The sequence below is a fragment of the Tenrec ecaudatus genome, chromosome 1 (genome assembly GCF_050624435.1).
Source record: "Tenrec ecaudatus isolate mTenEca1 chromosome 1, mTenEca1.hap1, whole genome shotgun sequence".
Classification (NCBI taxonomy): domain Eukaryota; kingdom Metazoa; phylum Chordata; class Mammalia; order Afrosoricida; family Tenrecidae; genus Tenrec; species Tenrec ecaudatus.
The window spans coordinates 148,117,787-148,189,875 of record NC_134530.1 but is presented as its reverse complement, the minus strand read 5'-3'; the positions used below and the strand labels follow the sequence as shown (position 1 = coordinate 148,189,875).

Sequence of the window (72,089 nt, the reverse complement as noted above, 5' to 3'; positions counted from 1 at the left end):
TGTTTCAGCGCAGAACTGCTCTGTAGGGTCTTGGTGGCTACAATCTTAACAGAAGCAAATCGCCAGGCCTTTTTTCCTCGGAGCCCCTAAGTGGGGTTGAATCCACAACCTTGTATCTTAGCAATCAAGTGCGACCTGCTTGTATCGCCCAGGCTCCCTAGACCAACACCTGGCACACGGGAGGGGGCAGGGTGCCCTCCTGCTTCCTTGTGTGTAGTCTGCACTCACATAAAACATCTCCTGGGCGTGGGACCCAGTGCGAGTGTCGGGAAAGGTGGCAGGAAGGGTCTTGGGAATCTTTCAGTTGCCGTGTACCCTGGGCCTAGAGACGAGCATTTGCACACGGCCTGCTGAAGGACTCTAAGCTTGGCCGCTAACTGAATGCGCTGTCAGCGAGACATGGACAATTCCCCATCCTCCCTGGGCTGCGGTTCACTGCCCTGGAGGAGGATGGGATTTAGGGTTCCTGGGTTGGACTCTAGTCACTGTCCCTCAAGGACATACATTAGACAAGGCCCACTTCCAGTCTCACCCACGGAGCCTGGGAGTCCGCCGTTCGATTCCGAGCTCCCCGGGGAGCTACGGTCACAATCACAGTCTGGGTTCCCCCAGTCCGTCGCGGTGGACCCGGAGCAGGCATGGCGGCTGCCGTCAAGGCTCCAGGGCCAGAGCTGCCCTGCTCATCCCTAAAGTTAGGAAGTGCTGCTTTCTAGCTCAGCAAAGGCTCTCTCTCTGCAATTGACCTCCCGCCCGCTGCCTCTCCGGGCAGCAGCCCCTGGGGTCGTCCTGGAGGCGACAAGACTCCCCACGAACTCTCTGGACTCAGGTCCTTTTTGCCTTTCTCGCCGCCCCTGGTCTAGTTTGCGGCTGTTCATGTCTCTGAAGCAGGGCCACAATCCTCTGGCCGTGGTCTCTGTTCCCTGCCATTTCTTCTTCAGGCTGTGCTTGGATGCCATTAAGTCCTGTCCAACATCCAGGGACGCCGCGAACAGCAGAAGGCACCATCTAGGAGACTGTCCAGCGTTCAGGCCTCTGATAGCAGCCTGGGTGTCGATCATCCGCTTGCCTCGGATCACATCCCTTCTTCTGCCCACAAATCCCAGATGCGGCAGCATGTAATCCACACACCTCTGCTCACAACCAAAGACATCTCCAAGCCTCACTCCACCCGCTTTCCTCCACTTTCAGAGCTGCTGCATTTCTCTTCCGCAATGTTCCCTGACCAAGCGGTCACCTGGGGCTACTTGTTACATTTTCTGTCTGAGCCAGCCCTACCACTATCTATTTTTTCCAGGAAAAAAAATTGTCGCTGGCATCTCGGGGGTGCTAGTGATTCTTGGAGCCCAGTTTGGGAAACACTGCTCTTCCAGGGGACTGTCAAAGTCTTGACTCCACACTAGGACAGGCCCAGCAAGGCATGGCCACCCCCAACCACCACCTAAGGTTTCCCTACCGACTCTCTCTCAATCGAATGAACCCTGGCTGTGTAGCAGGCTACCCAGTTAGCTGCTGGCCACAAGGTCAGCCATTCAAAACTACTAGGTGTTGCTCCGGAGAAAGATGAGAGTTTCTACTCATACAGCCTCAGGGGGCTGACCCTGTCCTATTGGGTTGTTATGAGCTGGAATCAACCTGATGGCAGTGAGTTTGAGAGGAACCCTGGTGGCATAGCAGCTTACACAGTGAACTAGTAGCCACAAGGTCAGCAGTTCGAACCCTCCAAGTCCCTTTGCAGAAAAAGATGAGGCTGTCTTCTCCGGTGAAGATTGAAAGCCTCGGAACCCCTAAGGGGCAGTTCGACTCTGTGCTATGAATCAGAATCAACTCAAGGGAGTGGGTTTAGTCTCTCCCTCAATCTGACTGTTGTGGGGTTCTGACAAAGCTCCACAGAGGCGTGGAACTAGCACCCTCTACACTGGCAAAAAACTCATACAAGCTGGGGCTATGTCTTGCCTGTGAGTTGTATGGCTCAAGGTCTATCTTGACTTAACCCAATGAGCATGGTTAGCCATTCATCTAGCTTTATTCTCCCACTTTCCAAATAGACTTCACATTAGCAATCTAGCAAACCTTGTCTGAGACCATTGTCCATTCCCGCACCTGTGACAGACATTGTTAGTGGATCAGAGCATTTCTCCCAAGCTGATGTCAACCCAATTCCCTTGGCAGGCATTATCAATCGATCAGAGTTGGCAGGCCTTTCAAGACGGTCCTATTTACCATCCATGACCTAGTTGATTAAACAGCTAATGTGTCTACTCGAGAAGCTCTGTGAGTGTCGATTTCAACCTCCTTACGGAACCCTAGACGAGAGTAGTCTCTAGTTACCACCTGCCTGTCCCAAGCCTTTCAGGCTGGAAGGATCTAGGTTGTGGATGAGGACCTATTAGAAGTCTAATTTGGCGTAAGAATTGGGCTCAGACTGCCAAGGTCAGAAACGCTTCGACTAAGAACTCTCTCTCCTGCCAAACCCCACGGAAGCGGCTGGTGAGCTGGCTGGAGTCTGAAAGGAGCACCCGAGAGGCTAGAGAACAAATGACCAGCCACCTCTAGAAGGATGAGTCTCTGAGGCCAACAGCAATCGGAGATGCCCCGGTGTCCCCGAGCAGCGGCAAGGTTTTCAATTTGGCCTGAACTGATGGAAGCGTGTGCAATGGAAAGACTGATGTCTCTGGTCAAATAACAGCCGCTCCAGTTTCTCCCCTCTCTCCCTCCACCTCCACCCCTCCTCCCAGATGATCACATTTCCTTGGTGATTTTCATGCTCAGTTAGTACATCTTAGGGACAAATGTGTATTCCCCAGAGACCAGGTCTGTATAAACCACCGTTGTCCTTTCCTTCATTTTTTTCCACCGGCATTTTTTGGATACCGACTATGTGCTATTAATGAGTACTATGATAGAGACGGAGGCCTCTTGGGGAGCTGTTGGGTAAGCATTGGACTGCTAACTACAAAGTCAGACAAACAAACTCATTGCCATTCAGTCGATGCCCACCCACAGCGGCGACCCTATAAGGACAGGGTAGAACAGCCTCCTGTGAGTTTCTGAGACTGTAACTCTTCCTAGGAGTAGTAAGCCCCATCTTTCTCCTGTGGAAAGACTGGTGGTTTCAAACTGCTGACCTTACAGTTCGAAGCCCAATGCCTAACCACTCTGCCATGTGTGGCTCAAAACCACCCGCCTGGCCAAGGGAGAAAAATGAGACTTTCTGCTCCCGGTAAGGATTACTACATAGAGTAGCTATGAGTCTGAATCTACTCAATGGCAGGGGTGGATGGTGTAGAGAGAAGGAAAATCTGGTGGGGCTGCTAAGCACAAGGTTGGCAGTTCAAATCCACTAGGGGCTCTTCAGGAGAAAGCTGAGACTGATGCTCCTGTAAAGCTTCACAGCCTTGGAGGCCCAACGGAGCAGTTCTGCTCTGTCCTGTAGGATCACTGTGAGTTGAAATCAACTTGGTGGCAGTGAGTTTGGTCTTTGAGGTCATCTTAGTCCAGGCTGCCTAAAATATGTACATTTAAACAAAAAGCAAAGAAAGGGCTGGTCTGTGGCTTAGAGTGAAGTGGGTAGTAACCGGATGGAGGTTTTACGCCGAGATGACAGGTTCTGATGGCCCTGAGTGCCTAGTCCCACCCACCCCACTTTCCAAGAAGGCTTCACCAAGTCACCGCTGACCCCCAGCTCCTAGTGGCCCCCGGACAGACAGGCAAGGACTGATGCCTCTTTCCTGACCCCAGGCTTATGTTCTTGATTGCAGGCGGGGGAGACCGGTTTGCGTGGGTCTTTGCGTTGTTGTGTCGAGCTGTGCTTGCGACTGGATCACGTGGTGTAATAATTCCCAGTGGACAAACCCACTGAGCCCAGGAGTCTGATTGGAGTTTACCACCTATGTCCCTGGGCCCCATGTTTTCAATTTGTAGGTGGTTATTCGCGGAGGAGAGAATTCTGCGCGCGCCCTGGGGTCGGGGAACACACTGGTCAAACCCTCAGCTGGCAGCTCCAACCCACCCAGTGGGTCCCCTGGAAGAGAAGTTTGACCACCTGCTTTGGAAAGATTACAGCCAAGAAAGCCCTTGGGGCCGTTTTATTATGTCACTTGGGGTGGCTTTAAGTCCCCGTGGAGTCGATGACGCTCAAAAACCACCTGTGCTGAGCTCTGACAGCACCGGGTGGATACAACTGCTGCCTGGAGGAACTCAGGCGCTGGTGGTGCAGAGATGCGGGATCCCTCCGAGAGGGGTGGGGGAGGAGGGCGAGCCCCGCCCCCGGGGTTGTGAGCAGTAAATGGGATCACACGGGGAAGTGCTTTGTAAACAGCAGAGGGTGAGAACGAGGTGTGTGGGGCGGAGGTGGATTCTGCAGTCGCTCGTCTGGGAGCCGGCTGGGTGTGGGGCTGGGGCTGGAGCGAGGCCTCCCGGCGGCGGCGAGGGGTGCGAGCTCTCTCCCCGCAGAGCCCGGTGGCGGCACGATTGTGGTTTGTTGCCTGGGCACCAGGCGCTTCCGCACGCACTCCCACCGCATGCCCTGACCTCTGCGGGGCCCCGCCAGGCCAGGCACAAAGGCCTTCTCTCCACGGTTGGGCTGCGGAGAAGCCCGCTTTCCCACGAACCCCCTTACGTAATCACGGTGCCCGGGAGCAGAGCCGGCCGAGCCTCTGCCATTCTCTGTGCTGGTGCGCCACCGAGAGGCCAGTTCTAGCTCAACCGGGTCGCGCAGCGGACAGCTTTTCAAATTGACCAGAACCAAGGAAACAAAAGGCAGAGAGATGCCTGCTCCAAGAACAAAAGAGCAAGCAGATGGCAGAAGACCCTTAGGAGGACCCCGTGGGTCCCTTCCCCAGCCCCTTGGTGGTCGAGGATGGGAGATTCGGGAGCGGCGAGAGACGGTCTCTCCAGGCCTGTGCGTCTCAGCACTCAGGGCCAGGCCTTCCTCCACAGCGTGGACCCAGGGGGAGACCCGCTCAGCATGGAAGAGCAAGCCAACCTAGAAAAGCCTCCAGTGGGCCCTGCTGCCCAGGCCCCAGCCATCTGCTCTTCTCTCGCGTAATGCCAGGGCTCCCTGGCCACGTGGCGCCTGCTCAGGGCCACGGTTTTTCTCCTCCTGACATTGTTGCTTTTAGTGGCAGGAGGGGACTTGATCAGCTCTGCTCGGTCCTTGCAGCTGCTGGTGCGTTTGGGACCGTGGTGGTGGCTAGCTGTTGTGAGAATCCAAAGCATTGCGGGTTTTCTTCATCTTCCAGGACCCCCTGCCCTGTCAAATTTGATGTCCCTTTTAGCCGTTGGGCTTTTCCGAATGATGTGACCAAGGTAGCAAGGTGAAGTCCAAAGGTCCTCACCGCTTCTGGCCATGCTTCCTCCCGGGCTGGTGGGTCAAGGCCTCCTATGGGGAGAAGTTGCTGGCTCTGCTCACGTTCCTGGGAGCAGCTGCCTTACCTGGAGTGGGACCCACCTTTACCCTGGCCCATTCCTTCCAGAGGAGCTGGATGCATCTACAAAGGCTTCAAAGATGAGCTGATAGTTCAAAATCAGCATCAAGTTATTTTAGTCCAAAGAAATGTCAAGCCAGTCGGTAGCAGAGGATCAAGAAAAATGAGACAGGCTTCTAGACGTGGCAAGGAGATTTTGGTGGTGGTGGTGCTTTAAATCCTTTCTTCGGGCTCTTCTGTTCATGCCTTTGCTAAGCCAGCTACTCATCTTCCTACCACGGAGTTTATTGAAAGTTAAAGTATAATATGAAAACAAGATACTCATGTACATGAAATATTCATGCTCTCGTTGTTCATCAAAGCGCTCACACTACCTGGGGCAACAGCTAGCTGCAGGGTCCAGAGAATGCAGACCGAGGGGCCCATAGCTCGGCAATGCAAGCAGATGCTGGGCCCTCTGGAGATACCCCTCATGAGCCTGGAATGATCTTCTAATCATTAAGAAGCCAGTGTGTGAGAACGCCATAGTGGCTTCTCAGGGATGGCGTGCAGCCCACCGAGTGACCAATGGGCACAGAAGAGAAATGCCTTTTGTGTGTGTGTGGCGGGAGGTGGGGGGGGGGGGTCCAGTCCAAAGAGCACTTGGACTCGTGTGAATCCTTTGCTTTCCGGTGAACCGTCCCACCAGGCCATCTTGTGAGCCGAGGAGGGCTATCACTCCTGTTTGGCAAATAAGGAAACTGAAGCGGAAAGAAATTCGATGCACCTGTAAGTGGTGGAGCCAAGGGTTGAACTCAGGTGTTCTGGCTCCATAGAGCTTGTGGTTTCCCCAGGGCCAGTGTGATTGTGAGGTTTTATGTCAACTTGGCTGGGCCAGGATTCTCCCATGCTATCATCTAACAGAGTGGGGTCAACTCTGTGATGGGAGGTCTGTGAAGCAACCCAGCAATTCATCTGCTCACAGTCTTGATACAGTTGCAGGGGGCTTGGGGGGAGCAGGGTTCCACTTAGGGTGTGGCCTGCTCTGAGTACAGATTGACTGTGAGTGTGTGGAAGCTAACTCGCTTCGGTTGCCGAATCTGAATCCTGCATCTGGAGGATCGGCCACCTGTCACATTGCCTGCCAGTCCTAGGAACCATCTGCACACTGCCGACCTCAGGTTCATTCAGCTCTGCGTCCACTCTGTGGTCTTCCTGCATCCTCCTCTTCTTGTTGGTCAGCCCCTGCAACTACCGGTGTCAGAAGTCTTCAGCTGACGTGTGACCCACGGACTTGAACTGGTCTCGACAGCCCCACTTCTACAACTGTGTGAGACATTTCTTGATATAAACTTCTTTATATATACACATACATACATACATATACAACACATGTACATATACAGGAATCACTGCGCCTTAGAAGCAAGGATGGCAAGATTTCATCTCACATGCTTTGAACATGTTGTCAGGAGAGAGCAGTCCCTGGGGAAGGACCGCATGCTTGGTCAAGTGCAGGGGCAGTGGAAAGGAGGAAGGCCCTCGGTGAGGTGGACGGACACAGCGGCTTCCTCGTTGGGCTCGGGCATAAGAACAACTGAGGATGGCGCAGTGAGGCTCGTGCAGTGCTTCGTTCTACGGCGCCCATAGGGGTCGCTATGGGACAGAGCCGACTCAAGGACAACTAACAGTCATCACTGGCTTGCTTCTCTACAGAGCCCAGCCTACCTTAGCACGGTCCTTCCTGGCGTGAAGCACAGCAAGACACCTACTGGGAGAAGCAGCTCAGATGGCTGTGGGACTCCCTTTCACAAACCATGGGGCTACGCTCCAAGGTGGAATTTGTGGGCCAGGGGGGACCCTTACTTGAATTATCCTCCTCATTGGAGGTCGGTTCACACACACCTCTCAAGAAAACAAAAAGATTCCTGCTGCCTTCACTCCTTTTCACGTAAGCTAGCTGGGTTCTTCGTCCCCTGAGAGATCCGGGACAGGTGGTTGCTGTTCCCCTGAGAGAACAAGTGTCCACCTGGCATGTGAAGGAGCGCCACCGGTGACTTGGGTACAGTGGGGGGGGGCACGGTGAGAATGGCTCACCTTGGAGACAGCAGTGTACACAACTGGATGGGGCCTCTGAGGGCATCTGATGACAGTCCACATGTGTCCTTAGCAGCTGACATCAAGGGTCAGCAATCAAGTGGCTTTCCAGATCACAAAGTCAGCGAGAAAGGGGCTCCAGTCCAGCTGACTCCGAGCTGAAGTGTTCACGGAAGCCTGGCTTCCGCAGCTTGTGCACACTCGGCTGATAACCAGAGGTCAGAAGTTTGAAACTACAAGCCACTCCATGGGACAAAGATGAGATGTTCTATTCCCATAGAGAATTACAGTCTCACAACCCCCCAGGACAGTTCTAGCTTGTCTCTATGAGTAATAACTGACTCGAAGGCAGTGGGTTTGGTGTTGGGGATTTGGTCAGATCATAGCTTTTATCTAGAAACCTGGATTTCCAGAGCTCCCCTGAAACAGCCCTTTGGGGAATTGGCTGCTATTCTTCATGTTATACCTGAAGCTGCCCCAGAGAGGGACAGGCAGGAGAGCACCATTCTGAGTGCCCACAGCAGTTGCTCAAGGCAGCCCAAACCGAGTGGGCACTGGGCTTACTTCCTATGCACTTGCTCACCCGGTGCTCTCGACAAGCATGTCAGGGAAGACAGAGCGGTGAGAAGAGCCTGTTCAAGTGTGGTGTGTTCGTAACCAGGGAAAGGGTCTCCAAACCAACGCTCTTGCCCTCAGGAGCTCCGGGAGCAATTCCACGTGCTTCAGAAATGCTTCCGCCTCCCTCCATAACATTTCTTGCAGCTGAACTTAAATTAGACGCAAGAAGGCATTCCGGGCTCCATGAACGCACTCCCCTCCATCAAGCGGGGATTTTCTTTACAAAATCCCGTTCGTGGAATATGGACAGAAGCGTGGGGCGCTCGTGCCACCAGCCCTGTGGAGTTCCTCTAAGCTGAGGCTGCCAGAGTAAAAGCCCAGAGACCTCCAACAGGGGCTGTGCTTGGCGGTCCTCCGCAAACCTCCCGGTCTGATGATCTGACAGGGGAGAGGTGACAGGTCCGTGAGAGCCAGTGCCTGTAGAGGAGCAGGGTCTGGGAGGCAGGACTCCTGCCAGCAAGATGCACTGCTTTCCCCCAGAGCTGCCATTGATCCTGATCCTGTGCTTCCCCAGAGTCCAACGTTCGCATCATCACACACTCCAATTTTAACCTTAACTTCCTCTTTAGTAGGAGCCTGTCTGAACCAATCACTCCCGGAGCCACGTGCCTGTACAAGCCCAAGGCCACACAGGCAGCAGGAACTCGCTGCTGGGCCCCCATCGTGTTTTTTCTCTGCAAGGAACAGGCACTTGTCTCTTGAGCTGTCCGGGCCCAAATAAATCATCCAGGCCAGCTTCTCTTACTGCTGACCAGAACCACATACATACTTTGTGTTTCAAGACAGTGGAATTCACATTGCCTTGAATGCTGCCTTTAAAATTTATTATTATTATTTTTTAATGCAGCCTTTTCAAAAGGAGACAAAACAGAATGACTTGATCTTGTATATAATTTGGGACAGCAGCCAGTCATTCCACAGAAGGGCTCCCATACATCACTGGTTTCTGCTTGGAGCGGGAGAATCAAAGCATTAACCCTCTAATGCTCCAGAAAGCTCCTTTGTTCCCAGAGGCGCTCAGCTTCCTGTCGTGGAAGCTGCTTGCTCCCTGGGCAGCCTGGGTCCATCAGTGGGTGCTGCAGCCCCCGTTCGTTGGAATGTCTGTGAGGCTGGGCGTACAGGGTGTCAACCAGGTTAGCTGGCCGGCCAGGGTCTGCCTGGGGTCCACATCCAGAGTTTCCTCTGAGCAGAACAGCATGTCGGGACAGAGCCACTCAGCATCTCAAGCACCCATGGGGAAGAGGCGGAGGACCGCGTCAACGGACAGGATGGTCCAGAAGGCAGGCTGTGGAACCTGTGACCTTGAATGTGTTTTCCTGATTTGCAAAATGACAAGCACATTCGACCAGCCTGGCTGCGTTGTTGAAAGATTAACTGACGGAGCTGGAGTATTTGATAAAAGCTTCGATGGAGAGATTTTTTTCCTTTCTGTGGGAAAAGTATGCGTGCGAAAGCTTGTGCTGCTTGCTAACGATGGGGATTCGGGCACGTGTACAGCTCCTCTGTACAATGGAGCTACATGTAGCTCCCTGGACGGGGCTGTTCATGAGAATAAAAGGCTAAGGATGTGGAAGTGCTTGACCGGCTCTGCGAGGGGTGGGCAGAATAGATCCGCTCTCTCGACATCTTTTCTTCCTAGCCGAATTATGATTAAAACATTCTTTTTACCTCCTTTTAGTTTCTCCAAGTGCTCTGGCAACTTGCCGGGGTGTGTTCTTGGAATGCAGTGAGCAAGGCCACGTCGAGAAGCATCTCTTGACGGGCGCGCAGCAGGGGTGGCGGATGAAGGCGTCCCGGGCGGAGGCTGCCCAGGCGACAACCACAAGCCCATTTCAGACTCCACAGCACCACCCCGCCCCCTCCCGCGGTGAAGACCTGTGTCCTTCCTCTTCCCTTGGCCAGAGCTTGTTAAAGCACAGCTGCAGGCAGCCTGTCCCAGCGCCCGGAAAGAAATAACAAGCCACCAAGAACTCCACCCAGCAAGGAAGGCGGTCGGTCCAGCGCAGGCAGAGGCAGCTGAGCGGAGATGGTGGCTGAATGGATGCTTCTGATTGGGGAGTCTCAGTCTTCCGTGTGAGCCCTTCCAAGACGAAAAGGAACTACGGACCTGAGTGAAAACTCAACGTGTCTTCCCGTAGTCAGAGAAGTACCCGCCCAAAGTGGCCCCCAGACCAGACCACGGTGCCCACTGTTTGCAGAGGGTCCCTGACAGAAGCAAGGGCAGAAATCCCGAGTGCGCATTTCGACACTTTCACAGCAGGTGGACCGAGCACTCTCCTGTCGGTTCAATCTATCGTGCCACGCCTGGGCTTGTACTGTGTGCATCTCTTTCCACTTTTTAAGAAATGTATTCTTAGGGTATTTGGCGAAAGTGTTACATAAAACCGAAAGCAAAACCAAAGCAAAAGAAAAAAACCTAAACTCATGGCCATCGAGTTGATTTCAACTGCTCGCAACCTGGTTGAGCTGCCCTGTGGGTTTCCGAGGCTGTCAATCTTCGCGGGAGCAGAAGGCCTCCTCCATCTCTTGCAGACTGTTGACCTTGGTTAGCAGGCCACCATGTTGCCCATGGTGCCTCCAGGGATCGCACAACTTCACCCTGGGTCACAAAATCTAAATGTCTATCACATTTACATATAGAACAAGAATCTCTCATAACTCAGCAGAACAATACTCCTTGGGGGGAAGGCAGTCCCAACCCAAAGCAAACAAAAAAAACAAAATCTCAAGCAATCAGAATAAAGTATGGCTTTCTTCTGCACTCCACTCTGCGAGAAAAGGCAGCCTGTTTCCATACACAAAATGTGGTCATTTCCAGGGGACATTGATTCCACACTTTCACCACACAGGAACGAGAACTTATCGCTGTTGAGTCAATTCCGACTCAGAATGACCCAATAAGGCAAGGTAGAACTATCTCTGTGGGTTTCCACAACTAACTCTATTTTTTTAATTAAATACTTTAAAATAATCATTTTATTGGGGGCTCATACAACTCTTATCACAATCCATACGTACATCCATTGTGTCAAGCACATTTTTACATCATTGCCCTCATCATTCTCAGAATACTTGCTCTCCACTTAAATCCTTGGTATCAGCTCATTTCCCCCCTCCCTCTGTCTCCCCCTCCCTCATGAACTATTGATCATTTATAAATTATTATTTTGTCGTGTCTTACATTATCTGGCATCTCCCTTCTCCCACTTTTCTGTTGTCCATCCCCGGGGAGGAGGTTATATGTAGATCCTTATAATCAGTTCCCCCTTTCTACCCCACCTTCCCTCCACCCTCCAGTATTGCCACTCTCACCACTGGTCCTGAAGGGATCATCCGTCCTGGACTCCCTGTGTTTCCGGTTCCTATCTGTACCAGTGTACATCCTCTGGTCTAGCCAGATTTGTAAGGTATGGGGGGCTCTTACAGCTCTTATCACAATCCATACTTTCATCCATTGTCAAGCACATTTGTGCATAAGTTGCCAACTCTTTACAGAAGCAGAAAGCCTCATCTTTCTCCCACAGAACTGTGGATTTTGAACTTCTCACCTTGAGGTTAGCAACCCAACATATATACCCACTAAGACTGTGCTCACAATGGAATCTGAATCAGAAAATCTATATTCAAACCCTGGCTTTATTGACTGAAACCTTTTTGACATTGGGTAAGCAATCACCACTGAGCCAGGTTCCCTACTTACAGTAAATCTGCCCAATTTACATCATGCACAAGTTGAAATTCAAATGTGATCCTGTGCATGGGAAGTAGCCTCATCATATGTTAGAATTTAAATTCTAACTAGCATGAGGTTTGCAGGAGGCTACTGGGTCTGAACCTTCTCTTGTGAGTTTCCACATAGATTCCACCTTCACTGAATTCTTTCTGACCATTAACCTGCAGTTGGAAAAGCTTTGCCCTCAGGCAGAGTGGGTTTGAAAGTGTATTATGACCACTCCTCTAGCCAGTCCAGGGTCAGCAGCCTAGCCCTTAGGGACTTGCCGGGGGGCCCCCTTGATGGGATTTGGAGTACCAGGGTGGACAGAGTCACCAGTCATATCCTGACTGCGTTAGTCAGAGGGCCCTGAGCCAATCTTGTTAGCTCTTCTATCTGGTGTATATCTGTACCCCATTTCTGGTCCCTGGCCGGAATCCATAGCCCCACCTGGAGCCGCTCTGAATGGTTCTGCTGCCAACCATGCTCTGTGAGTTTTCCTTGTGCTCCATGTCCTACTCATGTGGTCACATTTCTGTAAAGCTTTAGATGCCATTCTGGTCTCCTACGGATGGTCTCCCTCATCCAGGTGAATTATCTTTGTCTTGTTTTGTCCCGTTTTAAGATTCAGTAAATTGTCTTCATAAGTTATATTTTAATTTAGGAGGACACCTGATGGTATAGTGATTTAGCCTCAAGGTCAGAAGTTCGAAACCACCAGCTGCTCCAAAGAAAAAGACAAGACTTTCTACTCTTAGAAAGTTACAATCTTGGAAACCCACAGGGACAGTTTAACCCTTTCCTGTGGTTGCTAAATAGGAATCTACTTGATGGTAGTGAGAGATTATTAGTTCAGCTTTAAAGAAAGTCACCAAACAAATGGTCCCAGAAAGAAGACAGCACCTCAGTTAACCAGAATGCTGACATGCTCTCAGGTATCTTATCGAAGGTTTACCAAACATGAGGCTTTCTACTTCCACTGACAGTCTTGGGAATCCCAAGGGCAGTTCTACTCTGTCCTACCGGGCTGCTGTTGGTTGGAATCGACTCCAAGGTAGTTGAGTTTGGAGTTTGGATCTGTGGTAGTTACATAATCTAGTGTCAATGTGAGGATTAAGAGTGTAGGAGTGCAGGCATCAAAGAACAAAAAATCATATCATTGTGAAGGAGGGGCAGTGCACAGTGGGGACTCAAAGCCCGTCTGCAGACAACTGGACATCCCCTTACAGAAGGGTCGCAGGGAGGAGACGAGCCAGTCAGGGTGCAGTATAGCACCGATGAAACATACAACTTTCCTCTGGTTCCTAAATGCTTTCCCCGCCCCCCGACCCCCAATCATGATCCCAATTCTACCTTACAAATCCGGCTAGACAAGAGGATGTACACTGGTACAGATCAGAGCTGGAAACATGGAATCCAAGACAGATAAACCCCCCAGGACCAATACTGAGAGTAGAGATACCAAGAGGGGAAGGGGAAGGGAGAACTGATCACAATGTCTACATATAACCCCCTCCCTGGGGGTCGGACAACAGAAAGGTGGGTGAAGAGAGATATCAGACAGTGTAAGACATGAACAAAAAATTTATAAATTATCAAGGGTTTGGGAGGGAGGGCGGAGGAGGGAGGGGACAAAAATGAGGAGCTGATACCAAGGGTTCAAGTAGGAAGAAAATGTTTTGAGAATGATGATGGCAACAAATGTACAGATGTGCTTGACACAATGGATACATGTATGGATTGTGATAAGAATTGTACAAGCCCCAAGTAAAGTGAGTTAAAAACAAAGAGTGTAGGGGTGGAGTCTAGACTGTCAAATTAGGATATAACCAATAAGGCCTCTGTGGGGGCATGGCCTTCTCCTGAGAATTCTGGGAACTCCTGTATTTCCTCCTTCTGTTCAGTCCCTGCAAGACATCCTGGTTGACAAGCCACATGGAGGCAGGCTGGTGGCAGCCAGGCCTCTGTAGCTGGAGGAGCCATGTGGAGATTCCTGCCAGCACTGAGACGCTTACAACACCACTGGATCCACAAGTTTCCACCCAGTGGCCTGTGATCTTCCTGCATTCAGCATTATTGCATGTGCTGCATGAGTCTGAAGAGGATTTTATAGATTGGTATTGGACATATGGGCTAATATTGGACTTATGGACTTGATCGGGACTGGGCTGGAATTGCTTCATAATGTACAATTACTCTTTATATAAAGCTTTTTTTATTCTATTTTTTTCTATAAATCAATTAATTGGGGCCTCGTACAACTCTTATCACAATCCTTATATACATACATCCATTGTGTCAAGCACATTTGTACATTTGTTGCCATCATCATTCTCAAAACATTTTCTTCCTACTTGAGCCCTTGGTATCAGCTCATTTTTCCCCTCCTCCACCCGAACCCTTGATGATGTATAAATTATTATTTTTCATGTCTTTCACTGTCCAGTATCTCCCTTCACTCACTTTTCTGTTGTCTTTCCCCCAAGAGGGGGTTATATGTAGATCATTGTGATCAGTTCCCCCTTTCTTCTCCACCTTCCCCTTATTTTCCTGGTATCGCTCTCATTATTGGTCCTGAGGGTTTATCTGTCCTGGATTCCCTATGTTTCCAGCTCTGATGTGTACCAGTATACATGCTCTGGTCTGGCTGGATCTGTAAGGTAGAACTGGGATCATGATAGTGGGGAGGGAGGAAGCATTAAAGAACTAGAGCAGTGGCTTACAACCTAATGCCTAATGCCATGACACTTGAATACAATTCCTCATATTATAATGACCACCCAACCATACAATTATTTTCATTGCTACTTTATAACTATAATTTTTCTACTGTTATGAACCAGGCGACCCCTGTGAAAGGGTCATTCCACCCCCAAATCGTTCAAGACCCACAGGTTGAGAACCACTGAACTAGAGGAAAGTTGTGTTTCCTTGGTGCTATACTGCACTGACTGGCTCATCCCCTCCCCATGACCCTTCTATAAAGGGATGTCCAGTTGCCTACAGATGGGCTTTGGGACCCACTACGCACTCCCCCTCATTCACAATGATAGGATTTTTTGTTCTTTGGTGCCTGATACCTGATCCTATTGACACCTCGTGATAACACAGGTTGGTGTGTTCTTCCATGTGGACTTTGTTGCTTCTCAGCTAGATGGCAGCTTGTTTATCTTCAAGCCTCTAAGAACTCAAGACGCTATATCCTTTGATAGCTGGGCACCATCAGCTTTCTTCACCACATTTGCTTATGCGCCCAATAAAGCTCTTTCTTATACACATATAAGAACTTGTTTCTCTAGTCTACCCAGACTAACACAGGGTCCTTAAAGATTCCAGTTTGAAAATCTATGGGGCAGTTCTACTCTGTCCTATTGAATGGCTATGAATTGAAATCCTCTCTTATTTCCATTCACTGTTTGAGAAGTGAGGAACCAAAGATAGAATAAGGAAGCTGGGAAATGGTCTTGCTCCTGCAATAGGCCTTGGAAAGAACCATGGACGTTACATTTAATAGTATGGAGAATTTCTGAAGACATAAACTATTAACAACATCAACAATATTCTAGAGATGCTAGTTTCATTGTTGTTTTAAATTCTCCATATATGACCATTTTTCCATTTTGAGAACTAGAATCGTGCTGTTAAATTCAAAAGCTTCAGAGTCATGGGTGGATTGAGGCGATTGTCAGGCTTGTTAGGGGGTACTTTGTAGGACAGTGGTCTAGGGGGTGGACTCTGCTCAGCTTCATTGGGAAATGTTTTAAAACTCTAAACTTGCCAACTTTGAATAAACTCCACACATTGCTATTTATACTTTTCATGCCATAATGCTCAAGTATTGTTTAAAATGTAGATTTTGTAAAAATGCATAAATGATAAGCACATTGGTCTTAGACTTCTATTACATAGAAACTTATTTAGTATTACTGGGGAGGGGGGAAGACTAATCTAATGACATAGAAATTTATGTACTAGTATTGGGAAAAAATAGACTATTCTAAATACTGCTTTTTTAGTTTAACTGTGAATTTGCCACGTGGGTTGGACCATGAGTGCAGTCATAGCATAAATGAATATATCAGTGTTTAAATTTTTTACCAGATTCTGAGATAACAGATTCCCTTCAGTCTTCCCTGTGCAGGCGCTAACGAGCCATTGAGCGTGTCTGCTTTCTGTCCTTGGCGCATGTCTGCCACCACATGGAAGGAAGCAGAGAGCCGTGTCCCTGTCTTGGCACAAGGCAGCATGTCCCTCTCGACCCACAGGGACGAGAGAACAGCCGGGCCCTGCACCAGGATGCCCACCCCCAGCCCCCGACAGGGCCACAGACTTCAAAACGCACCCATCACTCACCCACTCTGGACAAGACCAGAAAAAGTATTTTGTATTTCAGCTTTATTGGAGACATTGTACAGTAGACAAAAACAAGTTGACAAACACATGCTCTACAAAATATACATTCTTGTGGTGAGAAAATATCGATAGGTACTAGGAAAGGGTCACACTGAACAACAGCTTGGCCTATCCATCTCTCTACGTACATCACATACCAGGAAGGCTCAGACTAACGCCTTCTGACAGGAGGAAGAGAACAGGCAACAGGGGAAGGCCGAGGGCAGAATGAGGTCTCCCTACAGATCGAAAGGCCACAGCACCAGGAGCTATCCCAAGAGCACTTCACCCCATGACAGTCACGGGTTCTTTGGAGACACTCAACTGTTGGTCAAAGACCCCTTCTTCACGCCTCACGTGAGCATAGGCACAAAGCAGACTGCTCTCCCACCGCTCTCTCTTGGTGGAGACTATTAAGGCTGCTAAGACTCAACAGAAAACCTTGAGGCAGCATGTCCCAAACATACCCTTCTCTTCTCTCTCCCTCTCCCTCCCCCCTTAGCACGCACACCCTTGCCTGCCCTTTCAGGCGGGATTTGTTGTTTTCAACAACCAGCTAGGCAGCAGTCATCCCCAAATGAAATCTGAGGCTAATGGATGTTGGTTTCGATTCTACCGCAGCCAAAGACAGGGCAAAGGGGGTAGCGGTAGGAGGAAAGCAGCCGCTACCCAAGAGAGACCATGTGGAAGAAAAAGAACGCGACTTCCAGGTTCAACTGTTCACGGTCCACCTGGTTCACAATTACCTCCATCACTTGCATCAAGAAGCAGAATAAGTCAAGAGAGCAAATGTTTTGAAACCGACTGTGGTAGCGATTGTACAATACTGCTTGAGGTGCTGGAACTATGGAATGTTATGTTATGTAAGCGCTCCCAATCAAAGAATTTTTTAAAAAAGCAGACAAACAAGCAGAATAAGAAAGGGACCCACTATCGCCAGTCCTCGTGCACAACCTCCTGTGTGCGGCCCAGGAGGGGCCCTTTCCCAGGGTCTTGTTAAGAGCCTGGGCCTGCTTCTCAGCTCCAGCTTGCTCTGACTTTTCTTGGTGTCAGAAGTGGGGATTTCAAAGGAAACATCTTCAGCAGCCCCGAGAGGATGAGGACTTGGGAGTTCTGGTGGCAACAGAAGCCCACTGAAGCTGCTCCACTTACCCAGATTCCCAGGACGGGCTGGGCCTGGGGCGCAGACCGAAAATAGGACTCCTACCACTACAGACGTGGCAGGCCACACCGTCCTGCCCCCTGCCCTCACTCACTCAGTGAGAAGAAATGCCAGTGAAGATGACATAGCAGGTCTCATTCACTCAGAGGCTCTGTCCCACCCTCTGAAGAAGGAGAACAGCAATCCAAAACTGTCAGGTGGGGCTCAGGAAGAGCATAGCTTCCCGGAGAAGCAACGGCACGTGAGAAGCCATGGGTGGTGCCAAAAGCCAGGAAGAGGACCGGGAAACTGGTCCAGGTGAGAGCACCGAGGGGCTGGCGAGGGAACACATATATGGAAACGGAGGTAGGAAAGGCAGACTGAGTCCGGCAGCAGGCACCCGGAAAGGGCTAAGGAAGCACCGTGTGGAAGCAGCACAGCTCGCCTGGCCATGCCCTGCCCCAATGGGCAACGTTCACCCTGCAAGATCCTCGTCTGACTGGCAGTCACCAGGCTCTCTGGACCCTCATCCTCTGGGGGCCCTGTTGAGGACCTGGCTCACCTCGTGGCATTGTTTCTCAAGCTGAGGTCCCATCGTTGAACACAGTGACTACAACCGTGGGCTCAAACCGAAGAACAATGGTGAAGCCGGCACAGAACCCAGCAGTGCTTTGTGTGTACTTGTAGGTACGGTTACCAGGAGTCCGGCTCCATAGACAGCACCCGACAGCAGCGGCCATCGTCCCACGTCTAATGGCTTATCAAGAGAGAAAAAGAGAACCCACATACCGGGGGAGTGGGGTGTCTGGTGATGATACCTCAGATAAAGGGCTAATTTCTAAATCTATAGAAAACTACATTTTAATAACAAAAGCACAAATAACCCAATCAGAATATGGGCTCAAGACATACACAGGCAGTTTACTACAGGTGACATCCTGGCGGCCAATAAGCATCTGAAGAAATGCTTGCAATTAGACAAGAGTTATATGAGAGACACACATTAGAACAAGGCTGACACACCACCTCACACCAACACTCTTAGGGAAATTCCTGAAAACAGAAAATAGGAAAAGTCGGAGGAAGTGGAGAAACTGGCACGCTCATATATTATGGGTGGGATTGCTGAATTTTACACCGACTATGGAAAACAGTCTGATGCTTCCTGAAACCAATGTGAGTAAAAAGACCTTATGATCCCACCATCTCTCTCCTTGGTATGCACCCTAAAGAAACTGAGACCCAAACAGGAGTATATATATCCTCACCCATGTTTATAGCAGCAATCTCTATCATAGCAAGGAGATGGGAATCGTCAAAAACTCTCTCTATGGAGGAATGGATAAACAAACTCTGGCACATATACCAAAAATATTAAGAGAAGATGTAATATAAAATGGTAGCAAATTTACCTCTGCTGTTCTAGCACATCATTGGCATTAGGAGTTGAAAAGGTCACTCACTAATACACTTGAGTTTATTTAAAACTGAACATCACAATTTCAAGTCCACTCCAGCATTTTCCATTGATAAAAACAAGAATAAAAAGTGATCCAAAATTTAGTCAAGGGAGCTTTTAGCACATTGTAGGCTTTAAATGCTTTATTTACAATGTCACTTGCATTGGAAAAACTGGTTACCAGATTTCCCCAGAAGGAATAAATCTAGTCTCCTATAGTTAGCCACTAACACAGGAGACCAGGCCTCTTTTGTCAACCAGTGACTAGAAATCTTTAGTTAAGAAAAAACTTGAACTATTCTGCGTTGAATATCAAGGACTCTGAAGCACGGAAGTTTTCCAGACTGCCAGATTACTTGGGGAGAAGCTCCGGTGAGAGTTGAAAGAGACCCTCTGCGATAGTTTATTGTGCAAGCCTGGCCGATAAGCACAAGTAGGATTAACTGAAGGACGGAGGGATAATTACTAGCAATCTGGTTTGTCTCTCTAGAGAACCCTGTCCAACACACCCTCCTTCAAAGTCACTTTGTCCATATACACAAAACCAAACCAAAACAAGAAAGAACACCAGCAGACATGCCTTCATTGCTGTAACAACGGTTATTTAGAGACTTCTGCATGTACCTTTCCTATGATGGGAGGCTCACTAGCGTTCAAGGCAGGTTATTCCAATTGTCAGACAAAACCATCAGAATGATAACTTAGACTGAGATTATTATAAAGTGTATACTAGGCTCCCTGCAATGTCAAGCCCACTGATAAGAACTGTGTCCTCGGCTATAAGAAGGATGAATCTAATCCTTATTTACATGGCCACTCTGGGAGAAAGATGAGGCTTTCCACTCCTGTGAAGATTTAGTCTCAGAAACACCCTATGATCTGTGCTTGGTTTGGGGAGGTGTTTTTTGCCAGCCCCATCTCCTAGTCCAGATGGTTTGACATCCTACGGCTCCTTTTGCAGCCCTGCTGGTCTAGTGGTTCCGGGTTGGGCTGCAGCCCGCAAGGTCAGCGGTGAAAACTCACCAGCTACTCCTCGGGAGAAGAGCGAGGCTTTCTACCCTGTAGAGGGTTATCGACTCAGAAGCCCACAGGGCAGCCCTCCTGCCCTAGCGGCTCGCTGTGGTGACACCACTCATGGCAGTGAGTGTGAGGAAGGGGCAAGGCAATGTGAAGGCAGCGTACAGAAAAGCTGCAGGCCAGGCATCCAGAGGGGCACTCTGGGAGCAGCTGGGCATCAAGGGGATCTTCAGTGACTCCCTCTTTGAGAGGGTGGCTTGCAGACTAGGAAAAAGCACGTTAACAGCCAAGTGAGAGAAAGCCAATGGCTTAGCTGTAGTCCTTGTGCTAAGGAATCCAGAATTCAGCGGAAATGCAATTTCTTCTTCCATTTCATGCGCAGCATTCAGCGAAGAGGGGCACAAACAATTAAGGCAATGAACGGACCTCATTTGGAATGGCATGGGAAGCGGGTGGGAGCGGGAGGGTTCTTTCTTTTCGTTTGTCTCGCAGGGTCAGCATCCCTGCTCAGCTGACATTAAACAGATGCTGTTCTATCATGAGGAAACATACCCGCGCGCCACTCACTGACCCTGTTCGGGGGTGGTGGTGGGGGTGGTGGTGGTGTTTCCATCGCTGCGTGGTCAGAAACACAGGCAATAATGAAGTTTCAGGACTTCGCGCTAAGATTCGACTGTGTTACACTGACACAGGCTCGTCACGCTTTCACTCAGCCCTGACCAGTTACTGAAGAAACGTGGAATTTCTGGGAGGACGTCTCAACAATTTGGAGAACCATGTGACCCTTGAACAAGGCCGGGCTCTGATGCCCTGGACAGTAGACGGAGTGCTGCGGAGGCGCAGAGGGAGCACTGCCACTGTCCACTTTCTGAGCACTGCTTCACAGTCCCGCCTCGGCCTCCTCCCTCCTCCTGTGCGGCAGCCGTGCTCGCCGGCACGCTCTCTGCCAGCTCAGCTCAGCCTCTACCTGTCTCACTCAGGAAACTGCCCCAATGTCAGCTAGAGTGCAGTAATGACAGGGAAAGGCAGGCACCAACCTCAAGACTTTGTTAGTGGCACCAACACAGCTAGGACACTCCACGCAGCAGACAGACGTGTGCCCCAGAAAGCAACAGGCACCTGCCAACCAAGTCAAAGCGGTTCTTTATGTTGACTGATGCTGGTTCAAAGCATTTGGTTCAAGTCAGAGCAAGAAGGATCATCATCTTCCTTGGTTCCCGGAAGGACCAGAGATCCCAAGAATATTACAGCGTGGGAGGCCTTTGGAGCGCCTAGTAAAAGTGAAAACCAAGGTGTCGAGAAACAAAGGGACTTGCTCTTGATCGCACCACTACTAAGCTAACAGAAAAGGACCTGAACGGCCTGGCCCCCGAGTCCAAAGTCCAGGACAAATCAAATTATCACCCAGTAAATAAGAAGAGCGATCACAGGCTGCAGGCCTAGGGCAACAAAGATCTGAAAGTGCGATTGAAGAAGTTCACAGTAAAAATGGTGAAGGCTGGCCCATAGCACAGGAGAGCGCTATGAAACAGCTACAGACGGACTGCTCCCCGTGGGAAAGGCTTGCTGGATGGAAACCAGCATGAAAGAAAGGTAAACTTTCAGGCAGTGCGCCGAGAAAGAGTGAGTCTGCCACTCTTGAACTGTACAGAGACTCAGACACTTTCATTCCAGGGACTGACTAGCGTAAAGCACAGACTCAATCTCCCGGCACAAAGAAAGAACTCCAGCTCGTCCCATCGTGTGCTGCGAGGAAGCATTTTCCTATCAGAAATGCAAAGGGCAATGCCGCTCCAATCATCCCTTGTCTGCAGACGTCCTACCGTATGTGTCTCCACACCTGCAACTTCCTTCTCCCCAGAGGACTCCTTCCTGTTGAGGATGTTTAAGAAACGAAAGGACTTCAGAAAATTGTGGGAAAAAATGCAGCAAAAAGATCGAGAATGTTTCCATGAACTTTTTGCCATCCCTCATGTGTTAGGCCTTGGTAAAAACAGCTACGAAGATCAAGCACACACATAGAACAAGCAATCTTTGGTTTCCATGCCAACTAAGTACTTTGTAGAAAGACTGCCTCCAATGCTTTCTTGTCTCCGTGGGCATGTGGCTGTGGCTGTGCCTGAGCTGCGTGTCTTTGGAAAGAGCAAGCAAGCCTCATCACACTGGCAAGGTGGCACCAGCTGGCTTTTGCACAGATGGCAAGTGAGTAGATGTCTGAACCTGGAAAAATGATAAAATGGTTCACCAGACCAAGACTGTTTGTGTGCAGGCAATCACTAGGTACCTTGCTTCTGTACATACAGTTAACAAGTACCTTTTCGAAACTTTATACAAAATCTGTCCACGATCACGAGATGCTGCTGTCAACAAGACGACTGAGTATTATATATAGATAGATCTTTTGGCATATCAAAAATATGTACATTGCAGCCAACACATATGGTCAATGAATACAAAAACTATTTATAAAAGCAAATACATTTACAATGAGATCCCTGGGTGAGAGAGGCAAAAAAAAAACCCAAAACAAACAACACACACACACAAAACGGAATCCCAAGACTATAAAATCCCAAGACCTTATTCCAGCTGGGCAAGTCTGGGATCCCTGCCGTAGACCTTGAATATCAAAGCCTCAGTCTCTACTATACATATGCTTAAAGCCACTGAAGAACCCCAGCATGCTTCCTGAGGGCTCCAGCCATTTCTGTCCCTTGGACAACAAAGCAGGGCAATGATGCCTCCCCCAGGGTCCTGGTGACGGGCGAGACAATCCAGCACGGTAAGCAGCGATGAGACGCATCCCCTGGAACTTTCTGGAAGCACATCTACCCCCTCTCTTCCTCTGGAAATGATGCACCTTTTCAGTAAGATGCACCCGTTTCCTTCACCAGGTACAACCCCAAGCAGTAGCCTGGCCCAGCTTGATGTGATCAGATGTGATGGTACACAGAGAAAAGCAAATGCCGACCGTGGGGCTTCTTCTGCACGTTGAGGTAGTAATGCAAAATGAAATGATCTGCGTTTCTGCCCAGATGCCGTCTGGGGCGGAGCGGCGTTCACAGGCTTTCACTCCCGTCTTGAACGGTCCGGGTCCGACCAGCGCGGAAAGCGTGGCCGCGCGACCTGTGGCAGGGTAGCGGGGAAGGGGGGCAGTCTGGGTCACTCTCGGCCTGGCCCCCATCTCGGAGGCCTGGTGGCAACTCGAGGATTGGCTGCTGGGAGAGAGGAGAAGGAGGAGGAGGAAGGCTTAGTTCCTGGCTTTCGGTCCACAAGGGCTGCCGCAATGTTTCTGAGAATCAAACACAAGAATTATCAGTGGTGACCAAAAGTTCAAAATTCACTTTCTAAGATGTACTTTTGTTTCGTCTCAATTATTAAAGAAACATGTGCAATATTCTTGAACAAGGACAATGAGATCAAAAGCCATCTTCTTAGCTACAACCAAAAAGAACAAAACAAAATAAAAACTGGAACCCCTCTGTCAGCTCCTTTTACCCAACACCTTTAAGCCCTGCTCTTCCATCTCAGGCCAATGACAATGAGAAGTTGACAGCTGACAGTAAGCTCAAATTATACTGACATTGCAAACCTTCATTATTTAAATTTAGATGGGAAAAAAATCGCTAACGTCTACATAAAACTTCTTTTAAAGCTTTCTTTGTGCGGGCTCTGAAGTTTCAGGACTGTGATCCCATTGCCTCCTGCCCCCCTTGGGGCTCCCCGCCCTCCTCTAAGGCAGTTTTGACCCTATACATGAAGACTCCTTAGTAAGTCTATTATCTAAGAAGGCTTGAGAGCTCTATTTAATACTTGTCTTGCTTCTTGCCACATCGGAAAGCTGCCCATATCACGGAGAAAGCCAATGGGGTAAAGACAGCACAAGCAGAACCAGAACCAGAAGCCCTGCCCCTTACCACTGCCCAGCTGTGTGGAGGGCAGGATCACCTCGCCTATCCTCTCGTGGTTGGTGGGAAAGGCAGCCCGCTCTCTGTCTGCCGGTGCTCTCAGGCTCTCCAGGGTCGAGGTGTCTTGCGGAGGATGTGCCAAGTAGGTCTCTTTGGGCATCTGGACCACGAGGCCAGACAATGTCTGATCCAGAACCTCCTCCTCAGCGATATAAGCGTACGGGCAGTATTCCCGGGTCCTGGAGTAGATGTTGGCGTTGTCATAACAATCTGAGCAGATCACCCGGGAGCCAGTGCCACCTAATGACAAGGGGAGAAAGAACCCCAACATTGCTCCCTTGAGGAATTAGCTTTGTGGTGGAGTCTCTTCAACAGAGCTATCATCACCCCCACCCCCAACACGCGTTCTCTATAAGCCTGGTGAAGTTTCAAGACCATTCGAGGTATTGCAATCCTGCCAATCCCCACGGCACCTCTGAGGCAGGTACTATGATCCCCGTGTTCAAAATGGGCACCTACGGTGCAGGAAAGTACCTTGCTCAAACTCAGAGCTCCGGGGTGGGGACCCAGACACTGGCTCCCAGGGCCATGCTCTTAGCAAGGGCATTAAACCACCTCTGCGTGTCTGGACAAGGCCATGTTCAAATCAAGGGCACCAGGAGGAGGCTCAGCCCACATGTCTGGCTTGTGCAAACTAAAGCAGAGAACAAGGGGTTGTGACAACGTCACTTCACCAAGGCCCAAATAACTGCCACAGGACAGGAGGTAAAGCAGCCCTCGTCACTGAGGCCCAGTGGGTCTGACAGACAAGAGCCCTGCCTGACAAATGGGTTTGCCAGAAGCACAGGTTAATCTCCCCGGACTTCTATGTGCTCTGAAAGTTGTAGAGACTTGTAATTCTTATTTTATTTTAAAAAAATCATTTTATTGGGGGCTCTTACAGCTCTTTTAACAATCCGGACATCCACTGTATCAAGCACATTTGTACATATGTTGCCATCACCCTTTTCAAAACATTTTCTTTCTACTTGAGCCCTTGGCATCAGCTCTTTTCCTCCCTCCCCCACCCTCCCACTCTCATGAACCCTTGATAAATTATAAATTATTATTATTTTCATATCTTACACCATCCGCCATCTCCCTTCACCCATGTTTCTGCTGTTCATCACCGCAGGTGGGGGGGGGAGGTTAATACGTCGATCATTGCTATCAATTCCCCCATTCTCCCATAATTCTTCTTTTAAAAGTTAGAACTTCCCAACCTAAAAAATCTCTAAAGAAATGGAACAAACCTTTCACAGGTATGGTACTTGAAATACCATACACATATCTATTGAATGTATTTTTAAAAATCTTGGGTAAAGTGCTTTATTAAGTATTATTTACTTATTTTTGAAATGAAACAAAACCTCAGATCTCAAGTTGGTTATCTGCGGTCACAAAGCTGAGAAAAAGGAAGGCAGGCTTCGCTTCAATTCCTCTACCCTTCGCCCTTCACTGGCGGCCTGAGAGTGTGGGCACTGCGGAAGGGAGAGAGGGCTGGGGCTCAGGCTCATTGAGCAGGGATGCACTCTCCGCCACTCGGATGGGTACTGATGGCTCAGGATACACTAGACCCTCAGTACCCTCCAAATTTAGGCTAGCTGTCAACAGCAGCACAGATCTAAAAGGCTGAGACATGGAGAAGCGTCTGGTGCATCCCTTCCCTATAACGCCACCATGGCTTGGGAGCCTCCCCTTTATACTCCAACCCCTTGGCTAAGGACACTTTGTTTCTTTGTGTCAGGTGACTCTCCGCTCCGTGAAGCCTCAGTTCATTTTCATTCTGTTTTGCACAGAGTCCAATGCTCCCACTGAGTATCTTAACTTCAAATATTACTTCCAGTTAATTGGGGGGGGGTGAATCTAGACACTGAAAAACAAGCTCAATAGGATAGGCTGACAGCATAGCAACACGTAACAAAGGCTTCTTACCGTCAGTGCCTTTGTGTGCGTAGCCGTTGGCCGGAGGCATAAGCTGCTGATGGCTCCCTGCCTCAGAGTTGCTGTAGCCTTCTTGTGGCTCAGACAGTGTTCCTTGGGAAGACAAGTAGCTGGGAATGTCTGCAGGTAGATTAAGCTCCTCTGTAAAAGAAACATTTGTAATTCTCCCCAAAAGTTAGGCAAGAGGCTGTTGTGCAAGCAGGGTCCCCTTTGATAATGCTGGCCGGGAACCTGCTGTCTAGCAAGGGCCTTGACAGCTCGCAGCACTCCCCTGCAACGCTCACTCCAATTCTCCTACCAGTTTCCCTTCTAAAACCACTGCCAAGAGAAATAAAGCCTACAGGCTGGAATCGTATCCCTAGTCACGTTCCCATGATCTACCTGGCTGGGCCTCTCATCTCCTGGGATTACAAGGTGGGGGTGTCAAAGACTGATCTCAGACAGGGAAGCTCCACTCTTTCCTGTGGGGTAGTAATCATGGGAGTGAGCTTTATGCATTCAAGCAATCTATGATGTGTTTAGAAGGGCAAGGTTTCCTGGAAGGGTTTACAAATTCTCAAAATTATTCATCAGAGGCTTTATCAAGGCATTCTCCCTCATACCAGGAAAAGTACCAAAGCGCTTCATTTTATAATAAGTTCTCCTTGCATTTTATAATAAATTCTATTTTGCATGTTATAATAAATTCTATGCTGCTAATGTGGCGAAAGGACGGAACAAATGGCATCTGGTTGCCACTCACCTGTGTTTGTGATACTGTAGTCTTCACTTCTCCTTCTCATGTGGTAAATAACAATGACCCAGATCAGAGAGGTGCCCACAACACAGCAGACCACGACGATGATGACAATGCCGATCGTCGTCCAGTCACCAGCTTCATGCCCAATGCTGCTCTGCGCAGAGTCACAGTTGGGGGATGTAATGACATTGAGGTAAATGTGGCCACGTTCCGTGCCAAGGGTATTAGACATAATGCAAGTGTACTTCCCAGCATCATCTAGCCCCGTAGCTACGATGATGAGGAGCTGGTTGGCTGCAGCAAAGAAGTGCCGTTCTGTCACGAGCAGGACCCCATCATCTTTGGTCCAGTTGAGGCGAGGGGCAGGGCTGCCCCCAGCGATGCACTGTAGCACGGCAGTCTCACCGCGGGTCACCGTCTTGTCTTCCAGCGGTCTAATAAACGAGGGTGTCTCTAACAGGAAGATGTTAAAAAATATATATACATCTATCAAGTGATGTAATTTTATTCCCCCCAAAAGCTAATAAGAACCCTTTCATATACTTAGGGGGCTTAGAAATTAAGGTTTTTAAAAAGCAAAAGCTTCAAAACGCTTAATTCTTGTCTCATTAATTCTACCTTGGGAAAACTATCCTAAGCAAAGAATTCAATGATGAAGACACAAAGATGCTTATTATTAAATTAACTTTATAATACATTTATAATTACAATTAATGTAATAAAAACCTTTATAAAAATAAACAGAAAAAAAACTTAATCTAACAGGAAAATGATTAAGTAAACTGCAGTACATTCACATGATGTTTTACGAAGCTCTATTAATGAGCAGCCCTCAGAGCACTTCAAGTGGATAAAAGCAGGTATACTTTATCCACATAGAAATAATTTTTTTAAGTCAAGCTCTTCAACAGTGTTTAAATGACTTGCCCTCCTTTATTACTAGTTTTCTCTATATCTTAAAATTTTTCAATAATAAACTTATGTTTCTGATTATAAAATTAAACAATACAAGCAAGTAAAGGCCTACTACAATCTAGGGAAACAGAGCCCTGAAATGGAGAATGTGCTTTAGATTTGAATTCTGTTAAGTATTGGCTAGCTGGTGGAAATTTTCAGGGAAAAGACATTTTTGTGTGAGCATGGGATTAAGAGGAGCACGCTAGAATGAAAACAGAAAATCTAACCAGAATAACAGGTTGAAATAAAAACAGGGAAACAGGGGGAACCAGTTAAATCACCTCAGATTCTCTGCACAGCAGGAGCCAAGGCTGAGCCTCCACGCAGAGCAGGCAGCACATGTATCGATGGCAGAAAGCGGCCCGAGGGACACGGTAAGAGGATACACGGATACAGGGATTTGCATTTTCAGTTCACGTGACAAAAAGTTCTAATTCTGCCCTCGCATTTCCCTACACTGATAACCTAAGCTGAGAAAGCTGACAAAGATGTAAGAATCACAATCTTCTAACCACATGACATCCTACTCTCACATGCAGACTTTTCTGCCCACGAAGCTGAAGCGTGGATCCCAAAGGACAAGGACCTGTGGCGCAGTGTGCATACCTAACACGGTCAGTGAGGCGTTGGCAGAGAGGCCGCCGGCTATGTTCTGTGCCATGCAGCTATAGACCCCCATGTCTTCTAGTTTCACGTTCGCAATGAAGAAGACATCATCCTCGGGCATGACGTGCATGCGCCTTTCTCGAGCGGCAGGGAAGTCAGTGCCACCGTCTTTCTGCCAGGAAATCTGAGGAGCAGGGTGTCCTTCTGCAGCACATTCGAGTCTGGCCATGGCCCCGGTACGGATAGTGAGATCCATCGGCGTCTTCAGGAAAGAAGGCATCTCTGTGACAAGAGAAGGAGTGTGCATGTGTGGACGTGAGGATGTAGGTAGGAGACTTGCAGGTGAAATACCAACCAATACAGTACTCTGTGAAAAAAGATCTGCTCTCTGAAGCCACAGGGAATGCCGCTTCAAAGGTCAACTCTGCTCGGGACCCAGAGGAGCTGGAGCACAGTGCCACACAGCCACCCCCTTCTCCCCGCCTCATCTGAGCAGGCGGTCTTTCCAGAAGGCCCTCTGCCTTGCCCGGCCTTTCTCAGAGGCCCGAGGGCTGCTGTTCTGCAGCCTGCTGGCCAACAGAGGAGCCAGCCGGTGCAGGGCCATGGTCTCATGCGGGGTGGAAGACCGCAGGGAGACAGCAGTCACGATCCCTGCGCCCAGCAGTGTCCTCCACACTCCCAGCCACTGGAAGGTCCTGTGGACAGGGCCAAGAATCCAGTTCCTACTTTCAGAACAGAATTAAGGCTCGGACAGAAAATGGAGACTCTGAAGAGAATTTTTTCCTAAGTACAAATAGCAGTGAAAGTAGTCCATCTCCCACGGCCTCGGGACTCACCCTCAGAGACTGATGAGGGGCAATTTGGTGGGCAGTCTGGCTAATGCAGTGGTTCTCAGCCTTCCTAATGCCGCGATCCTTTAATACAGTTCCTCCTATTTTCGTTGCTACTTCTTAACTGTCATTTTGCTACCGTTAGGAATCGGCCGACCCCTGTGAAAGGGGTCACGACCCACCAGTTGAGAACCACTAGGTTAATGCAAAGAACCCACCCATTCCGTGCACTTGTCACAACCCTAAGAATCAGAGTCAAATCCCCTCTCCCCACGACGTGTCGATTGTGGCCTGATTTTCTCGATCGTGTCGTTCAGAAACAGACCGTGAACCTCCCTTCCCAGTTTTCTGGAGGAAGCATAACTCCTTACCGTTCACCGTCAGTTTGGCTTTCAGGGAATAATTGGAACCAAAATGATTGGTGGCAATACACTGATATTTTCCTTCGTCTGTGAAGTTCACATTGAAAAGACGTAAGACACTTGTGTATTCCAGAGCTTCTCCAGCTTGCTGCTGGTAACGAACGAAGTTCTCAATGTCCACGTCATACAGGATGTCACTGTCTTTGCGCCACATGGTGGACATCAGGGAATCGCTGCTGCTCACTGCTGTGCAGGTCAGAGTCACGTTTGTGCCTCTCAGGGCAATCGTGTTCTCAGGATGGGTCTTGATCTGGGGCTTCAGAAAATCATCTGAGGAAACAAAGTCCAGCCATGGTCAAATCCACTGTGTACTTTTTTGCTTTAAAAGACTCCATTTACAAACAAATACTATATAATTGTCCAGTCTGTTCACAAGGTGACTGGGACTATGGAGCTAGAGTCCAATTCCCTTCTTGGAAGATGAGGAAAATGAGTCCCTGGGGTAGAGGGGGTCGAGTGACTTGCTCAGAGACAGAAGTCAGTGGCTGGACCTCCATGGAGCCCAGGGTCCTGCCTTCAGGGTCCAGCGCTTTCTACCGCCCTTCCTGGGGGAAACAGGGAAATCCTATACAAGAATTTTGAGATACATTCTAATATTAATTCACTGCATGTTTGGGTATGATACATATATAAACATGCACATAACTATTATTACATTTTGCTTGACAGTATAGAAAGCAGGCATTAAGAACTTGTTTTATTTTCCAAGTAATACTTATCATTACTAAACCAAGTGATTTGGAAGTACTTTGTAATGTGTGAAGCTTTCACCTAAACTAGAGAGAAATTTCCAAGCATGTTAGATGTTCAACTGTCTTATGACGTGCTAATAAAACTACACTCTTTACCTGCAAGTTGATTCCGACTCGCAGCAATCCTGTAGGACAGGGCAGAACTGCCCCTGCGGGTTTCTGAGACTGTCACTCTTTACAGCGGGAGAAAGCGGTCTTCCTCCCAAAGAACTGCAGGTGGTTTTGAACTTCTGACCCTGAGGTTAGCAATCCAACATATAACTACTATACCATCAGGGTATGTCACTGACTGATTCACAGAAGGGATAGGTGAATCCTTACCAAACAATGACACTGGCTAACATTTCACTGTGCCACAAAAGTCATGACTGGAAAGAGGGTAGTGGGGGAGATACAGTATGCTCATATTTAGAGGTAAGCCAAGTCAGAAAGGAACTCACAGCCATGCACACCATACTCAGGCTTTATTAGATTATGTTTTCATCTTTAAAATGTACAACAACCGCTTAACAAGTATGCACCGCTACGTGGACCGTGGAAGCTGAGCTGACAACCGACAGGCACCCGAGTGACGGAGCTACTAGAGAACACACACAATGTGCTACAAATGTCAGCTAGGAATTCGGTATTCCACTTAAAGGAAATTTAAATGTACAGGAAACTGGTGCTATCTTTTTGGAAAACGTCTGGCAGCGTTTTTCAAGAGCTATTAAAAATATTCACATTAAAAAAAATCCAATCTTTTTTTATTCAGGAATCTTTCAAAGCAAACAAACAATCCAAATTCACTCCCAGAGAGTCAATTCTGATTCATGGTAACCCTAGAGAACAGAGTAGAACTGTCCCCGTGGGTTTCAGAGACTCTTTACAAGGGTAGAAAACCTTATACACGCTTTCTCTCGTGGACTGGCTGATGGTTTCAAACTGCTGGCCTTGCAGGAACAGCCTAATTCATAACTCACTATGCCACCAAGGCTCCTTTCAGGAATGTTACTACTCTATATCCAGTCTCAGGCTCACAATCCCCTACAAGAAACGACTCACGTGCATACAGATGCTGTTATTCCGCCATATGAAATTAAAGCCTGCTAACTACTGTATAAAAATGCTAACGCTCATGTGCTGATACATAGCTGGAGAAGATGACAGAAATGGACACAGATGTGCTGGGGAGCAAGTATTCTATTTCATTTTTGTAGATTCTGCTACTGTTACACGTCCTGTATGAACTTTGTAAACAAAGATACCAACCACAGACAAAATCTTTCAGATCCACATGCAGGATGCTTTGCCCCGCTAGCCATTCAGGGTGTGCACAGCTCACAGTCAGAGAGTGCTGGAAGTTGCTGTCCACCAGCCAGCCAAGTAGCCACTTCAAATGGCAGTCACAGAGCAAACTGCTTGTGTTCAGAATCCTGCAGAACAAGAGGAAAAGAAGTGACTCTGGGTTTACATTTCATTCCAATGGTTGTCGGCATTCCAGTACACCTGCATACTGTGCTTGCCAAAACCATTCAAGCTGGGGCTGAAATTCAGGATCGGTTTCCATTCTTCAGACACTGGTGTGATAAAAAGGCACTAGAAGCGAGGGGGCAAGGGAAAGGCACCGTTTTGGATTAAAAGCCACTCTAGTCAGTGGCAGGCCCCTAGGCTGGGGGCAGAGCGAGGCAGACAAGGAGGGCACTGGTCGCCACAGGGAGCATTGGACTCGGGTTGCATGTCAGAGACTACTCTGTTACCAAGGTTAATCTCCTTGGGTGTGATATTGGTGTTGAAGCTATAAAGGAAAACAGCCCCTTCTTAATAAAAACAGCTTCGAATGTCTAGTAATAACGCGTCGTGCTGTCTGCAACTCACCTTCAGATGGCTCAGCAAGAAATAGGAAGCACTTATATTTACACAAGAGAGGGTTAGAAAGCTCATGAAAACAAGGGTTTTCCCAGGAACGTTTCAAAGCTCCCTTGTATGTCTAGCGAGAGAAGCGGAGGGAAGGACGGAGGGATGAATGGGAGGTGGAAACTAGGTAGCACAGTCAGCAAAGTGTTAACCATTGGTAAATCTACAGAAAGAATATATGGATGTTAACTGTACCTTTACACACAAGGTCGGGGGGAGGGGACCGACATACATGTATCAAAGGGTTGAGATCACTATTGTGAAGAAGATCCAATTATTTTCTGATTGTTTCATCAAGACTCTGGCACACACATGGCTACTGAAATTAAGAAGCAGCGGAAAGCACTGGGGTCTGGCAGAGGCCTGTGAAGATATTGAGAAAATGGTGCATGCTTGTCATATTTCACAAACTGCTCCTCCATCCACTTGCAAACAGGAGAGCAAGTGACCTACAGAGTATTATGGTTTGCTCCGTAGACATCACCAAAATCTGCATCGAGTTTAAAGTTTGGTGTAAAGCATGAGTTGGCTTCGATGTATTCTTCAATAGTCTTTAGGGGTGCCTCAAAAGCCAGGTTTAAAGAAACTTAAATTCAAAATGCCAGAAGTTGCCTTTTACATTTAACAATTCTGGTTACAGGGGAATCCATGGCGGATGATCCCTTCAGGACCAGGGGTGTGAGTGGCGATACTGGAAGGGTGGAGGGAGAGTGGGGTGGAAAGGGGGAACCGATTACAAGCATCTACATAGAACCTCCTCCCTGGGAGACGGACATTAGAAAAGTAGATGAAGGGAGACATGGGACAGGGCAAGATATCCCAAGGTAATCATTTATAAATTATCAAGGGTTCATGAGGGAGAGAGGAGCGGGGAGGGAGGGGAAAAATGAGCTGATGCCAGGGGCTTAGGTGGAGAGCAAATGTTTTGAGAATGATGAGGGCAATGAATGTACCAATGTACTTTACACAACTGATGTATGTATGGATTGTGATAAGAGTGGTATGAGCCCCTAATAAAATGACATTAAAAAAAAAGAAAAACTTCTAGCTACTTTTCCTCACTGATAAAGCAATATCGAGGACCCTACTTTATACCAGGGGCTGGTTGAGGCTACGGAGATACAGCCATCAAGGAGCTTACCTATTAAGTGCCATGCAAGAAATAAGTAGGCATAAAAGAGTGCCAGAAAGCAGCAAGCACGTTGAAGAAAAACAATGCTGGCAAAGGCAGCTGCTAGTTGAGACAAAGTGGTCACGGTAAGTCTCTCTCAAGAAATCAAGAGAGCAAATCAGGTGAAGGCCCTGAGGTAAGCGTGCCCAGGCGGAGGTATCTCAGCAGTCAGGCCCAGGGCAGACAGGCAGTGTGCTAAAGGTAAAGCAAGGGGGTCAGCGAGGCAAACCGTTCCGGGAGCGAGGAGACACAGGGCAGCAATGAGGCTAGGGAGCAACGGGCCATGCAGGCACCTGATAAACTAGAGAGAAAGAACCCAGTGTCATGTTTCCCCCAGGGTACTGGGAAGTGAATGCAAGGTAATGATCAGAGGCATGGCATGGTCTGCTTAGTGCCTCCTCAGAGAAAAGCTAGTCAGAGAAGAGTCCTTGATTCATGGCCTAACTTAACTACTCAGGCAAGACACTCATGTGTCCAAAATCCGTTTCCACTTCTGAATACAGAATTAGAGAATGCCTGCCTCAACACAGGGGTGAAAAGAAGTTTAAATAAAATGTTTAGCACAGGGCCTGATCATATGCAACACTAAATTCATGTTAATCCCTCCACATGTATTTCTTGGTGTCTCTCCAGCCTTCACACACTACCCAACATTACATACGTGTCTTATAGAATATCCTTCAACCAATGTATGACTACATACCAAAATATTAATAGTGGTGATCTCCTGAGTCATTGGCATTTGAGGGCTCCCCACATTTATACCTGCTTTTAACTGTTCTTTCTTGTATTTCTACCATGATTGTATAATTTTCTATGTAAAATATTTTAAAATTATACATAACTCTACCACCACCACTACCCAATATTTATTCAAAGTACTATGAGGGATTACCAAGAAGTATAAAGAGAGGTTTTAATAAATATTGGCCTAAATATTACAAAGATCACTTAGATTTAAAATATAACCAAAAGCAACCAAAAGTTTTTAATAAATGTTTCACTAGAGTGCCTGTGTTGAGAGTTGATTACTAAATTATTCTCTGAAACATGAACTATAGTTATTTGCTTTCACCTACTTGCTCGGTGCTACTTTGATACTGAGTTCTTCTAGCAATGGTTAGAACGCATTCCTATTCTTGCTGGCCCTGGGGTGATCACTGGCACCAAGAAGTAATGCTGACTTCCAGTAACTGTGTCCTTAGACGATTAAGTAAGCCTAGCACAAGTAACACAAAGTTTTCCAACAGACCAAAACGAAGCCACTTTTAAAATCTGGCAGAAAATAAACTAATGATTTGCATAATGTCGTTCTTCTCGTTACTACTATTAGTCATTCAGCTTTTACTAAGAGCCAGCACTTGCTGATGCTCGCGTTCTCAAAACCCTCCAAGGTTTCCCGATGTGCTTAGGGAGAAGCGCCTCGCTCCTCGAGGCCTGTGAAGCGCTCCATCCCACCTGACAGCTCCTGCTTACCTCTGGCCTCTGCGCCTGCCCTTCCCCCTCGCTCCTGGGTAACCATCCCTGGACTTTCCTGGTTCTTAAGCACAAACAAGCTCCTGCCCCAGGAGCCTTTCATTTGCTCTCCTCTACCTGGAAGGCCCCTCGCTCATTTGTAGTCACTATATCCCGACCTGTATGCGAAAGTGACAGCAACCCGTCACTTTCCAAACCTCTGACCCAGAAAGCCTACTGTCCGACAGGCCAGTACATTATCTACTGACTCATTCCCTATCTTCCTGACGACACTTGACTGTAGCACACTTTGAGGAGAGAGCTGGTCTTCTTCACTGCGATAGAAGGTGTTTACAGCATCTACAATGTGCTTTACATGACAGCCAATACCTAAATTATCTCATTTTATCTTCACATCACCTTGTGTTATTCTCCATTTGAGAAGGGAAACTGAGTCTCAGCTTTAAAAACCCATCCAAAGCCACACAATTGTATGGAATGAAGCAAGACTTTGAATCCAGGCAGTTTGAACTTAAGCTTTTCCAGTGTCTCCCATACTATGTGTGATAAAGGCCCAATTAAAAAATGTTCCATATTGCTGCAAACCAATACAACTATTCAATAATTTTTGAACATTTTAATAGCTTAACTAAGAGACTAATGACATCATCTCTAACCATTATACTAGATGTACCTGGTCATCTCAGAAATGAAAGAATACAATCAGATATCTGGATTCTAACCTACCAAGAGTGAGGTTTGTGAAACCTATGTTTCTAACAGTTCAAGAAAGACAGGAGGGAAAATAAAAGAACAGTAGGATAGGGGAAATAATTAGATCTGGCCTTGCGTATCTGGCTACAGAAAACAACCTGAGAATTTAAGGCGCTCCTTTGTCTTTCTGTCTAGTAGGGGCTACCCTGGTCTCACAGTGGCTGAACTAACTGCAGGAAGGGAGGGGGCCTGATGCAGTAAGTCATATATATTCATTGGGTCAATCATAATTATGCATTGACATGCTATTCATGCATATTCACTGAGTTCCAGTGACTAGGGATTCTGGACCTAGGAGCTCTTTTGAGGGCTTTCCAGGATGAATGAAAACACCCATTCCCTGAAGAGGCAGCAGCGCATCCCTGGAAATAATAGAGGCCCCATGCTAAGAACGCTCCCAGAGCTTGCTTGATGGAGCTCCTAGCTCATATCCTCTCTGGTTACAATAAATGTGTAACTATAAGCGCAGGTCACAGTCTCCATGAGTTTCCTGAGCTATTACAGGGAATTAATTAACCAACCCACAGGGGCAGGGAGCAAGCAGGGCTGACAGTGCAGGTGCATTAGCACAGACCCAGCCATGGATGGCTGGATGATATGGAAAGACTGAACAGGTAGTAGATGAAAAAGAACAGTCCTTCTCACTTACAGCCCGGTCCCAAAGGGCTCAAAGGTGACAAAAGCGGCTGTTGACAAGGTATGGCAATATGGGAAGGTGGGTTCTGGATCCATTTCTGGCTGGGAATTGGATTCCTGCCAAGTCTTGCCATCCAGTTAGTGACAGGGCTGGGGTTTCACTTTTCGAGTGCAGCTGGTAGTGACGGCCTGTCACAAGGTAGACACAGGGTACACAGAAGCACTGCCAAGGCACACAGGCAAATGCGAGGTCCTAGAATCACCCTCTGGGCTTTTCAAATGTTGGGTTACTTTTGAACTTCAGCCAGCCACAAACGGTGTTCACGCTTTCTGGTCACTGGCCTGAACTGCCTATTGTTCAGAGCAGTGGGTCAGGCTTATCACTCTTTAAGCACAACAAGCATGGATAATGATTTAATTGGCAGAAGAAGGAAAAAAGACAAGTTACTTACAGTTCTTTCAAGTGAGTCTGAGAAAAAGCATTCTCTTGGATAGACATTATAGCATTGTTGTTTAAATCTCTGAAAGGAAGAAAAATGAAACATTGCCAGTAACCATTTCTACAATTAAGTTCTATGAACACTTTAAAGTGGTCACAAAACCCTCTGCTAATAACAAAGATTATTTATACAGGGAGCAAAATGTATGCAAAATACTTACAGATGTTCCAGGGATCCCAGACCAATGAATGCTTTCTTTGTAATTGACTTAATCTGGTTTCCCTGTAGGATTCTGAAACACAAACAAGCCTTTCTACTAAAGCTCTACAGTACACGAAATCAAATTCATTACATTAAGCATTTACCTGAAAAAGGTGAAAATAATCTTAGCATGCATTTTAAGAACGTTACAAACCCTTATTATTAACCAACACCAAGCATAAAGTGAAGGTTCCTAATAAGATGCTGGGGGCACCATGAGGGGCCTCAGAGCAAGCAATCACTGGGGCTGCGGAGAAACTAGAGTTCTCATCTGGCCAACTGAGTGACCTCGCCCAGGTTCTCCCTGCTTAGCAAACGATCACAGGGCCGAAGGAAATCAAGAACCCCTGTGAACCCCTGGAGAAATTCTTCTCAAGGGTGATCTAAAATCTTATTTGAATGAACCCTCTCCTGCGAGACAAATTACCCATAAAGCTCACCTAATTAGATTAACAGGTCAACTCTAGCTCCTCAGTGCCCTTATTTTACTTGGTAGATGTTCTAGTCTATAAATAACTTCGGAATTTTCCATCAATGGAAAGACATGCCCCTGCAAACACCACTCCCCCCAAAGCCCAACTTAATCAACAACAAAGTTTCTTCCTTTAAGTAAGGGGTCAGAAGGCTCAGACGTTTGGGTTACACCTAACAGACATAATCTAATCATATTTACTACTGATCTAAGAAACACCGCTTTACACACACACACACACACACACACACACACACACACACAATACATACAATGTAGTGAGGCTCGTGAGTCCAGCAAAAGCTTCACTAGCATCTTCGATGGCCCATGAAATTTCATTGTTTCGTAAGTCTCTGTAAACATGTTGGGGAAGAAAAGATGTCAGTCACCAAGGCCTACGCACCCTCCTCCAGGCCCGGCTATGTCAAAGTCCAAATGCTCAGCGGTCCTTCTAAGTTGTGTTACTCATCAAACATCTACTTAGGATGGAGACCTAATTCTGATTTTTAAGGATTATCTGGCCTCGTAAAAGAGAAGCATCTAAGAACCGATTCTCATAAGCAAAGAGATTGCAGAACTAAGCTTGCCTTGGTAAATGAATTAAGCACCTGCTAAGGTGTAGGGTCACTGTAAGTCAAAACTGATTCATCAGCAGTCGCTTTGGTTGTGTTGTTGTGGTTGTTTTCTGTTTGGGCGAAGACTATTGATCTTCGCTAACAGCTCTGAATTGTGCTAGTATATCTAACATTTACACGTAGGGTTCTACAGGAGGCAGGAGATTTCAAGATGCAGCTTACAAATCTGATTTCACAATAAAGGGATTTTGGGAGAACCAAAGCCATCCCCTGGGGTTCTTAAAACAGCTGACAAAAGGTACTATCAATACAGAACTTCACAGCTCCAAGGCAATTAAGCATGCCCCCTGGGTCACAAGAACGATACATTCATGTGCTAAAGCCGACTACAGTGTCCTTTAAACGGCCAAGTATGGATCTTTTCTTTTCGAATAAGTGCTCCATCCTCGGAGATAAGGTAGTTGGACTATACCACGTGCTGACTTTTAGTTGTTTCCTTCTGCCTTCGCATAAGAAAATAAAGCACAAGCTCCTGGGTTTATAATGCACTACTTTAAATTTGCATATAAAGGTAGGCGAAGTATGTGATTAACAATAAGGAAACAGAAAAGCATTCTTCTTAGCTGCCTCTAACGGAAGTGGAAAAGTACAGTTTTACTTTAAAAGGAGTAAACATTGACACTAGTGGCTCATCTCTTTAGGACTCATCCCTCCACCACACAGAGCAGAAAGAGAATTCATGTCCCAAGCTGAGTAAGAGATTTACCCACTGTTCTGACAAGAACATTGGCCTGAAGCCAGAATTTCTAAGATCTGATGTTAATACTGCCTTAACTCTTGCTGTTGGCATTACGTGTTTGCTTACTTGTATAGTTAATTTTCTAAGTTTAATACCAAATAATATGCAACTACGGAAAGAACCTAGCTAGGTTCATTACTAGCCACGGGCCCGTTTGCTAGTCTCAGAGTTGCCAACAATTTCCCAGGGTGCAGCAATTTACTTTCAACTCTGGTAATGTAGAAAATAATTTTTAATTTTTCATGGTCAAATCTAAAGAAAGATTACCCAGCAAAGTTAAAAAGAAAAAAATCAAACACATACTCGTGCATGTATGTACACTGTCACAAAACTATCACAAAGTTTGAAGCCTGCTTCTTTTCTGAGAAACCCCATTTCTCAGCTCTGAGTCTAAGCACCATAAAGTTCCCAATTCAGGGTCCTTAGGAGTCTGTAAATTCTCTTTGTTCTCTTATTATGGCCCATGTTTGAGACTTACATTTCATTAAAATACAAGGGGTTTCAAAAAGGTCATTAAAAACTTCCATTATATTTTAATTCCCACGAGGAGCCTTTGAAGCACCCTCATATTTCTTCATTCGATTAAATTATATCCCATGTATCAGTGTAGAACATTCAGCATTTAGTTAGAGTGGTATTCAGCAAACATCGAATTCCATGTCCTTCCTTTATTTAACCAAAAAAAGCAACACAACGCAACAAGCAACGAAGAAAATGACATCTCGCTCACTTTGCTCACCTGGTGGGGTTGTATCAACACCCCTCGGTTCTAATCCTGGCTTACCCAGTTACAACAAGCAAGGGGACCTTGCTCATTTTAATCTCTGGAAACCCCTGCCTCCTAATAGGGAAAAGAGTGATAAAGTTCTAATACCAGTCTCTGAAAGCACTATGAAATAATTAAAAAACATGAGTTTCCCTCTGTCCAAAGTCATACAGAAAGCTGTAACAGTGAACAGGTGGCCTGCCAGAGCTGCTCCCTACACACCCTATATCCTTCTGAATGAAACTCGCTGTGGCACACGGTCAAGGTCAGAGGAACAAGGAAATGACTACATGCTCGACACCAGCAACTGTGTTACATCCCACAGCTGTTCAGTTGATGATTTCAACATTGCAGCACGCCATCATGGGCTCTGGGTCATGCACACAGGTAAGCTTGCCTGTTAACCAACACGTTGGCTGTTTGAGTCCACACAGAAACACTTCAAAAGACAGATCCGGCAATCTACTTCGGAAAAAAACCAGTCACTGAAAATGCAGTGGAGTACAGGTCTACCCTGACACCCATGGGCTTGCTATGTGCTGAAGTCACAAATGGTCCCATAGGTTAGAGAGAAGCAAGATTTATTTATAGGGAAAGAGATAGATAATTAATATGATAATGTTCCAAGGTATAAGACAGCATATCCACAAAATACTAAACATATATAAATTTGCAGATTGATCATTTAAATTACCATATATACTCGTGTATAAGCCGAGTTTTTCAGCTCATACACAGGTCAGTAGCGTGAATGGATGTCATCTGGTCAAGCCCGACTAACAAAAGGAGGAAATCTCATCAAGCCTGACATAGAGTTAATAGCAAAGTGGGTTCGAGATGCATGGGAAGACATTCCAGAAGACATGGTGCGATGTGCCTTCCAGAAATGTAGTATTAGTAATGCTATGGATGGCAGTGAAGACTGCGCTTTGTATGAAAATGACAGCAGTGATGGTGATGACGGCGATCTCAGTGAGGACAGCATCTATGATGACCTCACACCAGCTGAAGCTCTGCATTGGGATACGGATGATGATGAAGAATCCAGTTTTGAAGGATTTTAACTCTTTACATTTTAGCTTGGTTGCTGATTGAGTTCAGGGAATAGTACTCTTAAGGTATCATTGTTGATACCTTATTGTTTTTGTTGAACCTATTTTCCACTTACTGTGCTGGTTTACTAATGCTAAATGACTTGTCCTTTTATTTATGCTTTTTATTTAAAATAAATATTTAAATACATTACCCCACTGATGTCTCAATTTTCAGTAATTTTATTTTCATTTGTTTTGATTATTGAAACTCACCAATAGCTTCTGCATTTTCCACCCTAGGCTTATACTCGAGTCAATCAGTTTTTCTGGTTTCCCAGGTAATAATTAGGTACCTCAGCTTATACTCGGGTCGGCTTATATTCGAGTATATACGGTAATTTATTAGTTTTAAACGATTAGCAGCAGCAAAGAAGGGTATTAGGAATGTACTTACAATGTCTGAAGATTAGAAAGAAACCTAAATACACCATCAGCAATGTGAGTGACCCTGTTGTCCCCTAAATTCAACGTCTCCAGTAAATTCAGACCCACAAATGCAGATTCATCCAGGCGAGTCAACTGGTTATAGGACAGATCACTGAAAATGGAAAACATGGAAAAGAGGAAAAACATTGTATATTGATTCAACTTTCAAATTCTTAGTCCATTTATGGGGCAAATTCAGAGCTTTCAACAAACCTCTAGTTAACCAGGGATAGCATTTAACTTTCATTACTGGTCACAGGAATGAATTAATTCCAACCTTTTCTAGTCCCACGGCCTCCACTAAAATTCGACCCGACACTTACAGTTCAGACAGTCTTTGGCAGAACTCCCATGCATCTGAGCTGATTCTTTCAATAGCATTCTGGCTCAGGTGGAGGTGCTGCAACATTCGCAAGCCATACAACCACCCTTTGTTCACGTCTGTAAGGTTGTTGTGCTCCAGTTCTCTGCAGAATTACAGAGAGTCAAAAGTATATTTCAAAACAAGGCACGTCAATGAAAGTGCAGTCCTTAAATCTCCATTATGTCTTGCATGGAGAAGCAAGCAGCTTTGTTCAACCTAAGTGAGCTGACAAATCCTATCCCATAACTATTTACACATTGCTTAAAGTTTAGTTTAGTTGAGGCTGGCAGGTGGCAAACCCATCTAAAGTATCAGATCTGCAGAGTCAACATGCTAAAATATACAGCATACCTGGTCTGGGATAAACCCCAAGCACTGCAATCAGCCAAAGCATTAAAGGGATGCAAGCATTTTAGAAAAGATGTCGTAAAAATGGCAGAATACTTTGCTAACCCTTTCAAAGACCAAATTATTTTCTGCTTTTAAGTTTTGTTGAAACCCTGCATGTTCAGTAACTGATGGCATTTCAAATCAAATGAAACATATATATATATATATGTATATTTGAGATAATATGGATGTTGGTACAATTAGTGGGACACGTCTGTCCTAAGGGATCTCTGGGGGCGGAGTTGGTGGGATGAGGCACTCAGATTCACATAGCTATATAGGCCCCCAGAAGATGGCAGCACATACCAAAAGGTGGGCTCAACTTCCCACTGAACCACAGAGTTGGAAAATGTAGGAATATATGTCCCATGGGTCACACAAGTTAGTGTGAGTTAAAAGGTTTTTTGCGTGATTTCACCTCAGAAGATGAAGAATGAACTAATGTACCTTCGTGTAAGTAAAGTAATAAGTACATGAGTTGTTTGGAACTGGAATGTATCGGACTGATTCCTTTCCTAACAATGCCCACCTCTAGTTCCAGTACTTACAGCTCTTCCATGTTCTCCAAACCAAAAAAAGCTCCATCCTTAAGCTTGCTAATTCCATTCCGCTGCATTTTCAAAGATCTTAAGGTGTCAAGTCCTTGGAATGTCAGACCTTCCACAACTTTAATTCTATTTCTTTTAAGTTCCCTTTAACAAAAGTAGTTTTACAGTCAGTAGATGGGGTTGCTGACTTGCACAATTACAAAGAAAAGATGCTATAAGAAAACTGATTTTCTTTACATGTTTTCTATTACACTACTCACAGGACTTGAAGGTGAGGCAGCTTGAAGATCTTGGGCGGAATCATGCTAATTCGGTTCCGGTTTAACTTTACCACTAATAAGGAACTTGATAAATTATCGAAGCAGCCAGCCTCCAATGTGGTTATCCTATTATTACTCAAATTCCTAAAATGAGCACAAGGAGGTTTTGTAAGAGAATTTCTACCACTGGAATACTATCCAAAGCCCACAACTGTTTCTGCTCTTCTAGTCACCAATTTATATACAGCCTTACAAACTGACCATTTGGTTTCGTCACCTACAAAATAAGGATGCTTACATGTTTCCACCCAAATGATGTTATGCAGCGTTAGCAAACCGCGAAGCTCATTTGTAGTGCATGTTCTGTAAGTGAGCATATTATTTATGTGGGTACATTATTATGCAAAGATACAGAACTTCATTTAGGTAGCTGTGGAACAGTACGTATTACTATATTTTGTAAAGTATAAAACACATATGCTAATCATCACCCTGAATATCTTTCACTATCTTATGAAAATAATGTACTCTTTGAATTAAATAAGGAAACAAAATCCCAAGAAACTGCCCTTAGGTTTCATATAGATATACATATTAAAATCACAAGAAATGATAGACTTTTATGGGAAGGCATCTCTTAATGACAAATAATGAGGCATTTCAAGTACCTAGTTTCAATTCTGTTCTACTTACAGGTATTTAAGCTGCATGCGAGGGAATGAAGATGTCTTGATTTCTGATACTATATTAGAGCTGAGGTCTAAACTCTCAAGAGCAGGGTAGAGCTGGAGCACTTCTGCATTTATTTCTGAGATTATGTTATGTACTCTAGAAGATAAAGATTATCTGAAATTACTGCCAGCATCCACCCCAAACCAAAACATGTTAAATGTTTGAGAACACTATGTGTACTTTGACTAAGAAAATCAACAACACAGAATGCTATTCTTAATTTTAATAAAACATATCAAATCATATTTACTTACAATGAGAGTAGAGTAATATTAGAAGTTGATTCTCCAAAATATGGCATTTCTGTTAACTCATTGTAATTCATTTTCCTAAGTGGAGAGAACAGGTTTAAAGGTTCAGTGAGGGAAATGCTTACCTCCTGAATTCTGGTTTCTAGCTAAAACATATTTGAAACCAGAATGAGTTAGACCAAGATAAAAATGCATCATACTGAGAAACTAGAGGTTTTAGTGAATTAGAAAAACGCTTAGGTATTTTTAATCTCGGTAAGTACCTTTGAATAGTTCTGTTTAAAACAACTAATTTGGGTTTCCCTTAAAGATGGGACAAATGATAAATATCCAACCTCACTATCTGATCCTAGATTATCTACAGTGTGTTGGTAGAACTCGAACACAATCCCATCTCATCAACCTGGTATCCAATCCCAGAAGCTTCAGAAAGCAAAGGCTTCCAAGAGACCAACCCAACTTACAAAGTCCACAATTAAGCCTTGACCATTTATTTCCAGGCTTTCCTGGGTGCCTAGTCTTCCAGCTAATAAATGTATCACATGTGTATTCAGTCCACGGTCAATGGGAGGCGCTGGGGATGTGGGGACCATGACAGTAACTTTGTCAGCAATTAATTTAAAAGATAACTAAGTCTGGGCATTCTGGAAGTATTTAACATAAAATCAAACAGTCCTGTACAACTTTAATTTTCTGCCCCAGAAAATTCACAATGCAGTAACTGATATTAATAATGCTTTAGAAAATTACTTCCAAATATACATGCTAATATTTTAAAGGGAAAGCTTCAGTTAACGGAAAAACTGAATGATCCCAAATGATACCAATACTACTGTACAGATTTCATATAAACCTACTTTAGACAAGAAGATTTGAAATCAGGTAACATGATAGAAGATGAAACAACGTTTACACAATAGAATGTGTCACTGGTTGAAATTCTGGCCAAAAAAAAGGGCATATTTACTCCTCTGGTCTCAAGAAATATAGCTTACAGCTCAAAACCACCCACCCAGAGGCACACTGCCCAGAGAAGCGGGGAGCGAGCGCAGTGAAAGAGCACCGCTCAGGTTTTTAAACAACGTGTCACTCGATCTTCCTCCAATCTCCTGACTCAGTAGCCTAACGTTCACCCTTCACCCGATCACCTCAGCCTTATATTCAATGACAGTAACTTACACTTCGTGCAATGTCTGCAGTTCCAAGCTGATATTCCAGTTAGTCAACCGATTATGGCTCAAATCCCTAAGAAAGGAAAACGACATTCTTAGTTTGGTGTTGACACAGACTAAAGGAGAGAAAAGAAACCCAAAGCAGAAAGAAAAGAGGAGTATTAAGGCCCAATCAAACAGGAATTTTAAGTGGCACAGGAAAAAAAAGAAAAACTGTTTCTAAAGGAAGTATAAAATCTTCTCTAGATTCCAAATCATCCCTTATTTTACTTTTTTAGAATTAAGTATGAAATGTACTCACATGGCTCAACAATCAAAAGGTATCTTAAAAAGGAAAGAAACCTCAATGTCATTGAGGCAATGCTGACTCATAAGTCCCCCTGTGGGTTTCTGAGACTGTTGATGAGAGCAGGAAGGAGTCTTGAACTGCCGACCATGCGTATTACAGCAAATGCTCCCTCCTCTCTCCAGCCACTCAAATGCCCTCCCCCAGCAACTGATGAAGAGGAATTGTTTCTGATACAGCCTTCCAGGTATTCACTTCCAGATACCAGCACATTCTTGAGACCGATGATAGACTAATTTGCACATCTTTGCCTCTTGCTTCTTTCTCTTAAAATACATTTCGTAAATCACCCCAGAAAGATGAGTGTTGTTTTCATTCCTTTTAGAGGCTACACATTATTTTACAAGTCAGGGTGATATGCTTCCATGTTTTAGAGTTGGGGCTGATCAGATCCTTGAACGGAATGTAACCTTTCTAAAAAAGACAATCTAGCTTCAGGAGAGAGGAATTCATCTCACCCCAAATTATACTGCTGCTGATGGTGGTGACTAACATTTATTAAGTGCCAGACACCCACTTTACACATATTAACTGGCTACATCCACACAAAAGCCTTACAAGGCAAATACCTTTGCAGTCCTCACTGTCCTGAGAGATGAAATATTGGTCGATCCAAGGTCACTTGACTCATGCGGGGAGCCATACTAAAATCCAAACTTCATCTCACTTCTAGCAGGTCGATTATTAGCTATAGTAGTGATTTCACTGAGATTAGTCAGGAGTCTAAATATTTTAAAAGGCTTTAAAAATTCACCTTGCTGCTTCTTGGCATCTTTACAAGGCTGAGGTGGCATGTAGCCATCTGCACAAAGGGTGTACTGTATGTTACAGTATGGCTGGCAACAGGAACCCACTGGAGATGCCTCGCTGGTCACTTCATTGCACCGTGCCGTCACGGGCACTCGGCAGACGCATGCGGACTCGAACAATCTCTCCATCACAGCAAAACAATTTGCCTGCCCTTCTGTAAAACCTAGCCACTTCCACTTAAAAGCCTTAATTTGCAACATCCCCAAATTATCACTTTTCCCTAACAATTTTTAAGCCTTTATTAGTGCTCTGGCATCAGGTTATCATTAGCTCAAGGACACTCTTGAACAGAAGGATATGTTGTGGAATATGAGACAAAAATATGAACTTTCCCCATATAAAAATCTTACACTCATGGACTTTCATTCAACTTACACTTGCTACTCAACAACCAACCCGGAATCTCACACAAGTGAAAAGCTGTTTATTTCTTATTTTATTTTGTAGGGTGGCAAGTGAAGTAGAAATTAAACTTCCAATTTGAGTTAGATATTCCACATTCTGTCCCAAGTTGCTTGTTCGAGCAAGTGGAGAGCTGCGAGCATCTGTGTGGCAGACCAGTAAACAGTCTAAGCCCACATTTCACTCGGGCTGAAGCTTCATTTTCTTCCCCCTTGCAGATTAAGTGCTTTCATTTTAACCATGATAGCGTCAATTATGCCTTCCCAAATCCTCAATCTCCCAGACACTCTCAATCTTGATAGGACTCTAAAAGGTCACAATAGCTCCTCTCTACATTTCCCCTACAGATGATGACCAGATAATCATTTTTAAAGAAAATCATGATTCAAGAAACTTAATGCAATAAAATTATCCTCAAATTACACAGGGTACAACCCACCTTATATTCTGTATCAGTGAGATCTACCCAATCTCACCACTGCGGGAGGCATTTCTTTGACGAGCCCGTAGGCGTTTCGATGGAACATCAAGGACCCGTGAGGGTTTCTGAGAGAACACTGTCTCCAGTGCGTGTGCTTTGAAATGCCTCAAAGTCAGTACACCATTACAGTGAGGTGTTCCACACTCTTGCAGCAATCTAAAATAATGCCCATGAAGAAGTGAAATACACTCTCAGAGTAGGACTAATATCGGAAGCAACTAGTTATACATCAGCATTGCTGTTTTAAAGTTAGCAAAAGAGCAAGTGCCTAACTAGAATTTTAAGTCTGCCCTACCAACTAGTTCAATCTCACCAGCTAGCCTCTCCAGAGGAGGAATAAGAGGCAGTCGGCTTCTGGAAAAAGTACAGTCTTGGAAACCTCCTGGGGTTCTACTGTCTTATGGGGCTGCTGAATCAGAATTAGGGAGACCTAGTGGCAAAGTGGTTACAAGTTGGGCTGTTAACAACCAGGTAAGCAGTTCGAAACCACCACACCAGTCGCTCCAAAGGAAAAAGATGGGGCACTCTACTTCCATAACAGTTACTGTGTCTCAGAAATTTAAAAAAAAAACGAACTACTCTATTCTAGGGTCTCTGTGAGTCGGCATCAACTCGATGGCAGTGAGCTTGGTTTGGTTGGGTTTGAACATGACTAGCAGCACCCAATACAAACAACTAGAATCAAATGGGCGCTCATGACCTCGAGTGCTCATGTAGCAAATGTTTAAGGGACCATGTGCTGGGTGCCTTGCTAAGTCCTAGTTACAAACATGTCATTGTTCCCCTTTTCATAATCGGCAGTTATTTCTAGTACGTGGAGGCAAAAGCACTCCTCAACAGTAAACAAAACTCCCACGCTAACTTTCCAGTCTCCACTGCAGAGGGGCACACTCACTCACTCCTACTCCTAAATTTCCTCCTGGAATTTAATCATTCGACATGTGCATATGAGACTGCTGACACAGGATCAGCTTTCCTAATTTTTAAAATAGTACTCAAAAAAACCTAACCACCCGACGACCATCGAGTCAATTTCGAGTCTCCGCAACCCTAATGGAGAGCATAGAACTGCTCCTTGAGGCTGCATCTTGGGAGCAGACCACCTCATGTTTCTCCCTGGAAGGAGGCCCCGTGCTTAGCCCTCAGCAGCACAGCAGGGCCCTCTCCCCCAAAGCCGAATCTTAGAAAGTTCAAGCATTAGATGAAAACTCATTTCAAAGTTGGATACCTTTTTAAGCCTCTTACTATTCTTCCCAGTGGTTAATCATTGATTCCATTTAGTTTCCATAAACTAATGAGTTAAAAAACAAACAAAAGTCTTAAAACTGTGACCTTTTGTTTCAATGGTCTTCCCCTTGAAGTATCCCTAAAATGCGCTGGAGAACATGAAGTAATCTAATGCTTGGGGAATGTAACTCAAAGAGTCGAACTTAGCAACAGCCCATCTCGCCTTTGCCTTCTCACACTACTGGTATCTGAATGTTCGTGGAGCTAGGGATTGCCGGGGAAAGGTCTGGGGAAGGCCTTATCTCACACTGTAAACTCAGCTCTCCTCCTGCTGGCCTGCAGGGAGGCAGCTGCAATAAACGATGAATTATTAAAGTTCGTGTGGATACCATGTGGAGCCAGAGGTGCATTAAAGTAGTCGTTTAGTACCATCAGGGTGTAAATAATTTATAGGATGTACAGAGCAATCACAACTGCTTGAGGAGCATCACGTTCTGCAAGCTAATTGCAAAGAAGTCCTGCAGCCATGGAGATGCGGGGGGTTCTTCTGCACTGTCCCACACGGACACTTCTGGGGCCTTGGCAAGCTTGGTGAGCATTCCGTGGCCTCAATAGGCTCACGTGAACTCAATGGTAGCCAGGTAAGCAGCGGAGCCTCTGGAGACGCTGAAAGAGGGGAACACGGTCTCAAGTATCCGGAGTATACTAATGCATCATCAGACAGCATATTTGCCCTATTTTGTGAGAAGGGAAGCCCTGGTCTTGCTAATGAAGTGTATATCTAATAATTTACTTGTTGACATAACACTCAAGAAGTAACCATTATCAATCACAGTGCTGTGAGCTAACATGCTGATAAGCCAGAATACCCCTGGGTACACTGACCTAACAGGAGTTTCAAGACACAATTCCTGTGGTGAAGGGAGATGGCAGACGGCATGTAATATGAAAATAAAAATAATTTATAAATTATCAAAGGTTCACAAAGGTAGGGGCGGGGTGGGTGGAGAAAGAAGAGGAGCTGATACCAAGGACTCAAGCAGAAAGAAAATGTTTTGGAAATGATGATGGCAACTTATGTACAAATGTGCTTGATACAATGGATGTATGGATTGTTTTATAAGAGCTGTCAGAGCCCCCAATAAAATGATTGATTACAAATATTTTTAGAAGACAATCCTAAGATTCTGTTCTCCGAGGCTGCTCTTCCTTTACCACTGCAGCTTTACATGAAGGCATCCCTTCCCGGAGCTGCTGGCCTCCCTACCCGGAGCAGGGCTATTTAGTTTTTCTAATTTGTTATCTTTAATCAATGCCATGGGCTGGAACTGTCTGTGATGGGAGTCAGTGAGATCTGATTCAGGGTCAGGGAGGGGTCCTATTTTTAGAATCCAGGATATACCTTTGCTTTGAGGTTGGAGATGGCTATAAAATATTGGGTAACAATCTTTAGGATAAATAATATTTTATTTGCGTGAGTCATGCTATTTCAAATTAAGCATTTTACTTCTCGGATATTGTACTAATGCTTCTTATGACTCCAAAGAATTGGGACATGTGAAGAAGATGGAATGATTCATGTAAAACATCAGAGGCATGCTTTATTTTATCTCTCCCTTGGTTCTTAATGATTGAAAATGCCTTTTCACTAAAATTTGTTGTGGTGATGACTGTTCAACTTCTTTTCAATATGACTGAGCTATTAAATTGTATAATATGTGAATTATATGCCAATAAAATCGTTTTTTAAATGCCTTTTCATTGGGGACAATAATAAAATGCACACACAGTTAAGAATGTAATTTCTACATGCCTATCTGGGACCTTGGGCAAATTAACCTCTCTAAATGCCAGTGTCCTCTACAGTAAAATGAGAATACTAGTAAAGCAGAACAATGGTTAAGTGCCTAGCTGCTTACTGAAAGGTTAATGGTTCTAATCCACCCAACAACTCCACGAGAGAAAGCTCGAATAACCTGCTCCTGTAAACATGGAAGCAAAACAAAACACTACAGGCAGTTCTACTTAGTCAAACAGGGTCGCTATGTGTCAGAAAGTGACTCAATAGCACCTACCAGTATAAATATTACTGTCTTACTGAGAAGAGTAAAAGGATCAAAAATAAAATACTCAGCAAACAGGTCAGTATAAACGGGTTTGAAATACTAGATTTGAGAAAAGGATGGTATTCTAGCACTCTAACACATTCTCCTTTTCTGAGTATTTGTCTTTTGAGCATGGGGGTATAATCAACTTCCCTATAACTAGAGCTAATTCCTGACATTAACTTATTCAAGCAGTAATCTGAGTAATATTTCAGAATTCCAATTGCATAAGGTGTCATGGTCACATTTTTGGAGTACATAGACTTCTTTATCACAGAAGTGAAGATAACCCAGTGACATCATTTCTACAATTCTACATATATACTCACAGAAAGATGAAACAGTGTCTACCAGAAGTTACAGTGATAGCAAAATTCCAAAATAAAAAGAAATTCAAACACCTACCAAAATGAAATCAGCTAAGGAACTTATGAAACATCCAATTCACTGGAATTCTCTTGGGCCGATAAAAAGAAAATACAAGGGGGCTTCAAAGCTTATAGAAAACTTCCATCATCTTTTTATTCTATTTTCCAGTAAACTTTTTGGTGCGGCCTCATCCTTATGCACACAATTATCATATGATTGTGCTTGTGTGTTTTCTTTAAAGGAAGCAATGCAAGAAAAGCACACCCAGAAGCTGTTCAGTGATTTCTCATCACGTGGAAGCAATGTGTGACCTTGCCGCTTTGCATACTCTTGCAGCTTTAATATTTTACCATGGAAAGGTATTAGTTAATTTTTAAAATAACAATAAACATGAGTAAAAACACGTATCTTTAAGCCAGAATGTAAATAGGTAATAAAATTGTAATTGACACTTTTAAAAGACTAGAATTCTTCCTACAGAGTGTTTCCGAACAACGGTCACCCTGTGACAAAGAAACATTGAGTTAATCATGACAGTATAGACAAGGAAAAGAGTGTGACGAGAGATGTGCTCTGAGCTTTATAATCAGCAATATACCTCAGAATTATAATGGAAACCATCTGCCCTGAGGGCGCTTCAAACAGCTCCAATAGGCAGGAAGTGAGAGAGAAAGGAATCTGATAGAACTTTCTGACGCCCTCTCGCCCTCTCACACTAGACTTCGTTTTCAGACTCATGAATGAAATAGTAGTTTCGTTTTAGAACCTGGTGTCTGGTTGTCAAAATTCAAGCCAATGAACAGAGTTGATTTTCAGCAAGCAGCATGCACTCTTGCAGGCAAACTGAAAAGGTGGGAGGTTCTGGTCTACCCAGAGGCATCTTACAACCCTGACTCCCCAGGCCATCATGGAGCAGAAACTAGTTGACAGTAACTGGGTTTTGCTTTTAAATAAAACCATGAAACACTACTTACATGGTTTTAATATGTCTCCTTTTCCATTTAGAATAAAATAATAGCTTGACAATAGTGGAAGGAAAGTTATTGCTTACTCATAACACCAGGTAGAAAGCTATGTTATTTTATCACCATTAATTAATAAGCATTTTCTGGAGGGTCAACTGGGCTCCCCTTTGTATCAGACGCATTTTATCATAATCATTATTTTTTAGGGATTTTTTTAGGAATGGATATTAAAACAAGTTGTCTTATTACAAATTATTGGCAGAGACTCTCTAACCCAAACCAAGCTTCAGTTAGGAGTCTCCAAATTAATATACACCAGCCTCCCTTATTTGTATCCATTTTGACTCAAGAGGGTCTCATCTGTGGGGACTTGGGTGACCTGCAAGATGTGGCACAGCAAAGTGAGACTCAGGTAGGAAGACCAGGGAACAAATGAAATTCAGTAGTCTTATGTTCCAGGGAGGAACTGAGCACGCCTCTGTTCAGGGACACACAGGGCTCATACTGGGGGACAAGCAACACAGAGGAGAACTGTAGGACTCAGGTACCGTACGGAGCATGAGAGTAGCTAGGTTTTGCAGGTTAGTTTTATTGGTCAGCTTAAAGGTTTCTAGAGTATCGGCACAGGAAAGGAGAGTCTTCATTACAGGAAGGTCTATGGGACAGGGCTGGGAGCAGCAAGGCACAGTTGTGCTGTTGAAAGGCCGGTCACATAATAGCAATGGGGTCTGTCTCAATGGAAAACAACACTGGGCATGGATGGTTTGGAGAGCTAGTTATCAACCTACATCTGCTGAAAATGTGTGTGACACGAGAACAGGGGTCATAGCAGAAAGTGGGTCAGTAACCAAAAATGCCAAATCACTGCCATCACGCCGATTCTGAGACAACCTGGGTTCTCAGACTGTTGCTTCTTTATGGCATAGAGAGTCTTTCTCCCCTGCAGAAGTTGGAGAGTTATGAACCACCAGTGGTCTAATGCTTACCTGACAGCTTACCAAAGAGGAACTAGAAGGAATTCATGGGCTGCCTCGTTTTTGCTGCCCCTCCACTTTACCAAACATGATGTCCTTCCCCAGGGACAGGTTTCTCCTGACATGTCCAAAGCATGTGAGACAAAGTCTCATTATCCTTGCCTGTCGGGTGCATTCTGCTTGTATTTCTTCCAAGACAGATGTGTTTGCTCTTTTTGGCAGTCCATAGTCCTTTCAATATTCTTAGCACCTAATTCAAATGCACCAGTTCTTCTTCAGTCTTCCGTATTCAGTGTCCAACTTTCACATGCAAGTGAGCTGACTGAAAATACCATGGCTGGGGTCAAGTATGCATCTTAGTCCTGACAGTAGCATGCATGCTTGTCAATGCTTTAAAGCGGTCTTGACTGCAAATTTACCTAAGGCAAGGCAACGCTACAGGGCAGTTATAAGCTATCTTTTTCAAAAACCGCCATCAAGTCAATTCAGACTCACAATAGCCCAACTGAACATACTAAAACAGTCCCTGTGGGTTTCCAAGATTGTAAATCATTTCTGTTTGTTGTTTGTTTGAGTCAGAAAGTTCAATTTACACGTGGGCACAGGTTAGGCAGGGCACAGGGCAAAGCCTTCAGGAGTGCACGGCCCATCACTTGTCCAAGGGGCCATGGTTAGGGATGTATCTGACCCCATGGCCATCCAAGATGAGGTGCTTCTCAGCCACCATGTCCTTATATTCATGTGCATTACACTTGTGAAGCCCCACTTCTTAGAGATGTGGCTCTTCTGGCACCTAGGGAACTTGAACTTGGCCCTGTGTAAGGCCTCAATCACATGTTCCTTGTTTTGAGATTTGCTGTGGATGAACATGATGACCTGGCCAATGTGGACTCTAGCCACTGTGACTCAGGATCTCCCCAAGGCCCCTGAATCCCAGTTTGAAGCCTAGGTTAGGGACACAGAAATTAGCCAGGCCAGAGCCATCGAAGAGCTGCACAGGGTTGTCTCCAAGGTCCCTTAGGGCAGCCTATACATACCAACAGGCTGCATACACTACCCCACAAGGTGTGCTGTTTGCAGCCACTGCACACTGGCTCCCACAGGAAGGAGGATGGTCGTCTTAATTGGCTGCAAAAGGCTGTAAATCCTTATGGGAGCAGAAAACGGAATCTTGCCCCAGGAGAGCCTGGTGGGTTGAAAATGTGAGCCAGGCGGTTAGCAAGCCAACTCATAGTCAGCTCATAACCCGCTCTGCCACTAGGGTTGCTATTGAGTCAGACTCTGGCACTGCCAAGCGAATTTTGAAAGAGGTGTGTAAAAAACAAAAAATCTTTTGGGAGAACCTCAAAGTCAGGAAGTATCTAGTTACAAATTTATTTACACCACACTTCATTGCCGGTGTGCCTTTTCCAGATAACTTTAACACTGGTCATTATCACTCGTATTCTGCCAGTCACAATCATTTCAAATACTCTAACTGTAGTCTCCTTTTTAGAAAAGCTTATGGAAAAGCAAGGGAAGGTGAAAGGTCACAGTTTAAAAAGAAATTCTTTTATAACAGCCAACTATGAATTGTTCCTTTCTTCTAGTTTTGTTTCAAATATGAAATTAATGGTTTGGATGAAACTGCTTCAACTGTCTTTAGTTTTTATTTGCCATCTATTGAGCATCTTAACATTTTTTATAATTGACTAAGACAGACTAAGTCTAAGAACAGAGTCATTTACTTTGGCACAGGAAAGAAAGCACAGCTTAAGAACACGTTCAAAATAGTATAAAACAAAAATCACTTTTGTTAAGTTCTTAGTATGCATGGCTCCTTCTCCAGTCCCCCGACATAAATGCAGTTTTCGTTAAGAATGAATAATCCTTTTTAAGTACTATATAAATGCCAAAGATCTAGTACAAGATAAATGTATTTTCTTACATTAGCAAGTTCTCCAAAGGGATTGGAGGGCTTGCTAAATAATGTATACAGGGGAACACAGCACCCTGTGGGTAGAGCCATGCAAATGAGGGGCATGGAATCCTAACCTGGGAATTGGTCAGTTTTGCCATTCTGCTTAATTTTAAATGAGCCACCTGAAAGTGGTCTTCGGGATCTCAATACCATCCAGAGGAGCCAGGATAGGAGCACATCCTTTAGGCCCCAAGATCCCCAGGTTAAATCAATCCAGAAGACAGCTGACACCAGAGACGGTGAAAGACAAAGAAAAGAGGTAGTTGAGAAGGAGCAGCAGCAGAACCAAGGGCATGAGAGTGAGTGAGTGCCCATAAAACTCACTGCCATCAAGCTGATTCTGACTCCCATAAGATGGGTAGAACCACCCTTGTGAGTTTCCAAGACTGTAACTCTTCATGAGTAGAAAGTCCTGCTTTCTCCCAAGGAGTGAAGAGTGGCTGGTAGTTTTGAACTACTGACCTTGTGGTTAGAAGCCCAAGCATAACAACTACACCCCCATAGAGCAAGAAAATGGAGTGCCTTCGGGCAGGAAGCTTGCAGGAGGCTTGCTAGGGGAGTGGATTACCTCTAAGCATTAATGAGGGGGAGGGGGGATACTAAGTTTGATGATCCACAGAGCCAGAGTAGACACCTTCCATCTGAGCTTACTGGAACAGTGGGCACTGACTCAGTAGAACTAGCCCACGTAGAACAGAGAACAAGGGGACACAGGGATAGGAATCTGAGAGCTAAAGAATTGGGTAACACTTGTGCCAAGAGGTCAAGGGTCTAGATAGGCCTGTGAGCATAACTGCGGAGACTGTCCTGACTGTCCTGAGCATTCCTGAACCTGAAACTCCTAGACCAGTGTCTCCTTCTATGACTCACCTCTCAAGCCCTCATCCTTGTTTGGTATTCTGTAAGCCCCTCCTCCTATTACCTCAATCTTCCATCTTGCAGATCCTGGTCATCAGCATTCTGTCCAAGACCCTTCATCAACAAGTGATCCCAGGGCCTCCCACTTTGGACCAGGTCTAAGTAAATACACAGTTAATACATCAGTGTCCTTCAACTACCTCTGGACCAAAGAGTCACCGAAAGAACACATTATCTCATTCACTGTTCTCCCAAGCCTATTTCTCAACCAAGAGGTCGGTCTGGAGAATATGACCCACTAACTGGATGTCTGTCAGTGGACAGAGGAGGGCAGGGAGGAACTGGAATGAGGCAGAATTCAATTAAGTCTGAAGGGATTAAAAAGACTCATTTGCCCCCAATTCAGGGAGCACGTGGTTATTTGGTTATGAAACTCCATGCAGCCAATAACAGCCCCTCCCTTGTTTCTCTTGTACATTTTGGCCATGACATTTCAACTGGACAATAAAGTAGGTCTAAGATTCATAGGTTTAGATGACAATCCTGAATTATAACTAATTACTTCCCTAATAAATCTCATAAGCATGAGTATAGTCCAAGTTGTATGTGGCCATTGAAATGAATCATTAAACCCAGGAGAGTACAATGCGTGCTGTGGGAGCAATTGTTGGTGTCAGATTTGGTAAAGAAGGTTGGGGAGAGGACCCTGACCTTGGCCCTATGGCAATAGCCATGGGCTGATGCTGGTGTTGACTCCTCCTTCCCCTTGTGATGTTAGAGGTCGTAAAGTAACATTTAACAAAATATTTTCATTTCCACTGGAATGTCTAAGATCAACTTACACTAGGACTCACCGAGATACCAGAATATCATTAAATTATATTTACGCTCAAAATAACTGTAACATGTAATATGCTGTATACCACAGGTAAACATAGAAAGGATATAAGTGGTTGTTGCATAATTTCATGTGAATTTGATAAATAAGATCAAAGAGGTGGCGTCTAGCCTTTTAATCAGGTCACAGCCTAAATGATGCTTCCTTATGGGCATGGCCTTCTCATGAGGATTCTGGGAACTTCCTCTCTTCCTCCCTGGAGGCAAGAAGCAATCTCTCTGAGCTTCACCTTCCTGTGGAGAAGACACTCAGAGTAGGAGAAGTCACTTGGAGCCACACTGAGGGCGGCCAGAACCCTGGAGATACTTCCACCACCATTGGATCCACAAGACTTTCATCCACCGGCCTGTGCAAGTGGCTATGTAAGTCTGAAGAGGGCTGTATGGACTAGTATTGGGCTCACAGGCTGATATCAGACTTGTAGACTTGATTTGGACTGGGCTGTATGTTTTCTTAATATACAATTACTCTTTGATATAAAATTCTCTCTTACACACATATGAATGTCAATGGATTTGTCTCCTTAGTCTGCCTGGAGTAACACAAAGTATACAAAGGGGTGGATTTATTTTTATCTCAGACATTTCTGCCTCGCATGGTGCTTTTTAATGTGTATGTGTGTCCTTTCCTAACTTAAAAAATAAGACTGAAGAAATGGATGCTTATATCAATGCATTAAAACGTTCCGATAGATTCTTGGTGAAGTCCCTGGCTATATATTTCACGGGGGAGGTCAGGATTTGGGCTTGGGTACTGGAGTCAACAGCAAGCTAAATGGTCCCAGGTTTTTTAATCTTTTACAGTAGCAGCCCTGTTGGTCCTTCCTAATAATTTAGCCCACTCAGATTATATCAAAAGGTGAAAATTAAAGGTCAAAATCCTTAGGGATACATTTGTCATGCTTTCTACTTTCCAGGATGGTTCTAACATTGGAGAAGCAGTAGACAATGTTAATATTTTAAAAATCAAACTGCTTTTACCAAGAAAACCAATTCAAATAAACATCCAAATCACCCCCACCCACCACCACCACCACCCCCTCCACCCCTGGCCAATTAGCAACAACAATAAACTATGAATGATCATCCCTGCTGGGAAATATGTGGGCAGTCTCACACTGCTGAGAGGAATTTAAATTGGTGTATTATTCTGGGCTCAATCTAAAAATCATGCTAATCCAGGTTTGTTGCTGCTAGCTGCCCAATCATCAAGACCTCACACACAGCGGGGCGTGGCCAGATCCTAAACCGTGCCCACTCTCAGCTGCAGTGGGGACCATTGCGTTCCACATCCACCTGGTTCTCACTGGCTAATTCTGAGGCAGCACTCCTGACTTTTCCTCTTAGTCCATGTTAGCCTAGAAGCCTCACTGAAACCGGCTCAGCTTCTTATCAGCATGCAAGCCTCCACCAGCACACACATGGTGGCTGCACACGAGGTGCACTGGCTCGCTGATGAACCAAGCCCAGGGCTCCACGTGGAAGGGGAGAATTCCACCGCTGGGCCACCACGATCCGATAAAGGCCAAGTGGACTTGCTCTTCATGAGCTCCAATGAAACAGTTTCTTAAGGCTCTCTCATTGCAGACTTTTTTAGCTCAAAGAACTTCTGAATTTAACCAAAAAATGCCTTTGAAAGTGGCAATAGATTTTTATGGGCATCTTGTTTGCCACCTCCCCAGTTAGACCACTGAAAAGATGAGATAGGTTCAAAGTCTTCACACAAGTGAAAAGCACATTATACATGCTTTAAAATCATGGTTGAATGTGAACAAGTTCATAAACAGTAAGTAGGGCGGCAAGCTGCAAAGTGAAAACACCATAAACACTTACTCTCTCTCCATACAAAAAAAAACAAACAGTTAAAGGAATTACCCGTAAGTCTAGTGGGTTACGAGTTGGGCTGCTAATTTCAAGGTCAATCCGAAACCACTGCCACTATGCAGGGCAAAGATGAGGCTTTCTACTCCTAAAAAGAATTAGTGTTGGTTGATGTGATTGAGCTATGGATATGATAGCTGTAAGAGCTCCCAATAAAAGGATTTAAAAAAGCAAACACAAAGTAGTCTCAGAAACCCAGAAGAGCAGTTCTACTCTGTCCCATAAGTTTGCTGTAAGTCAGAATCCACCTGATGGCAAGGGATTGAGTTGGGGCTAGGTCTTTTAATGAATCAAACAGATGTTTCTGCTAACTGCTAGAATAGCAAGGTTATCGTCTGTGCTGAGACATCCCACAGTGTCCTTCCTTGAAGTATCCCAACCTTAGATGGGGGGAGGGAGGGGGTGGGGGTGGGCAGGGAACAGGTTGGAAGAAGAGGCAGCCTATCAAAAACTCCTCACACTATAGCCGCAAATCCTAGTGACTCTGCCTGCAACTATTATTTATTACTCTTTAGTAAACATCTCATAGACGCTGGGAACAATGATCACAATAAACACAAGATTGGTTCCGGTGAAAGCTTTTCTAAATTGTGTCGCAGTTGGACAAAGCCAGAATAACAATGTGCCTACATGAGGGGCATTCAAACAGTGGGTGGAAAAACTCGTCTTTTCATTCCATTTTTCCCACAAGCTTTTTGAAGTCCCTTTATATTCAAAATTCCCTCCTCCCCCCTTTTTAAAGATGATTTCGAAACACAAATATCTAACTAAGATAATGTCCCGATCCACTCACAATGTTTGCAAAGAGACTCAGGTATCTTGAACAGAAACCATCTGTTATGGATTGAATTTTGACTCCAAAAATATGTTTTGGAATCCTGGCCACTACACCTGTGGATGTAATCGCTTTTCAGAACGGGAGTGTGTGGTCAGCACAGTGTCAGGTATGTTACACCTAATCACTTCGGAGTTATAAAAAAGATCAGACTATATACAACAGGAGCACCAATGGCTCCTGAAGAGCCCCAAGGAACCAAGGCATGCCAGACTCCAGAGGCTGAAACAGGTCCTTCCTCAGATGCGCCCTGAATTCTCACTTCCAGCCTCTTGAACTGTGAGAAAATACACTTGTTTCTAAAGCCACCCACTTACTTGTTACCATAGCACTAGATAATAAAACAAACAAAATAAACCCTCGGCCATGCCAAGAGCGCTGGTGGCGTAGTGCTTGCAGGGGTGAGGGGTGGGGGCCTGCGATCTGCATCGTCAGCAGTTCAAAACCACCACGAGCTCCTCAGGAGAAAGACCAGGCTTCCTACTCCTGTATACACAGTTACAGTCTCGGAAACCCACACGGGGTCCCGGTGGCAGCGCGCTTGATTTTGATTTGGCCATTCCAATGGCCAGCAACCCTGTAGGGCAGAGGAGAGCCCATGCAGCTTCTGAGATGGTAAATGTTGGGGAAGCAGACAGCCTCAACTTTCTCCCTTGGAACAGCTGGTGAGTTTGAACTGCTGACCTTGCAGTTAGCAGCACCATGCTTTACCCTTTGGTGCCACCAGGGCTCCTTAGATAACGAAGTCTCCATCTAACAAGATTTTTAAAGGCCTAGAATTGGGGCAGGATACCTTTGACAGTTCCTCCTGACAGCTCTCAAAAGACATAACTGCACACTTTAATTCAATTATTCATTGTGCTCATCCAACAAATATGTTTGAGCACCCACACACCTGGTGCCTGTTCACCTATAACACGAACAAAAGTCCCTGCCCTCATGACATTTGCAATCTGCTGGAAGACAAAGTAAAATGAGTAGAGCATGCTGGAGGATAGTATCAGCTGAAGACTAAAAGGGGCCTGGATGAAGGGATGGAGGATTGAGGAGAGATAGGGACATGGAGTATGGGAGAAGGACAGTGTGCCTCTGGGAGAGTACAGGTCGTCTCGAGGTCCCGGGCTTCTTGTGGACACTGATGTAAACAACAACAACAAAATAAAGGGGATAATGAGATGGACTAAAGGTATCAAAACAAATCACTGTCCTTGGTGGTTATATTGTGAGCACTGAAGAAAAGGAAGGGGTGAAAGACATTTCCAGCGTCACACACGGCTCTCCACTCTGCGGTGTGGACATGGAAGGGTGATATTATCCAGAGTATGAAAACATTCCTCTTCATTCCTGCCTGTGAAGGGCTAGAGGCCTGGAGCTGGGGAGTCCTACCCAGCCTTGATCACAGAGAAAGGCAAGTTTCTAAGCACACTATTTTTCAGCGCCACAGTCAGTCAGCCTCACCTCTCTGAGAAGTATCATGACACATATCCTGGAAACAAAATGAGAGGAGGAAACAAGAAAGAAATATAGACAGTAACAGTGGCAGTAAGCATGAAAGACCTCAGTAGAAAGAAAACTTATTCTGTACCTTTTCAAAAAGGGCATTTAGTTCACCACTTTGCAGTTTAAAGCAATTTGGGTGGACTCTCCCAACTGAAAAGAACTGTTATGTCAAAAAATGCTTCAACTTCTCAGTTTTCTTCAAAGTTTTCCTTTACACACAATAGAAGGTTGAAAGAATTCATGTCATGTTCAAGGAGAGAAAGTAAAGGGGGTGGGAGAGTGAAATGAACTCAAAAGCCCTTAAGTCAACTACGGAGCAGCTGGTGGGTTTGAACCACTAACCTTGCAGTTAGCAGCCAATGTCTAACCTGAATTTGTTGGTGCTCTCATAAAGGGCCACAGTGACAGATTATCAAGGAAGAGAGGTTCTACTGCCTAACCTGGCACAAGATGCTGACTAACATACCTGCTCCCCCAACTCACATGTGTGCACGTGTGGAGGGAATCCAGAATATCCAATGCCTGGCATCCACAGAGAATCCAGTCAGACTTTAAATAAGTCAGCTTGATTTCAGGGATAGTTTCTGATACAGAGCAAAATAAAGAGAGTTTCTAAAACAGTTCCCCAAACCATGACTGTCTTGTCCATGACCTTTCTGATGGCTGTCAGTTTGGGTATTTGGATTTTACTCACTAAAATACTTCAATTATGACACCTGTTTCAAAATTTCAAAACCGCATAAAGAAACCCATTTGTATTTGGTGGTTTCACAGTTGAAGAATGCTACCTTTTTTTTTTCCAGCTTAAAACAGTACAGTTCTATCTTTTAGCATTCTAAGTACCCATCTGCTAACAGAAGACTTCCATCCAATTACATTTCTACAAGAGAACTGCTCTCCTAGGCATTGCACTGCAAGTAAAATGTCAATTTCATTAAAGGACATTTAAAAGTTTTGAATGTCATTGGTTCTTAATGTCATTGGCTTTATGCAATCTAACTTAATTAAACAAAAATCAAATCACAGCAGAAACTATATCTTACATAAAACTATGACTAATTACTGTTTACCTACCAGTGGAGGATCTTAAGAAGTTGGGAAAATGTATTCCGATTAGCTAAATGAAGTTGTGTTACTTTTCAACCTAAACCAAATGTATTCGTCATCTCAGGTAGCTAGCTGTTCCCAAAATGTCTTAGAAAAAGAAGCTTGATATATGCAGAACAAAGAGATGCGATAGGTACTAGTTTTAACTCAGATCATATTGCGTATTGATATGAACTTTTACATCTGAGTGGGTGAAACTAAAAGTAGCTACAGGTGTCACTAGGGGAAAACAATCAGAGGCATTTTACTACACCGCAGCTCTAGGCTCTCAACAACACTTGACTATTTTTAAATTATCTGAAATTTCCGCAGTGAATACAAGGGGAGGGACTTCAAGGGGCATGGATAAAGTGGAATCAAAGCCCATTTGTATATTAAGGAACTCCGTGTCCTATCTACATTAGCCTAGAGGTCTGCACATCAGCAGACAGAGGCCTTCTACTGTATACAAGCAGCCTATTTCCAATGAAAATCCAAACCACCCTCCTGCTGTAATCGCACCTCAGGTCATTCTGGGTGCTCTAAGATGACTCTATGAGAAGCCTGTCAATTAATGAATGTGTTGCTCAGTTAGCGGCTGAGAAGTAACTATGTTATTGGTTGGGTTAAGGCATTCCATAATTGTAGCACTTAATACCTGTTGTTCTTAATGCCACCAGGCCTACTCAGCCTAATGAGAGCTCCAGGAACCACTAATAGAGGTCTATGGAGGTGAGCAGCAATAGAAAATCTCTGGGGGAATTGTACTAGTCTCCCATATATGAAGGATGGGCGTTAATTTTTAGTTCTTATCACCAGGAAATGCACTGAACACAGAGCATCACATGATTTTGGAAAGCATATCCTTTCCGGTTTTACAGGGCCACCTAAATTAGATCAAGAAGAAGGCCACCTGTCAGGGCACCTGTTCTAGGCAGTGCTGGCTCTCCTGCCACCTGAGGCAGTTTCCAGCCCTGTCCATCCAGGAAAACTCCAGGGAGCAAGGAGTCTATTCCCAGAGGGCTTGCTGGATGTCACCCACCACCAACAGACCTATCAAAGTTGCGGCCCAAATTGAGCCACCGTGTGAACTAGGACAAAAAGCCATATGCCTCTAGTGACACTAGGTACAAGATCAGGTGCGGGGGGGGGGGCCTCAAGCTGAAAGACACGCCAAATTATGAAGCTGCCTGCCTAAAGTCAGCGAGGCGATCAGCTCCACGCTCAACGCACCCAAGAATCAATCCCAGAGCCCAGGACCGGGGACCCCTCTAACAGCACCCCAACCCAACCCCTCTCCTCTCCAAGCTTGGGATCCCACCTGCTTGGCCCCCAGAATCGTAACCCAGTACTTCATACAAGCCCCCAGAAACCCTGCCGACACTGGTCTTTCAAACCCACCACAAAGTTCCCCCACTCCTTCCTGGGCTTTTCCTACAGAACTTCACTCGCGCTGCCCCTCGGGCCCCCTCGGCGGGGACGCTCCCCTCCCCTCCCCTCACTCACAGGCTGGCGGTGTGTGCGGGCAGCGGGCCCGACAGTGCCCTCCAGCTCGACGCGGGCACTTTCCTGCGGCTGCAGTCCAGCAGAGGCGGGTGGCAGGAGCAGGGCACCGGGCAGAGGCCTGCCTGGGCGGGCGGCAGCAGGAGCAGGACGGCCTGAGCGAGCAAGAGGAGCCAGGGAAGCGGTTCGGACCGATGCCCCAGCAGCGGCTCTTGCCGAATGCCTTGGGGCGCCGGCGCCATTTTCCACCCCCCCCAGACGCGGACTGGGTCCGAGAAGAGCCGCCAGCTAGAAGAGGCAGCTCGGCAGAGGCGTTTGGCGCCCGGCGGGACCACTAGAAGCCCCCGCTGTCCCTTGTCCCCGCTGAAGGCAAAGGAGGGACGGATGCAAGCAGTGTCCAGGGAGAGGCGACTGAGAGGCCTTACGGACACCCCGCCTCGATCCGCCCCACGACGCAACGTCCTCACGCACAGGAGCCAGCCAATCCAGGCTACAGCCTGAGATTGCGTCGGGGCGGGGCTCAATGAGGCGGTGGGGGCGGGGCTCAAGGAGGAGGTGGGGGCGGGGCTCAAGGAGGAGGTGGGGGCGGGGCTCAAGGAGGAGGTGGGGGCGGGGCTCAATGAGCGGTGGGGGCGGGGCTAGGGGCCAGAAGAGCTACTCGGGAGGGAGCCCGTCAGGTGTCTGGCACTTGGGGGCCCTTCTAGACCTCCGTCACCGTCCATCCGCTGGAGTGCACAGGCTCCTTTAAGGGGAGCGACTGGGCGCAGCGCTTGGGGTGGAAGTTGCGACTGTGGGTGTATAGACTCCAATGGTAGGCGAGGATCTTTTGTCGTTTCTGGACCCCAACAAAGAAGAATTACCGAAGGGCTGCCTTCCCTTCCAAGGCACGGCCTTGAATCTGGAGCCTCCTGCGCTTCCTGCCATCCGGCGTTAGCCAGGTCAGCCTCCAGCCCGGAGCTAGGCAGCCGCGTCTGCCCCCTGCCGGTCGTCTGCTGTTCGTGCAGTCCTGCAAGGGGCGACCACGCCCACTCCGACCACACATACGTAATCCCTATCTGTTGGTGGGCCAATAAACTCCTGAAGACGGGGTCCTGATTAGTCTTAATCTATGCACCCGCCCCCACTACTATTAGAGCGTGGAATTCAATAATGTGGGCAAGAATACCGTTCCTTCCTTTCTTTTGGAGGATGCTGTCCTGAATAACTCCCTTAGAAAAGCAAGGGAGATAGGCTGATTTTAAAGGGTATTCGTTAAGCAGTCAGCAAAGTGAAGCCTGGTGCGACATTCTCCAAAATTTACTCTGGAGCCGAGATTCTGGAAATTGCAGTGAAGTTTTTCCACTCACTTAGTCGTGTATTATATCCCAGGTGATGAGTAAGACGTTTAAGAATACTAATGTTGGTTGTGCAAGTGGTTGGCATGCTGGGCTGCTAACCGAAAGGTTGGAGGTTCGAGTCAATCCAAAAACACCTCAGAAGCAAGGTCTGATGTTCTCTACTGCACAGATTATACTTGCTGCCATCAACTCAATTCTGATTCACAGTGGCCATAGAGGGCAGGGTAGAACTTGCCCCTTTGGGTGTTAACTCTTCACCAGAGTAGAAAGCCTCAGCTTTCTCCCACTGGTGTCCTACTTCCGAAAAATCAGCGATTGAAAACCTTGTGGAGCACACAGAGTTCGCCATGCATCCACCTGCAGGTAATATGGTTTGTACCTTCCAAGGAGCATTTGCACCTATTGCCTTGCTTGGTTCCACAATGGCTACAAAATGGGCAGATCAGTTACAGCTGGAGGAAACGTGCCTAGAGAGGTTAAATCATGTCATGCTGAAGTAGAGGCCAGGCTGTCATTTGCTTGTGGGTTTTCTGACTCTTGGATTAAAAACCTGGGTTCAAAAGACAAACGATACCTGCATCATGAGTTGTCCTAGGAAATCAAACTTTCCTATGCCTTTAAAAACATAATTTTGGAAAGAATCTACTCTTCCTTTTTCAAAGTGACATCTAAATTACATCAATCTATAGTACCTTATGTAGTATCCATAATATATAATACTGAAATGATTCCTGGAATGTGGGTTCCATGCAAGACTCTAATCCAAACCAAACTTAAAGCCAAGATGGCATAGTGCATTTCACCCTTAGTCTCCTTCCCCTGATTGCTGTATAGGCTTCACAACCTCCGGTCAGAAACTGGGCATAGGCAGTAACCCTACAGAGAAAGGGGACATCTTACTACCTCTCTGGATTATGGCTTTAAAGCTCCCTGTGAAGTTATGCCAAGTGGACTGATTAAAAATGTATGTTCTCTACCTTGTGTTTTCCCCAATAAATAGTATAGATCAGTCCAGCTCAAGTCCATCTCAGCTTTTAATTCCATCCGCACGTTATTTTTACCTCTCTGACACACTTATGTACACAAATACCTTTGTGCTCCCTAAATTGGCTAGTATAGTCCCTGGCACATAGTAGATACTCAATAAATCATGAGTGAGAAGTTATCTTACTCCCTAAGTGATGAAATTACCTAAATATTTTTCTTTAAAACCTTTTTCTCTTATGAACAATGTTAATATACACTGAAGAGAGAATAATATAAGCCCCCATATGTCCAACTAGATTTCTCAAGTATGTATTTTATTTTATTATTTTTTAATCATTTTATTGGGGGCTCATACAACTCTTATCACAAGCCATCCATTTTGTCAAGCACTTTTGTACATTTGTTGCCATCATAATTCTCAAAAATTTGCTTTCCACTTGAAACCTTGGTATCAACTCCACATTTTTCCCCTCCCTCCACACTCCGCGCTCCCTCATGAACCCTTGATAATTTATAAATTATTATTATTTTGTCATATGAACAATGGTAATATACACTGGAGAGAGAGTAGTATAATAAGCCCCCATATACCCAACTAGATGTCTCAAGTATGTATTTTATAAAGGCTTTAGGAATTAATCTCATTAATAATAAAACAAGGCTTTTGTAATCATTGCCCTAGATTTAGAGGTGGTCTGGTGGCTTAGTGGTTATTCACTGGGCTGCGCTCTACACGGTGGGCGGTCCAAACAGCAGCAGCTTCTAAGGAGGAAGGCGGGGCTTCTTATTCCCTTAAGCAGTTAACAGCCTCAGTATCTCACAGGCACAGTTCTACCCTGTCCTACGGGGGCCGCTGTGAGTCAGTGCTGACTCGACAGCAGTGAGCTGCTTTTTGGTTTGGCTCTAGAATTGTCTGATCAATCCTTTGAGGTGTCAAAGTAACTAGGCCACGTTTTCAGAATTCAGTGTGATCTATAAAGCAGAGTGATATCTCAGCTTCAGACTCGTAAAAAAAAACCTCTTTGAATATCTCCTTGCAGACCTTTGTATAAACCTTAGCTATTTAGCTGCCCTATATCCCATTATCTGAGAACTTTACTCTCCATTAGTCAAAGTTAACCACAAAGTCAGTAGTTCAAACCCACTAGTCACTCTGAGGGAGAAAGATGAGGGTCTCTCTTCCCAGAAATATTTACAATGTCTTGTCTCAGAAACCCTCTGTAGGGTCACTGTAAGTTGGAATTGACTCACTGGCATGAGTTAAGTCATAGATAGATAAAGGAGCCCTGGTAGCATTGTTGGATAAGTGTTGGGCCGCTAACAAAAAGATGAGTCTATCTGTTCCCATAAGGATTTATGGGAAAAAATCATAGCCTCTGAAACCCTATGTTGAGTTGCTAGCCTGATGGACTTTGGGACTCTACTGAAATTTACCTCAGTACAAGAATGTTTTTTTCTAATAAGATGGCAGTATATAATACTGAACTTTCCTAACACAATCACTGAAAACAAATGGGTTCATAAGCAAATGTGGTGAAGAAAGCTGATGGTTCCCAGCTATTAAAAGATATAGCCTCTGGGGACTTAAAGACGTGAAGTTAAACAAGTGGCCATCTAGCAGGGAAACAAATAAGCCGACATGGAAGAAGCACACCAGCTTGTGCGATCACGAGGTTTCGACTAGTATCAGAAGATCCAAAACAAGCAATCAAATTGACGGGAAGGAGCCTGGACAAAGGGAGACCCAAAACCCACCTGTAAGATAAACTCCCCCACAGAAGGGCCACATGGAAGAGATGCTAAATCTAGGGAGTGGTATAGCACTGATGAAACACCTAACTATCCTCTTGTTCTTTAATATTTCCTCCCCTTACTAGCATGGTCTTTCTTTTACCTCATTAATCTTGTAAGTCCTGTGTATGTTCATTTGTATAATTAAGATTGTTTGATGCATGAAAATCAAGGTAGATCACCCTTCAGAAACAATAATGGGAGTAATGATTCCCTGAGGGTACCGGAAGAGGGGTGGGGAAGAGGGACCTGATATCAATAATGACTATACAACCCCACTTGAGTGGAACAAATAACAGAATTGCAGGTGAATTGATACACTGGATGGTGTAAGATACAGAAAAAATTTATATGTATAGGGGTACCCCCAAAATGGAAATTAAAAAAATCATTTTATTGGGGCCTCATACAACTTTTATCACAATCCATGCATACATCACTGTGTCAAGCATGTTTATACATTTGTTGCCATCATCATTCTCAAAACATTTGCTTTCTACTTGAGCCCTTGATATCAGCTCATCATTTTCCCCTCACTCTCTGCTTCTCCTTCCCTCGTGTACCCTTGATAATTCATAATTATTATTTTGTCAGGTCTTACACTGTCCAACATCAGTTCCCCCTTTCCACTCCACCCTTTAAGTTGTTTTACAAAACAACCTTATCACCTTCAAAGTACTCTCCATTGCATAATGCATTTGTCAAATCTGTGATTCCTTTCTTAAAAACATTTTCAAACATCTGGTTTGGATGGCTGACAGCACCTCCCTCGTTTTTTTTCTTTACCCCTCTACTTTGTCAAATCGTCCTGTCAGGTCCCTCTTCATTCACAGACACGAAGAAAAGTTGTGCAGAGCAAGATCAGGTGAGGAAAGTGCATGGGGCAAGAGAGGCATGCTGTTTCTTTCCCCAAAACTGGCACACTGAGATGGCTTGTGCTGCTGCGTGAGCAGGTGCATTGTTGTTGTGGCAAAACCAGTCCCTGTCTGCCACAAGTCAGGCCTTTTTGTCACACACTGTTACACAATCTTTTCAGAACCTCTAGATAGAAAGTGTGATTAACAGTCTTACCTAGTGGAATGAACTCCAAATGTCCTACAAGTTGACATTTTCATCTGTTTTGGAAGTTGATGGACGATCAGAACAAGGTTTGTCATCAATTGACATTTCACCTTTATTGAAAAGAGAAAACCACTCATGCACTTGAGTTTTCCCCATACGCTGTCCTTGTAAACTGTATTCATCATCACAACAGTTTCTGCAGCATTTTTCCCAAAAAGGAAACAAAATTTCACAACTGCACACTGTTCTCTTAAATCAGCCATCGCAAAAAAGTGAGGTTTGAACAAAACTGCTTTTAGGGAAAATATTCACCGTGACCAGCTAGAGCCTTCCTAGGTGACACCACTGGCTATACTGAGTCAGAGCAGTTGCTCAAGGCTCGCCTGGTTGGAAAAATAAGTACCACGAAAGCTCCACTATGCCCGATCAGTTCTGGGGATTTTGGTCCCCCTTGAATAATATCATAATAAGGGTTCCTGGGGGGCAGGGTGGGGAGGAAGGGGATAAAGGAGAGCTGATATCAAAGAGTTCAAGAAGGAAGAAAATGTTTTGAAACTGATGGTGGTAGCAATTGTACAATTATGCTTGATCTAATTAAATGATGGACTGTTATAATATCTGTAAGAGCTCCCAATAACATGATGAATAAAATAAGCCCACTGCCAGTAAGTCTTAGCTAACAAATCTGATTCTATTCTCCAAACTAGAAATCCCAGGGTTACTCACTCTGCTTTCTTTCCTCCCATGTCCAACCAGTCACATTCTCCAAGGGCTGACTCAGATCTTGCTTTCTCACTCTCCCTCCCTTCCATTCCAGTCATTGCTTGACCTCCATCTCTCACCCCTACTATTACAATCACCCCACCACCCATTTCCAGAGCCCTCCAGCCTCTCCCCTCTCAGCCCCAAATCACGTCACCAGAATTGTCTCTTCAAAGAATAGACATGCTGTTAGCTTTCTTCTACAACAAAAGACTATGCTCTGTCTTGGTTTTTCTTTCATACTGTGTGTTTTTTCAAATGCTTTATAAAATATATCTAATTCCCTATTTTCTAAAATATAAAATAAATGACTCTCAATTGATTCTTAAAGTTCACATTTTTTGTCCTACCATTTTAGGGTCCACATTCAGGCCCCAGCCTAACTACCTCCAACATTTCCCGTCTCGGCAATAGTTTCTCCATAGGCTGGCTGCAGGAAATGATCCCACTTTCAGGAACTGGGAAATTCATGTTTATGCTTATTTATACAATTCTACTTTCCTTCCAGGCTCTTCCTTTATAGAGACTTCTCTGGCTTTCCTGAGCCCTTAGTGTTTCCCACTTAAATTCTAGACCCACAGTCCACTGCAATGACGTAGCTACAGACTTAAGGCTAAACCCATCGCCTTTGAGGGGATGACAACTCATAGCAACCATAAGGGCAGAGTGGGATTGCCCCATTGGGTTTCCTAGGCTATAAATCTTTACTGAAGCAGGACTACCTCACTTTCTGCTGGCATCTGAGAGTGCTGTACCCACTGCTACCAAGCCAGCAGACACATAGAAGTGAAGATAGAGGTATAGCACGTTCTCTTTCTTAACTAAGCCAATTGTTTATTCACTTTAGATCCTCAGTGCCCACTACAAGGAGCCCTGGAGCCACAGTGGGTTTTGTGTTGCCCTGCTAACCTCAAAGTCATCAGTTTGAAACTACCAGCCCTCCTGGGCAGACAGGGGGGGTTCTGTTCCTGCAGAGACTTGCAGTCTCTGAGCCCCACAGGGAGTTCTACTCTGGCTCACGGGGTCCCTGTGAGTCAGAATCAGCTTGATGGCCGAGAGCGAGTTGGAATGCCTAGTTCAGTGCCCGAAATAGAAGCGATGCTGAATAAATTAGAGATGGGCTTCAAACAGTTTGTGGGGAAATCCCATCATCTTTGATTCCATTTTTCCACAGACTTTTCGAAGCCCCATTTTTGTTGTTAACCATTGTTAACGTATCTCCTCATCCACTCCATCAGCCCAGATCTTTCTTTATAGATCAGCGGTTCTCAACCTGTGTGTCACGACCCCTTTCACAGGGGTCGCCTGATTCATAACAGTAGCAAAATTATAGTTATGAAGTAGCAACAAAAATAAGTTTATGGTTGGGGTACACCACTACATGAGGAACTGTATTAAAGGGTCACGGCATTAGATGGTTTTTGTCTCTTTCTAGCTCTTCTTCCATCATGCTTTTTCCTACTAAAGAAGGGGTTATTATATCATTTTGTTTAAAAAAACAATCACTGCTAATAGTTAATTCCCAACCCATTTTGACCCTATGAATGATAATAGGAACTAGTATTTATTCAAGCAAAATCTGCCGCTAGAAATCTGGATCTCTTTGGGGGGGTGGTCTTTTCTTTCCTTTATTCTCCAATACCTCCCACCCAACCACCTCTCAGATTTAAAACAGATCTTGAAACTGATAGGCTCAGTCCAGCTCCGTCTCCACCAGCCACATCAGTCTAAGTCCCAGCCAGCTTTACCTGCGCCCCTACAGGGTCTCCCGGCTGAACCTCCTGTCTTCAGTATTGTCGTTGGAAACCCGTGCTCCACAGCAAACCATGTCATCTGGATAATAATAGGTAAGTCGAAGCGTTCCAGAATTTCACTCTATTGTCAAAAGAAAGGAGAGAGAGCATTTGACTATGGTAACATATGCTAGAGCTTGTTGTTCAGAGTCAATTCTGACACACAGGAACCCTGCAGGCAAATGGAACTGCCCTACAGGGTATCCAGGTTGTCCATCTTTGTGAAAGCGGACTGGCACATTTCCTCCCCACAGAGCCACTGATGGGTTCAAGCCCCTGATCTTTCCGTTAGTAACCAGCTGAGCACGTTACCCACAGTGCCACTGGGGCTCCTCTATGCAAATGCCGTACATGTGTGGGGCGAACATGATAACCACTACACTCCGGAAACCATGGACAAATATAGCATATGAGCTGCATTAGACCACATATAAAACACAGTGATATTGAAACATACTCATCTAACCTGGGAAAAGAATGAACTTCATTATTTATTTTTTAAATCATTTTATTGGGAGCACGTACAGATACGATAACATTCCACAGTTCAATCACATCAAGCAGTATTGCACTAGTGCTCCCACAGTCAGTTACAGAACATTTTTTTTCTTTCTTCTTGAACTCCTTGATATCAGCGCCCCTTTGCCCCTCCCTCCCCCACCATCCCAGGAACCCTTATTCTATTTTTTCTATAATAGTTTTTTTGTGTGCTATATCTTACATAATCCAATATATCCATTCACATACACTTCTGTGTTCAGAGTCATCGAGTGTGGTTATACACTAATCAATGCTACCAGCTCCCTGTTCTCCCCCCCCCCTTCCCTTCCCATACCCTTAGGGAACCATTACTCCTGCTCCTCTTTCTGAAGGGTTATCTAGCTTGACTTTCATGTATCAAATAATCTCAAAAATGCAAATGAACATACTCAAATCTAACATGATTAATGAGGTAAAATAAATAAAAACCATAATGGTAAGGGGAAGAAGTATTAAATAACTGGAAGATAGTTTATGTGGTTCATCAGTGCCACACCAAACTGTGTATTTATCATCCTTCTGGGAGGGACTGTCCAATTATCTTAAAAGTGCGTTTTGGGTCTCCTCTACATCCACGCCCCTTCACATCGATTTGGTTACTTGTCTTGGAACTTCTGATACCTCTTCCCACCGATAGCTCATCATCACACAGGCTGGTGTGCTTCTTCCATGTGGGCTTTGTTGCTTCCCTGCTAGATGGGCTCTTGTTTAACTACAAACCTTTAGGACACCAGATGGGCACTATCAGCTTTCTTCACCACATTTACTTATGCATCCATTTTGTCTTCAGTGATCGTGTCAGGAAGGTGAGTATCATAGAATGCCACATTATTAGAACAAACTGTTCTTGTACTGAGGTAAGATTTAAGTAGAGGCCCAAAGTTCATCTGCTTTGTTGCATTTGCATATATATACATATATAAGCAAATACACATATATTTATATTTTTAAAATATTTTTTCTTCTTTCCTCTTTTTTTCCCCTCATACCTTGCTATTCTGTTTATCTAGGGGTTCTTAACCTGTGGGTCGTGACCCCTTTGGGGGTCAAATGACCCTTTCATAGGGGTCAGTCACCCAATTCGGATATTTACATTAT

At 45.4% G+C, this 72,089-nt stretch overlaps 1 protein-coding gene and 1 non-coding gene across 5 annotated transcripts; both read right to left on the bottom strand.

Annotated features, from left to right (window-relative positions):
- Positions 1–16,226: 16,226 nt before the first annotated feature.
- On the bottom strand, positions 16,227–63,162 carry LRIG2 (leucine rich repeats and immunoglobulin like domains 2). Of its 4 annotated transcripts, none has more exons than XM_075559515.1 (18): positions 62,723–63,162; positions 44,528–44,593; positions 43,352–43,426; positions 43,059–43,193; positions 42,366–42,509; positions 42,106–42,249; positions 41,127–41,270; positions 40,772–40,915; positions 37,416–37,496; positions 36,631–36,702; positions 36,423–36,491; positions 31,290–31,453; positions 29,236–29,556; positions 28,035–28,316; positions 26,475–26,924; positions 25,724–25,873; positions 23,759–24,049; positions 16,227–23,133 (listed from the first exon to the last, which is right to left on the bottom strand). In XM_075559515.1, exons 1-18 carry the CDS (start codon positions 62,959–62,961, stop codon positions 22,901–22,903), a joined length of 3,204 nt encoding a protein of 1,067 aa, XP_075415630.1. In that variant the 5' UTR covers positions 62,962–63,162; the 3' UTR covers positions 16,227–22,900. The 4 variants fall into 4 exon arrangements, with proteins under 4 accessions (XP_075415630.1, XP_075415639.1, XP_075415633.1 ...); XM_075559524.1 differs by having other exon boundaries at positions 16,227–23,059; XM_075559518.1 differs by having other exon boundaries at positions 25,724–25,852.
- On the bottom strand, positions 53,199–53,333 carry LOC142438384 (small nucleolar RNA SNORA70). Its single transcript, XR_012782765.1, has one exon. It is a non-coding gene; the product is annotated as a small nucleolar RNA SNORA70 (small nucleolar RNA).
- Positions 63,163–72,089: the final 8,927 nt, after the last annotated feature.

Bases quoted from the DNA above. Each gene is read 5' to 3' on its own strand.
- LRIG2 (XM_075559515.1), bottom strand. From the start codon at position 62,961: ATGGCGCCGGCGCCCCAAGGCATTCGGCAAGAGCCGCTGCTGGGGCAT. The intron at 29,557-31,289 runs GTTGGTATCTTT...TTGTTTCCTCAG, and splicing joins TCTGAAAGATTTTGTCTGTG to ATGATTTTCTGAAGCCCCAG. The intron at 24,050-25,723 runs GTAAGAAGCCTT...CCTTGTCATTAG, and splicing joins CGCACACAAAGGCACTGACG to GTGGCACTGGCTCCCGGGTG.